General features: G+C 49.3%; 3 protein-coding genes across 6 annotated transcripts in view; 1 reads left to right on the forward strand and 2 right to left on the reverse strand.

The window, feature by feature from the left end:
* Positions 1–7,230: 7,230 nt before the first annotated feature.
* On the reverse strand, positions 7,231–36,499 carry PAFAH2 (platelet activating factor acetylhydrolase 2). The gene is made up of 11 exons (XM_036834307.1): positions 36,437–36,499; positions 30,592–30,733; positions 29,470–29,623; positions 28,592–28,688; positions 24,504–24,572; positions 23,979–24,120; positions 22,920–23,033; positions 19,391–19,482; positions 17,805–17,975; positions 15,125–15,279; positions 7,231–8,364 (listed from the first exon to the last, which is right to left on the reverse strand). Exons 2-11 carry the CDS (start codon positions 30,679–30,681, stop codon positions 8,270–8,272), a joined length of 1,179 nt encoding a protein of 392 aa, XP_036690202.1. The 5' UTR covers positions 30,682–30,733; positions 36,437–36,499; the 3' UTR covers positions 7,231–8,269.
* A 15,426-nt stretch (positions 36,500–51,925) lies between these two features.
* On the forward strand, positions 51,926–66,443 carry EXTL1 (exostosin like glycosyltransferase 1). Of its 2 annotated transcripts, XM_036874715.1 has the most exons (11): positions 51,926–53,527; positions 58,399–58,489; positions 58,794–58,901; positions 59,735–59,854; positions 60,379–60,511; positions 60,711–60,817; positions 61,661–61,750; positions 62,471–62,557; positions 62,847–63,007; positions 63,687–63,861; positions 64,017–66,443. In XM_036874715.1, the coding sequence occupies exons 1-11, from the start codon at positions 52,755–52,757 to the stop codon at positions 64,197–64,199; spliced, it is 2,028 nt and encodes a 675-aa protein (XP_036730610.1). In that variant the 5' UTR covers positions 51,926–52,754; the 3' UTR covers positions 64,200–66,443. The 2 variants fall into 2 exon arrangements, with proteins under 2 accessions (XP_036730610.1, XP_036730619.1); XM_036874724.1 differs by lacking the exon at positions 62,471–62,557.
* Positions 59,982–70,039, reverse strand: part of SLC30A2 (solute carrier family 30 member 2) — a 15,693-nt gene continuing 5,635 nt past the window's right edge. For 2 of the 3 annotated variants that reach the window (XM_036874736.1, XM_036874752.1), the window contains exons 7-8: positions 68,366–68,500; positions 66,549–67,877 (exon numbers count right to left, since the gene is read on the reverse strand). In XM_036874736.1, coding sequence (XP_036730631.1) covers positions 67,732–67,877; positions 68,366–68,500 — 281 coding nt within the window. In that variant the 3' untranslated portion in view covers positions 66,549–67,731. Of the gene's footprint in view, positions 60,054–66,548; positions 67,878–68,365; positions 68,501–70,039 lie in introns of those variants that run through there. The other variant, XR_005022615.1, reaches the window with a different exon arrangement.

A 70,039-nucleotide genomic window follows, 5' to 3' on the forward strand; every position in this document is an offset into this window, starting at 1 on the left:
CATTTGAGTCTAGTCCCGGCTCCTTCCCTACAAAAACTCCAAAGTATGGTGGCTGGAAATCATGGATGTCATGGTGAATGGGTCCTGAGGATTTTCTTAATAATTCGACAAAACCCTGTTACCCATGGATGTATCTAAAACACTAGACTGGAAGTCAAAAGATCTGGATTTTAAAGTCTGGCAACTACCTGATGAATTTTTCTGAGATTTGGTTTCCTCTTGGACCAAAAGATGTAAGGGCTCTTCCAATTCTAAAATTTAATGATTCTATATTTCCAGCTAGCAATTACTTCTGATCCATAAAGGAAGGTAAAATAGGCTAATAGTGTTAAAGCATAGCAAGGGTTTTCAAAACCCTTGCATATCAGGAATACCCCTGGAGTTTATCTCACACACACACACACCGCTGGTCCCCACATTATTCTTTCTGAATGAGCTTCTCTGAGTCTCTGGAGACATGGCCAGGGCATCTGTATTTTTATATAGTTCCGAAGTGATTCTGATGTGCATCTAGAGCTGAAAATCATGAATCTACAATATGTGGGTTAGAGACTTAAAAATTTTTTTCTGCCAGCTGGTTGGCTTCCTTGTTTATAGAGTACAGTACTAATAGATATGTTCCCTGAACTGTCAACTTTATATGAGTAGATGAATGGATGGATGGATGGATGGAACCAGGCTACCTCTACTGCTAGAAAAGCAACTCAAGTTATACTGTTAGGACACAGTCAGGTCTTCAACAGGAATGACTCTTTGCATGACCCAACTGCTTAGGACATTTACTGGAGATCAAACTGTGGGGGTATTTTAGCTTCCATAGGGTAAAGAACTGCTTTCTTTTTGTTAGATAGGAATGAACAGGAATTAAGAGCACTGCCTTTGGAACCCAAAAGTTTCGGTTCCTGGCTCCAGCACTTACATACATGCCCAGTGACTATGGCTGGACTAGCAAATCTTTGTGAACCTCACTCTCCTGATCTGTTGTATGGGCAACATGCACTTCCTTCCAGGAATGTTGTTAGGGTTAAATGCCACAAGGTAGGTAAAACACTTAGCACAGTATCTGGCACAGAACAAGTGCTCATTAAGTAGTAGCATGCTATGGCAAAAGCAAAATATGGCCCTTTTATTATTAACAGCAACATATACTTGTCTAGTGCTTTGTAAATTACAAAGTGCTCTTACATTTTATATTGAAACCCTCTCCCCCAAAAAAATCCCGAGGTGGGCAAGGCAGACCCTAGTGACCCCATTTTACAGAAGAAGAAAGAAAGGCTCAGAAGGGTTCACTGGCTCTAGATCAAATGGCAAAAGAAAGTGTCAGTGTCTGAATTCAGACCTGGGTGTGATTCCATGAAAATGAATAATTATACATGCACACTTGGCAGGCTGAGCATCTAGGGACCATCTGGTTTAGCAGGCTGAGGACTGTATTTCTGAGCAGCTTCTTTTTTTAGACGAAAGCAAGATGGGAAAAATAAGCTGGCAAACTACTTTCCCTCATTCAACACTGGTGGGATTTGTGCTCAGTTTTGCCCGCTTTTTAACTCTCAAATGCTGCATGTCCATGGATCTCAGTTTACTCCACCTGCCCTTGGCCGCTCTGTCACTGGCTCTGCCCTGGGCCCCACAGCTGGGATCTGGGAAAACCAAAAAAAAAAGGAAGCAGGAGCAGCTGGAGACATCTGAGGGCTGGACGAACACCAGCTGCTCCCAAGTCTGGCTGGGGAACAAGAAGCCTGCTGATGGGGGCATGTGGGGAGGGGCCAGCAATCTCTGCTCCCCATGTCAGTCAACAAGAGGATGCTTTTCCCATCCAACAGATGGGTCCTGCTCCTGGAATAATGTAATAAAGTGAAATACTAAATATGGCACAGAATCTATGTCTCTTGGGGAGCAGGAGGCCAAGAGATCAAATGTTAGCTGAATCTAATCAAGAAGGCTCTCGTAGACGAGGTGGAACTCGAAATGGGCCTAAACGAATCGCAGTGTTTGGATGTACAGAAAGGAGGCTGGGAGGCCCTGCAAGCACAAAAACATCACGAGAAAGGGCATGCATGTTTGTTTGGGGGATGGGTGGGCATATTAAAGGGAAAAAGAAGAATGCGCGGTAAAGAAGCAGAGGACAGGATACAGTGGAGGATTACTGGACTGAATGTCAATATTATGACATAGTATGAGTGTGTTTCATGTTTGGTAATTGCAATCATTGTTGCTTTTGTTGTGGTCATCCATGTACAATGCTTGGTGTCAGTCTATTTATGTCTTGTAAAAATAAAATACAGTGTGTGTGTGTGTGAATAAAAAAAAAAAAAAAAAAAAAAGAAGCAGAGGACAGGAGAGGTAAGGCAAGAACAGACAGCGAGGGACACAGATGCAGTTCTACAGAGGAAAGGGAATCTTGTAGATTCTTGACAACTCGGTGACAGAGACTCGACCACCACCCCACATCCCAGCTGGCAGATAGGGAAGCTGAAATCATGAGAGGAAAGCATACACACAGGTCACAGAGTGAGGGACAGTGAGAGAGTCAAGACAAGAACCCGGGGCTCCAGACAATTAGTTTGGTCATCTTTCTGTTAGACCACACTTCCAGGCTGGTATTTTGTTATAAAAGTGGTGTGTCAGGCAGATCTGGTGGCAGAATGCAGGGAAAAGAGAGGTTCGAGTCCAGGAGGCTATAAAATTTATGACAGGGTGAGTTGATGGAGGGACTAAACTCAAGTGAAATGGAAAGGATGGGCTGGGCGTGAGCACCATGGCGAGGGAAGAAACAAGAGGACTTCACAGGAATCGGATATGGCAGCGAGGGAGAGAGCTGTGCAGAGGTCATTCACAGGCCATTCTCAGGCCTGGGAGTTTCTCCTGAGGAGGTCACGGGGCACTTTAACCCCCTGACCTCAGACTCAAAGGCAGCAGACAAAAATTCATAAACTAGCCTCTACAACAAACTCCCTATCCCCAGGTCCTCATCCCTTTGACCAACTTCTACACAGACCTTCTCTGAGTCTCCCACTCAACATTTCAGGACCTTCAGTTTACATCTGGTGCTTAGATGTGTGTGTTTGGATGATTGGGTGTGAAATTAAAACCCAAACCAGAACCTAGGAGTGTAGCCTCGCCCTGGTGGTGAAGAGAACTTGCACAGCTAGAACTGTGGTGTGGATTTTGATTTTTGATGTGAGGAGCAGGGAGATCAGAGCGAAAAGAATGGAAAAACTGTCTCTCTCCATCTAGCTCCACCTTCCCACGACAGTAGTAGCTGAGGGGCAGTTAGCAGGCTTCATGTGAGGAAGCTCACTGAAACTGGAGAAGCTGGAATAAGAATTAGACCAAGACCATTTGGGGCCATTCAGCACAAGGGCAGATTATACCTAACCTTATGGGTATGTAAGGAGGACCAAATAAAACAATACTAGTGATGGCTAATGTTTATTAAGCCCGTAATATAGACACTGTGCTAAGCACTTAACATGCATTATTTCATTCAATTATTACAACAACCCTAAGAGGTAAATACTATCAGAATTCCCATTTTACAAATGAGGAAGTTGAAGCTCATAAAAGTTAACAAATTAGCATAGAGTCACAGGGCTAATAGCGTTGGAGTTGTCTGATTTCTGACCATGTTCTTCGTCCCTGAACTGTTTTCCTCATCTGGCAAATCAGCAGAGCACCTGGCCCACAGTCCTCAGCAAAGCTCAGTTCTCTCCCCCAAACCCACCTCTCAGTAGCACTAAGGATATTGCTGAATATCAATACAAGTCATATAGAAATTGCTGGAGAGTTTGACCTTCTTGATTCAATCTCATGAAATTACATTCCTCAGAACTTGACAGTTTATTTTTTCTGTAAATTTATTTATTTATTTATATTTATTTTTGGCTGCATTGGGTCTTCGTTGCTGCACACGGGCTTTCTCTAGTTGCGGCGAGCAGGGGCTACTCTTCGTTGCAGTGCGCAGACTCCTCATCGCGGTGGCTTCTCTTGTTGCGGAGCATGGGCTCTAGGCACGTGGGCTTCAGTAGTTGCGGCACGCAGGCTCAGTAGTTGTGGCTCGCCAGCTCTAGAGCGCAGGCTCAGTAATTGTGGCGCATGGGCTTAGTTGCTCCGCGGCATGCGGGATCTTGCCGGACCAGGACTCCAACCCGTGTCCCTTGCACTGGCAGGCAGATTCTTAACCACTGCACCACCAGGGAAGTCCAGAACCTGACAGTTTAAAGATATGGGGAAGGTGCAAAGCCAAGTGTATCTATTAGGCCGTATGGCCCAGTGATTAAGAGCTTGGATTTTGATGCCTAAATTCCAGTTTTGCCAAAATCTTTCTGGTGAAAGCTTGATCAAATCACTTCTCTATGGCTCTGTTTCCTCATACATAAAATGAGGCTAATACCACCTGACCTCATGGGCTTACTGTGAATGGCAAATGAGATGATGCATGTAAAGCTCTGAGCACAGTCTGGGACACACAGTAAGGGCCCAATAAATGTCGGCTATTACGATGATGATAATACCATTTTCCATGCAGCTATGGCCAGGGACATTTCGCCTCTGCATCTGGCTGTGATGAGACAGAAGTGAGCTTCCTACTGACTTCCTAGGTCCCAAGTACAGAGTATGGGCCTCTCCTGTCCCTCTGTCACTTTGCAGGCCCAGAGGTAGGTGGTGCCCCAGAAGAAAAAGGGGGCAGACGAAGGTCCCCACAAGGCCAAGACATAGAGTTGGAATCCATCAATTGACATTCCAAGAGCCCAGTAGTCTTCTTGAAGAAGGGCAAGCAGGGGAGCTGTATCAGGACACATGCTGGCAAGTGGCTTGGGGACTGCTGAGAGCATAACAAGAACCCAATCAGTCTTAGCCTGACACGTCCAGGAAGTGGGAGGGATGAGGAATTTCATTCCATCCTGTATTTACTTACCATCCTTCCTAACGGACACACCATTCTGTGCACAGAAACTTCACAATATACCTATACCACTAGGATGCCTCCACAGGTACGGTCCTATAGCGGGATGGGGAACAAGAAGATGCAAAAGAAACCCAAGACATCTTCTTTGCTTTTGGAAAGGATTCACTAGAATGCAATTTATCAGCACATGTCAATTAATATGCAGGATTACCTTGCTTATTTAAAAGGCTATTTAACTGGTGCCAGTTGATTCCCCGGGAGCTAACAAAAAACCGGGACAAAAGACCAAAGGCTGAGCAGTCAAAGGAAGGATTACAAAGTCTAAGCACTAAAGGTAGTGCATTCTAGTTGCAGGAACGTCCCTAAAGCCCTCTCTCAGTGACTATTTAGTTTTACTTGAGACAGATGTAAATAACATGGCTGATCAGAAGTTATAAATTTGAAGTGAACAGGGAGAGCTGCTGGGGGGTGGCACAGTCAAGGCAGTGAAGAGTAATGGCTGGCAGGCTGACCACAAGGGAGACAACACAAACTACGAAAAGCAATGAAAAGAACTAAGAGGCCAGCAGCTGGGAGCCATGTAGTGTAGGTGCAAACAGCTCTCCACATCTTCACAGACCAGAGGGCGCCACTGCGCTGGCATTAGACCTGGTCACAGGTGTTTTTGCTCTCTGGGGATGGTATGGAATGTTAGGTACGGCCAGATGACTAGCTTTGGTCAATGAAATGTGAATGGAAATGATGAGGGTCACTTCTGAGCAGGAGTTTTAAGGGCTAAGTGGGTGCTTCACCATGTTCTCTTCCTGCTCCACCATGGCCAATGGCAACATTTCCAGATAATGGCAGCTCTGCCAGCCTGGTTCCCCAAGTGAGGATAAAAATGATGCAGAGGAGAGTCTCGAGCTGACCCACAGAGGACAAGAAGCATAGGCAAGAAATAAACTTTTATTGCTTTTTGGGATTGTTTGTCACTACTGTATAATTGAATCTATCCTGATTGAAACATTCTAAAAAGTTAAATGAGGTCAGATCACATTAAGAAGTGTGTGCATTATCTTTTTGGTAAATTACCCTTCAATATTATAGTCAATATAATATTGTGTGACTTAAAGGATAATTTTCAGTGAGGAAAATTCACCTACTCCAATGACATCAGATAAATGAGTCATTACCAGAACATGAACTGAATAGAGGAGATGGATCCAGTTTCCGAACAACTTCTTTCTCTAGGAAAGGTCCAGGTCTTTACAAACTATACCTGCATTATTTACGGGTCTAAGGCAGAAGTTGGGTCTCACGCTCTAATGCTGTCAGAACTGACTTCTCAGCATCTGCAGAACCAGCCCCAGGCACAAGGGATGGCTTCTACTGGTTCTGTGAGTGCTGAGGGGCTCTGGTCCCTGTCTAGGGGTTAAAAGGCCCTACAATATATCTGTATGTGCTCTCATAGAAGGAAATCCATAATGTGTGCTTGAGTAAAAACAGCGAGCCAACAACTTCAGAATGTACAGTCTTATTAAGTATACATGGAACATTTACAAAATTGACCTCACACTGAGGCAACAAGCAAGTCTCAGAATGAAAACCACATGGGTCATTTTCTCTGACCAAAAGCAATTAAGCTAGAAAACAACAGCCATAGGGTAACTAGAAAAATCTCACATGTTTGGAAAGTAGGAAACATACTTTTAAATAATCCATGGGTTATACATCTTTTCACTTAATCCTCCTAACTATTCATAATGCATATCCTCATTTTAGAAATGCAAGAACTGAGACTAAAAAGAGAACATAATTTGCTCAAATTTACCCAGCTAGCAGTGGTGGTGCCTGGACTCAAAACCACGCTATAGAACTCGAGAGCCAGGGCTTTAACGATATTCTCCTTATGCTATGTCTCACTGGAATCCACAGATCCTCCCCAGGAAGGTCCACAGCCTCAATGGATCTGGTGTTTCACCTCTGAGAAAGAATAGATGTTGAGAGATGGGAGACAGTCCCAGCTTGCTTTGGTGACACTGACCTTGGCCCTGTTGCGTAGAGACGCATTTCCCTCTTGCTCTTGCTTCCTCTGGGGTCCCCTACTTGGACCGAGGTGAGAGGTCTAGAGTAGTGGAGAGGGGTGTTTCAGGTTGACGTTCCCAGACAGCTTTGAACTAGATCACTAGGAAGACTTCCTTTCCTTTTAAAGTTTTTTTCCACATGGGTACAAGTGGTAAGCAATCAAAGAAAGACAGAAGGAAAAGTTACTTCCAGATGGCTCCCCATCTTGCTGTAATGCAGTTTAAATACAGAAAATATTCTAGGCAAACATATCATTAGGCAAACATGAGTATTAATATCATTCATATTATAAATGGAACAGAATGGAAATTCAACCTATATCTTGACTTAAATTTGAGACTAGGGCCTCAGAGCCAGAAGACAACTACAGCACCCTGATTCTGAGCAAGTTGGAGGCTCACGATATCTGAGGTAAGAGGCAAGACCAAAGTGTCCCTAAGACTTCTCTCTAGGGGTGGCTTCCTGAATTCGAACCGATCAAACTCCCTCCCTTTTGTGGTGAGGGCCTGATCAAATGGCTACTTAACACTGTTATTCTCCCTTCTCCACCCCAACCTACTTGTGTTGTTTCCTGTCAAGCTACATTTTCAGCAAAACTCTAAGACATCCAGAGCTTCTGAGGTACCCGCTGTCCCTCAGCCTCTCTCCTTATGCTATCAGGACAATGCTCTCTGCCCCTCCCACGGGCTCACAAGTATAACTTCATCCTGACTAAATGCCTGGGACTATGTTTCATGTAGTGAGAAGGCTTGAAAATAAACAGAAAATCTGATGGTGGTCCATATCCTAGAAAGCTACCTAAAGTGTTTAGAACTCCCCAAGCAGCCCTGGGGAGGGAGAAGGTGGAGGGGGAAGAAGAGATAGCACCAGGTTGGGCTAGAGGTCCGGACAGTGGGAATTTTCCCTCCATCCTTTGGCTCCATTTCTCCCACTGCAGAAGCCACACTGGCCCAAGATGAGGGAGTCAGCTGGCTGGGTTAATAGCGTTCACAGTGCTCAGCTTGGGGCTTGGGTCCTCCCTCGCCCCATCCCACTGCTTGTTCCCCACACCATCAGGGCTCAGTCCCCAGAAAGTCAGTTTGCCAATCAGTGAGTGACCCAAGTCCCAACGTGAGTTTATGATCAACAAGTCCAAGATCCAAGTACCCGGTTATCCAATCAGCAGTGTGATTACATCCTCTCAGTCTGTGCAGAAGGGTCATGATGACCACTTCCTGATAGGAGGACGTGGGTGTCCCTGGGCAGGCCCCAAATGGGAACTCAGCTCAGTGACCTTTCACAAATGACCCGCTGTGCCTACAGGCTGGACAGATGGTGTGGGGCCCCTGGGGTTAGTGATGGTCCAATGCCTTCAGTGAGGTTGTTCCATTGGTCATAGTCCTCTTTCAGGTCTGAATGAGAAAAAAACCAGGTTAGGTAAATGGTTGTAAGGTTACATCAAAGAGTAGCTACCATGGATTTAGTGGGTCATACTAGAGAGAGGAGCACCTGGGATACTAAAAGGACTGGTTACGGTGATTGTGATGGTGGAAGAAATAATGATAACTACTATTCATACATGTGCTTCATAAATGCCTTGCTTAACCCATAACAACTCAGTAACGATAATAATAACAGAAGGTAGCATTTATTGAAGGATAACTCATTCCAGGAACTTTGCTAAACATGCATTGTTTCATTTAATTTTCATAATATCCCTGTGTTAAGTACCATATTGGCCCTATTTCACAGTTGAAGAAACTGAGCCTCAGTGAAGCTACCTGATTTGTCCAAAGCCATTACAGCTGGTGAGTGGTAGAGACAGAATTCAAACCCCAGTCAGAAAGGGTGAGAAAGTGGAAAGCCCACTTCCAAGCCCATGGATATTGCTGAGCAAGAACAGATCCTTCACACGCCAACCAGTGAATGTGGAAGCAGGGCCACGTCAGTGAAGGGCAGAAGGCATAGGACAGCAACATCACGAAGCAGCATAATACCAGGTACAATTCAAGAGAGGGCCCTGGGACCACGGGCAGATGGATCTAATGACTTGGCGAGAAGAGTCAGAAAGGGTCCAAGGCCGCAGGCTGAGGGAGTAGGACACAGCTGAGCAGGCAAATGGTGTTTTTGTTCAAAACAAACAAAAAAGCTGGGACAGAAGGCAGTGACCACTCTCCTTCATCTTCAGATCCCCAGGGCCCTGCCAAGAACCTGGCATGGAACAGGTCCTCGACAAACAGCGACATATTCATTAATTCAAAATTTACTGAGCACACCACTATGTGCCACAGTTTGTTCTTGATGCCAAAAATACAGCCACAGACAAATAGAAACCCTCATCCTCCCAGAGCTCACAATCTAGGAGGCAGAGATAACAACAAACAAAACAAACTACATAGGATATGAAAAGGTGAGCTGCGCTGTGGCAAAAATGAGAGCCAGACAGCAGCAGTGCTGGTGGCCGGGCGATGGGGGTGACAGGAGGAAGGGACAGTACAATGGTTTTTTGGTTTGTTTTTTGTTTTTTTTAATAAATTTGTTTATTTATTTATTTATTTTTGGCTGCGTTGGGTCTTTGTTGCTGTGCACGGGCTTCCTCTAGTTGCGGCGAGCGGGGACTACTCTTCGTTGCGGTGCGTGGGCTTCTCTTGTTGCAGAGCATGGGCTCTAGGCGTGTGGGCTTCAGTAGTTGCGGCACGCGGGCTCAGTAGTTGTGGCTCGCAGGCTCTAGAGCAGAGGCTCAGTAGTTGTGGCGCATGGGCTTAGTTGCTCCGCGGCATGTGGGATCTTCCCGGACCAGGGCTCGAACCCGTGTCCCCTGCATTGGCAGGCGGATTCTTAACCACTGCGCCACCAGGGAAGTCCCAGTACAATATTTTAAAGATGGCTGTCAACATGAGTCTCACTAGGAAGGTGAGATTTGAGCAAAAATGTGGAGGTGGGAGTGAGCCATGAGACTACACGGGAAGAACACTTGAGGCAGCAGGAACAACAGTGCAAAGGTGTGAAGCAGGAGTGTGCCTGGGGTGGGGAGGCTTGTGCAGCGACAGTGAAGTAGGCCCGGGGAGCAGCCGCAGCAGGGACTCTGGGTGTTGGCTTTGTCTCTCAGAGAAATGGGAGCCACTGGAGGATCCTGAACAGTGGAGTGACAAGATCTGGCTTCCTTTCTGAAACGATCACTCTGGCTGCTTGATTGAGAAAGGACTGTGTAGGGTGGCGGTAGGGAGATCAGTTAGGAAACTCTTAGAGTAATTTAAGTGAGAGAAGAGTTGGACAGGATGGTAGTTGTGGGGGTGGTGACCAGTGATTACTTTCTTTTTTTTTAATAAATTTATTTATTCATTTATTTATTTTTGGCTGCGTTGGGTCTTTGTTGCTGTGCGTGGGCTTTCTCTAGTTGCGGCGAGCGGGGGCTACTCTTCGTTGTGGTGTGCGGGCTTCGCATTGTGGTGGCTTCTCTTGTTGTGGAGCACGGGCTCTAGGCATGCAGGCTTCAGTAGTTGTGGCACGTGGGCTCAGTAGTTGTGGCGCATGGGCTTAGTTGCTCTGCGGCATGTGGGATCTTCCCAGACCAGGGCTCAAACCCATGTCCCCTGCATTGGCAGGCGGATTCTTAACCACTGCGCCACCAGGGAAGCCCCAAGTGATTACTTTCCATTTGTATTTTGAAGGTAGAGCCAATAGGATTCTCTGAGGGATTAGATGGGAGGTGTAAGAGAAAGGAATGGGGACTTTGGTTTGAGTAACTAGAAGGATGGAGTTACTATTAACTGATGAGGGAAAGACTGCAGTTGAAAGCCGTTCTTGTGTGTGATGTCCCTAAGACGTCCAAGTAGAGATGTTGAGTAGTGGGTTATATAAATCTGATGTTCATGGGCGAGATCAAACTGGAGACATAAACTGGAGAGTTGTAAGCACAGACATGGCATTTAAAGCCATGAGACTAGAAGACATGAGGGGATACAGGTAGAGAAGCGGTCCAAGCACTGAGTCCTGGAAGCAGCAAAGCAGATGGAGGAGGAGCAGACACTGAGTGGGGAGGAGATCTGCAGGGGGACGTCTTGGAAGTAAAGACAGGGCTTCACAGAGGAGGGCGTCACCAGCTCTGTCAGCAGCTGCTGAGAGTCCCAGTGAGATGAGGAATGAGAAGTGACCGCTGGATTTAGTCCCGTGAAGGTCACCGGTGACCTTGACAAGGGCAGTTTTCATGGAGGACTGGGATGCAAAAGGCTGACTGGAGTAGGTTCAAGACAGAATGGGAAGAGAAGAATCAGAGAAAGTGAAGACATTCTTGTGAGGAGTTCGCTATCATGAGGAACAGGGAAACAGGGTGGTAACTGGGAGGCAAAGTGTGGGTCAAGACAGATTCTTTTCAAGAGAAATTTCAGCATGAAATAAACCAGCAGAGGGGGAAAAATTGATGATCTAAGGTAAAGAGGAGAAAATTGCTGGCGCAATCATCCTGAGCAGACCAAAGAGGGTGACATCCACCGTGCAGGTGGAGGGGTTGGCCCAGTTAGACAACTTGAGTAGGAACCTCTAGGAACCAGACGGAAAGCTGAGTATGTGCAAGAAGGTAGGTAGATGCAGTGTTGGGATTTTGAGGAGGTACTGACTGCTTCCATTTTCTTAGTGAAGTGGGAGACAAAGTTAAGCAGCTGAGAGACAGGATGGGGGGGAAGGTGTTAGAGCTTTGAAGAGAAAGAAGAAGGTGTGAAATGGTCTTCCAGGAGAGTGGGAGGGAGGATGAGTAGCTGGAGACAGGAGCTGCATGTAGTTCATATGAAAGAAACACCAATCTTCTTAACAGAAGGTAACACAATCCCTGTGTCAGCGGAACATGTGCTCTCAGAGGTATTTTTTAGGATCACAGGTATTTTTTAGGAGTGGTGAGAAGTTCACCTGAGCCACCTACAACCTATTGTAGTTTCCCACGTGACAATGTACTGTGGGAAATGGCCACCAGAAAGCTTTTCTCTTTGCAAAACTAATTACCCCAAGCTGAGAGACTTTGCCTTTTTTCACTGTCTTATCTCTTAATCACTTGGATACTGCAAGAGCCTCCTAGCTGGGCTCTTTGCTTGGAAGGCTCTCAAACTGCCCCATTTCACCCATCCTCCGTGATGCAGCCAGACTACAAACACAAGTCTAATCATGACAATCCCTTGCTTAGAACCCAGCAAGGACACTCACAGCCCAATTCAAACTTACGGGACTTCCCTGGTGGTGCAGTGGTTAAGAATCCGCCTGCCAATGTAGGGGACATGGATTCGATCCCTGGTCCGGGAAGATCCCACATGCCGCGGAGCAACTAAGCCTGTGCACCACAACTACTGAGCCTGCACTCTAGGGCTCACGAGCCACAACTGCTGAAGCCCGTGCACCTAGATCCCGTGCTCCACAACAAGAAAAGCCACCGTAATGAGAAGCACATGCACCGCAACAAAGAGTAGCTCCCCCTCGCCACAACTAGAGGAAGCCCGCACACAGCAACGAAGACCCAACACAGCCAAAAATAAATAAAAAATAAATTAAATAAATTTAAAAAAAAATTCAAACTTATTTCAGCAAATACATGGGCTTCTAGATCTGGTTTCTGCCCACTTCTCTACTTTATCTTCCAACAATTCACTATCCTGAACTCCAAATACACTAAACACAGCTTCTCAAAACTGACCAAGCCCACACCAGTCTTTGTGCCTCTGTCTAGAAGACCCTTGGCCCCTCCCTGCCTAGTGAGCGTTACTCATCTCTAACATTAAAGACAAGCATCATTTTGTCTAGGGAGCCTCCTTTCTTAGCTGTCCTTTCCGTTCCGTCAGAGGTAGGGCCTGTCCTCTGTGTCTCCCGAAGACTCAGTGCATCCCTGGGTCAGCAGAGCCACTGCCAGAACAGTGCAGCAATGAAGCACCTGCGCTTTCCAATCAGACAGCCGAGGGGGCATTCTGGTTTTGCCACTTACTAACCAGATAACCTTGGATGAATTACTCAAATTTTCTAAGCTTTAGTATCCTCGTCTGTAAAATGGAGTTAATAATAAAAGCACCCATTGGAAAGGGCCATCTGCAGGATTATACATGCTAATGTAACTAAAGTACTTAGCAGAAGGCCTGGCATAAAGCACGTCCTCAACAATCTTCCTACAATCTAAGACTCTCCTAATCTTCTGCTGGTCTCCAATAGTGAGTATCTTAGCTCAACGGACATTGCTACTCAAGGGAGAGCAATCATGCCATGGTGGGCTCCCCTGTCATCTTTAGCTCTTCCCTAATGATATGATGCCTAAGAGGAAACAGGGAAAGTGGGCTGAGGACCGTGTAATCAGGCCCCATTAAAGTCTTGAGACATGGATCCATTCCTCTCCTACCAAGTGATAAGAATGATGCTCTAAGGTCTCTATTAACCCTAAAGGCTCTAAACCCATGCTGGCACAATGGCTCATGACGAGCAAGATGAAGTGAACAGGCATACATATTAAAATGTAAATTTAGGTTCAAAAAGTCAATACATTCAAAATAGGACAGATACATTTTAAAAGCAAACTCAATCCAAATCAGATTTGTTTGGCACTTGGTGGAAAGGTTAATACACTCAGGCCATCCAACTAGAAGTCTAGTGTCCAGAGCTCAGAGGTGACAGTCCTGCTGTACCAGGCACTGGCCAGACCCCATCAGGCATGTCGTGTTCAAGTCAGGGCAGCACATGTTAAAAGGCACACCAACAAACAGCACATCCAAAGGGGGAAATAAATGGCCCCAAGGGAAACTGCACAGGGAACAGGTGGAGGTACCAGGCACATTTAGCTTAATGAACAGAAAACTCAGAGAGGACACCATAGGTGACTTCAAATATCTAAAGAGCTGCCATGTACAGTGGTCTGAGGCTTCTCGGGGTAGCTCTTGAGGGGATACCCAGGGCAAGTGGGGAGGAGTTACAAAGAATCAGATCTTGGTCTTAGGTTAGAGTTAGGTCAAACCTAACTTCCCTTCTGAAGGAAGCTGCCTTGCACCCAGCACCTGCTGAGGGATCAGCCCTGCACAGATAATGGTAGCCTACTCCGTTCTGACTGGATCAGAAAGGGACATCTGATCAAGAGAGCTCCGGGCCCGGGTTGGGCGGTGGCCTACAACGTGTTTCGGCAGGTAAAGATGAGCTGGTACAACCAAGTTGTTTCTCTTGGCAATCTGGTCTAAGAAATCCCAGAAGTATGGCGCTGAGCAGGGGGAGCTGAAGATGAAAGGATGCCACGGGGAGACAGAACAAGCCGCAAGCGGTTCAAGCCAACCGAAGTGATGAGGAAGCAGAAACAGTGGATACGCAGATGCTCTCAGCAAGAGTAAAAGCACAGACGGGAAAGAGGAAAAATGCAGACCAGAGCAAAGAGAAACAGAGATGTCATGAGAGGAAGAGACAGAGAGACTGAGCCCATGAGAGAGACAGAGAGAAGTCAGTCCTACAAGCTACCTCGGTTCCCGTAACTTTTCCCTTCCCTCCCTGGCCAGGTGTACTCTCATAAACAAACTCTCCTTTCTTCTCGAGGTAAATTAGTGGATCTCTAGTCCTTGTAACCAAAAAAAGCCTAACTAGAATATCAATTCTTAAAACTATTGAAGTTTCCAGTGACGGAGAGCGCTAACCCTCAGAGCAGCGCACTCTCCATGCTGCGTGACCACACAGCAGGGAAGATAATGAGAGGATGTCTTCTCTGGGTGGGAGGCTGGACCAAAGACCTCTACAGGTCTTGCCATTTGCTGGTCTGTGATTTATGACATGAATCATCATCCTTCTATGCTTTTTCTTTTTTTAAATAGCACTTCCACAATTTAGCCCACCTATCGTCATAACCTCCTCCACAACACAGATAAGGTGAGTGCTAATGAGTTAAAACAGAGGTAGTGGAGTAGAGAGAGGTGAATGTTCCATTTACAGTGAGGAAACCAAGGCTCAGAAAAGTTAAATGACTAGGCCAAGATCATTCAGGTGGTAAGAGACAGAATCAGGATCTCCAAACTTTCAGCTAAGTGTTCTTTCTAGAATTCTATGTAACTCTCTCCTTCACTCACGTTTTGGCATAAATCTCCCTGATCCGAGACATGTCAGTATAGATCACTGTGCAGGGAAATCTAAGAGACCCCCCCCCAGCTGCCCCACGAGCCCCAGTTCTCTCCTTACCAAGGTGCTTCTGCAGGAAGGCCAGCATGGCCCGCACCACAGTCTCCTGACCTTTATAGGGGTCCAAGCTCCCATGGGTTTGAGTGGAGAAGAATTTACCAATCCAGTTACCAGCCACAAAAGCAAAGTCAGTTTGACTCCGATGAACAGAACCACTAAAAGAAAAGAAAAACAAGTATCTGGTAGGGCTCTGGAGGCTAGGGCACATAAATATTTAAGCACCTACAATGTGCAAGGTGCTTTACATGCATTATCTCACTTAATTTTCACAACTATCTTGTAAGGGAAGTATTTTCCTCTTTGACAGACCAGAGGAGAGAAATGATCTGCCCAAGGTCACACAGCTAGTAAGGGATGGAGCTAGGATTTGAAAGGAGGTATACCTGCCTTCAAAGCTGCTTCAACTCCTAGACCATAAGGCCGGACTATGCAGGGAAAAGGTGGAGTCAGCTGGAGAGCGGATGGGGCATTGAGGCGAGGTCTGCAGCACCTGCCATTCCCACGTTATTATAAACTATCACAGACTTGCCATTCCCATGTTATTATAAACTATCACCCCATGGTTTTTACCCAGTGACTTCTGAACATTCACAAAACTTATCAGCTCCATCTTTAGCTCAGAACTGTACACAAAGTAAACAGGAAAAAGAAATAACTTGCCATTAAGTAATCAGAAAAGCTAGGGCAAGTGCTTGTAAAAGAGTGTTTCTGGATCAGAATTTAAGTCCTTTGACATCAAATGCACTTAATTTGAAGGTGAAATTCTCACTAGGTTCATTTCTAGCTAAATTACTCATAACTAAATTTACTAGTCAATTCAATGAGGGAAGGAAGATCTAAATGTTAAACTCTATTTGATATCATGCAGAAAAACTGACTTTAAAATGGATTATCTAAGGCACATATGAAAGTATAAAGAAAAATATAATGGATACTTGAGTATCCAGCACTCAGTTTAAGAAATAATATATTGTCATGAGTTAAATCCAGGGACTTCCCTGGTGGTGCAGTGGTTAAGAATCCGCCTGCCAATGCAGGGGACATGGGTTCGATCCCTGGTCTGGGAAGATCCCACATGCCGCGGAACAACTAAGCCCATGAGCCACAACTACTGACCCTGCGCTCCAGAGCCTGTGAGCCATAACTACTGAGCTCACGTGCCACAACTACTGAAGTCCGCATGCCTAGAGCCTGTGCTCCACAACAAGAGAAGCCACTGCAATGTGAGGCACGTGCACTGCAACGAAGAATAGTCCCCACTCTCCACAACTAGAGAAAGTCTGCGTGCAGCAACAAAGACCCAACGCAGCCAAAAATAAATAAATAAAATAAATTTATTTTAAAAAAAAAAAGAACTAAATCCGCAGTTTTTGTGTACCCCTTCCCAAATGCTCTCCCTCCCCTCCAGAGGTCACGGTTATCCTGGATCTGAATGGCTTAGGGAAACTGTCAAGCAGTCCTCTGCTGCCATGAAATCAAAATGAAAGGAGAGGGGCTGGCCCCAAGGAAAACAGCCTGGGCCAAGATGGGCAAGGGAAGAAGCCATGGCCTACTGAGCAGACCCTAGCAGTCCGGGCTTTGGATCTGGCATTTCAACCACCTGAATGAGTCCATAGGTCCATGACATGTAGTTACTTGTCATTTTGCTGAAATAGGACCTGCGATCCTTGAATCAAGTGGGCTATTTGGCTCAAGTACAGGGCAGGACCAAGTCAGAGACTTGTCAGTGAGACTTTAGCCCTGCACCTGTAGCTCTAAGCCACTTCCTATGTAAAGTTCATTTCTTTTTTTTTTAATAAATTTACTTATTTTATTTTATTTTATTTATTTTTGGCTGCGTTGGGTCTTTGTTGCTGCACGTGGGCTTTTCTCTGGTTGTGGCGAGCAGGGGCTACTCTTTGTTGCAGTGCGCAGGCTTCTCATTGTGGTGGCTTCTTTTGTTGTGGAGCACGGGCTCTAGGCGTGTGGGCTTCAGTAGTTGTGGCACATGGGCTCAGCAGTTGTGGCCCACAGGCTCTAGGTGCGGTGCACGGGTTTAGTCACTCCGCGGCATGTGGGATCTTCCTGGACCAGGGCTTGAACCTGTGTCCCCTGCATTGGCAGGCGGATTCTTAACCACTGCGCCACCAGGGGAGCCCTAAAGTTCATTTCTTAAAGTCACTCAAAATCTTCTCTCTGTGAAAAATGTCTCCTAAAATCAAACCATCTGACAGTGTTGATGACGGAAGTGAAGAGAATGTGGTTTCTCTCAGGCAGAGAATAGATGGTTCATGGAAGATACCTGAATTTAGGTATTCAGGAAGGTCTCTAAATATCCATCTTGTGAGTGTCAAAGGTCTACTATATCCATACTCTTCAAAAGATTCAATAAAATTCCCAAATGAGATTAGAGATTCCTGGAGTCCACCCAGACCCACACCTCTTCCTCTCTAACACATAATCCCATAACACCCTGTCATAAAGTCATATAAACTAGTGAAGAAATCACTGTAGGTGGAGCTAAGTGGAGAAGAAGGACAGATATGAAATTCCAAAGGAATCAAGATTTTGAAATTCAGGAGGTATTCATGTATTCTATCAATGGGTAGAACTTCTGGATAATTTAGAGGAAATTACGGGAGCCACAGCTGAGTAGAAAATGGAGAGGACACTGGGGATCATGATCTTGGAGTTTACTCACAGGACAGTTATGATCCTGGATTGGTCATGCTGGGCACAAATCTTCTTCATCAAGTTGACGCTCTCCATTGTCTGGAATTTCTCAGCATTGATGAAAAATATAGGGCCTCGGGCCGTGGGGTAAAAGTCACGTTCCAGAGGAAACATCCAAGCATCCAGAGCCACAGCACACCTGGAACAGGACCAGACATGTGGAGCTGCCATGTAGAAACTCAAGCAAGAACAGTTAGGGTAGTTCTCCCTTCAGCGGGGTAAAAGCTCAGAAAGCGAGGAAGGGGAACCAGGGCCCATACCCTTCAGTTAGGATCTTGGTTAGAGATCACTTTTACCTGTCGCCAAAAATCCTTCTAGATTTTTAAACTCTCTGAAAACAAGGATCAGACTTCCTCCTTCTCTTGGATCTACTCTCAGGCAGCTGACTTGAGTCACACAGAATGGCACTTCATTCATTTACTCATTCGTTCATTCACCTCATCAAGTACCTACTATGTGCTTAGCCTTGTGCTGTGGATCTAGAGATAAATGACACAGTTGTTGCTCTCCTGGAGCTCCCAGAATAGCAGTGGAGATAGAACACACAAGGTAGCAAAATACAGTTTAGTGCCCTGGTTGCACAAGCTGCTAAGTAAGCCCAGAGCATACGTGGCAGGAACGTCAGGGAAAGCCTCCTTGGTGCCACAACTCAAAGTCATGGCCAGTTTGTCCAGCAGTAATCTCTGTCACCAAGGGCAAAACTAAGGCCCTAAGATTAGCATCCTACTCTCCCCCACCCCCAATGCTCCTCCAGTCTCCTCCATCTCAATAAAGAACAATCATCTTCCACTCAAATGATGGACACACAGATGAAAAACCTTGATTCCTCTCTTTCCTTCACCTCAAACATCACTAAGTCCTGAAAATTCTAAAACCTATCCTGACTCCCTTCACTTCTCTCCATCCCACTACCTCCATCCTAAAGCAAATCCCTCATTTCTCACCTTGACTCTGAAATAGCCTCCTTGTTTCCAGTCTTATCCTGCTACAACCCACTCTTCACAAAGTGGTTTTTAAATGTAAATAAGATTTTTCTATACTTAAAATCTTTCAATGGTTTCCTGTCATACTTAGAATAAAATCTAACTTCCTTACGCTGGCCAAAAGGCCCCATGACCGGGCCCCTGTTTATCTCCCTGATCACACCTTGAATCGCTTCCCCCTCGCTCACTATGGTCCTCCCACACTGAAACAGCAAGCTTCTTTCCACCTCAGGGCCTTTAGCTGTTCCCTCTGCCTAGAATGAGCTTCTCCTAGACCTTTATGTGGATGGCTTCTTTGCCTTTGAGTCTATCTTATGTCACTTTCTCCAGGAAGCGTCCACATACTCCAGCTTATTAGCCTATTTTACTTTCTTCGGTGCACTTGGGTGCCAGGGATTTGATTACTTGTTTACTAGTCTCCTCCCACAGCAACATAATTCCATGAAATCAGAGACCTTGCTTTCTTCTTCACCACTGAATCCCCACCTCCCAAAACAGTACCTAGCACAAAATACATGCTGAATGAATGTATGGTGTGTGGAGCTAACAGCAGCATCACTGGGAAACTCACCGAAATCGGGTCTCCTTGGCCAAAGCCAGAATAGCTGTGGCCCCTCCAAATGAATGTCCCATTACAGCCACGCGGCTCATGTCAATGCTGCCCTGAAAAAGCCAGGTCAGAAACACAGGGGTGCATTTTTAGGAACTCTTCAGGGGCAAGAGGAAGAAACAGTGAGACAATGATGCAGAAACACAATACAGTGGGCGAGACCTCCAAAACCACGGTATTAAGCGCCTCTTGCCCACTGGAGAGCAACGGGTCAGGCCATCCCTGGACTGAACAGCCTTCTCTAGGCAGGAGTTCTGAAAACCACATTTTTCGTCTTTATTTTAATAATCTTGCCACCTATAATATCTGGGCGAGGTAGATATTCAAATATCTATGAATAAATGAATAAACAGAAATTATATGACCTATCAGTACAAGAGCACGTTAAGAATAAGAACTCTCAGGACTTCCCTGGCAGTTCAGTGATCAGGACTCAGCGCTTTCACTGTGGTGGCCCGGGTTTGATTCCTGGTCAGGAAACTAAAATCCCGCAAGCCGCATGGCGCGGCCAAAAAAAAAAAAAAGAATAAGAACTCACTTCATTTAGATCCTTGCCTTATAACCAATCCAACCAGAGGGATGGATGACACATGCACCAAGTCAAGGACAGAATGGGGGCATTCCTACTGCCCCTCCACTTTGCTCTGAAGCAAGAACTGCTTGTACCAAAACCAACTCAGGTTCTACCTCCTCCGACATCTGTCCTGACTTTTATCTAGCAAAGTGAGCCTGCTCGCTCTAACGTGCTCTGCAAGCATCTATTTCTGGTTGTCCCTAGAAGCCTTCAGGACATGGCTATATAAAAAACCACTGCAGCTGCCTGCTAAGGGGCTCAAAAAATCGCTCCAGGATTTGCTGCCCAGCCTCTGCCCTGAACCCATGCTTTCCTTTGCTCTTCCCAACTTCTATCCCAAGTTTTTGTATCTAAATTCTCCCCTCTTTGCTCAGTACCTTTGGATTGGTCAAGGCCTCTTCAGCTTTTTTAATAAGTTAATATATTTACATAACTCTAAAATCAGGAGTATACAGAGAAGTCTCCTACCTACCCTATTCCCTTTCCACACAGTTGCCCACTCCCTACCCAGACAGGTAAGTTGCTTGCGTCTTTGCAGAGCTTACTTATGCCTACACAGGTAAACATGAATATATACTTTCCCCCCTTTTACACAAGTGATATTGTATCTTACTTTTTTTACATAATAATATTAGTACATAAAGGGCTTCCTTATTCTTTTTTACAGCTACATTTGATTTCACCATGGTACAGACAGCTAGTGATCACCAAAACTGTTCTTCTTCCTGGACACACAGCTAGACTCTATTTCCCAGCAGTTAGATGTGGCCTTGTGACTTGATGTGAGCGATAGTGGTCTTGTGATAGAATATGAAAGTGATTATCTCCATTTACAGGCATGGTCTATAAAAACTCTTCCATACAAACCTCCATGCTCTTTCCCATTCCTGGCTTAACGTACATGGTGAAGTTGGGTTTCACAGGTGGAAGAGGGTAGAGCGATTAGAAGAAGGGAGCCTGGATCCCTGAGTCAGCCCTTGCATAGAAGCACCCATTTTGGACTTCAGGTGGGAGAGAAATAAATTTCTCTTTGTTAAGCCATTGAGATTTGGGGCTTACATGTTATAGCAATTAGTATTATCCAAAATAATACATCCATTGTTCCATAATCTATTAAACCAGCTGTGGTCACTTATGGGTGAACATTTAGGATACTATCAATCTTTTGTTATTACAAACAACACTGGGATGAATAACCTTGTACATACATCATGTTACATGTGTGCAGGGATGTATAAAATAAATTCCCAGAATTGGAAATTGCTGGGTCAAACACTATGTGTATTCGTGCTGTTGAGAGCTATTGCCAAACTGCCCTGCATGGGGCAATCTGCACTCACTCTGGCAATGGAGCAGAGCCTACTTCCCCACAGCTTTGCCGACAGGGTGAGTAAATCAATTTTTGGATCTTGCTCAATCTGATAGAGGAAAATTCACTTAGCTTTTTTCATTCTGTATTTCTCCAAAAGGCTGCCTCTTAACTAATCCAACTACACATAGCCTGCCATCCCCCACTGCCTGTCTCAGGCTCACAGGCCCACAGGCCTGAACTGCAGTGCCTGGCCCTGCTTATCCAGTGGGGACTGATGACATACACCATATAGCGGGCAAAGTTCTCTAGATTTCAGGTCCTGCCTTACCTATTGGCCATTCAGGCTGATGTTTCTTCCTGGAAGACTTTTCCAGAGCCTTTAAAAGATATTTTCTAAAGAGGCTTTGGGGCACACCGCATAGGCAAAAAGCCCCAGTTTAAAGTTTGACTCTACCACTTGCTTAGCTGTGTAACCCTGGGCAGATACATAGCCTCTTAGATCCTTGGTTTCTTTCTATGTAAAGAGATAACAATGCATATGTTTGTGAAAAGAGCTCTTATCATAGGAAGTCCTCACAAAGGAGTAATTATTACATATTTATATATATATATATATATGTATATACCATTCTCACTCATACAATGGAATATTACATGGCTATTAAAAATCATGCCATAGAAAAATATTAACTGGAATAAGAAGACATTCATACTGTTTTGCAAAATGAAGAAAAAGGCCACAAAACAGCTTGTATTAAATAGTAACATTATTGTTTTTAAAAAAATGCATCTTAAAAGAACTGGAAGGACAAACATCAAAATGTCCAAAAAACTCCGTTTCTTTTTCCTTCATGCTTTTGTGTGATTTCTTGGTCCTCTAAATAAAGCCTGAGCTACTTTTGAAATTACGGAGGAAAGGACTGGATAGGGGAGGAAAATGTGCCTTCATAGGCACCAAATTCCATGGGGGTACAGTTTCTCTCCTCCTGGGGGGTTCTTGGGATCCCTTTAAAGGCAGGAACGAGCCTGCAGTAGACAACACACGTTGTATGCGGCTCCATAGCCCTTCCTTTGCGGAACAAACCATCACTCCCTCACCCATGCGGCCCCGTGGGGCTGTCAGTCCTGGTGCTCAGGTTCCCCTGACCCGGAAATGGGTGTATAATGTAGGCAGGCCAACCAGAATACCCTATCCCTCTGGCACAGTGACTGGCCCGGAACGGGCATGTGACCCAAGCAGGCCATGGCCTTTCCAGATTGCTGAAAGCTACCAGAGTTTCTTTTCCTTTTAGGTCTGGAGCTGAGTTGAGATGCAGGCTTGGAATATGCCAGCAACCACCTTTTTTGCCTAATGGAGAGAGTCTGGTGAGAATGAAGCCCATATACACAGAGTGGAGCTGAGCCGGAAGAAGGGAGAGAGTGCTAGAGCTTTGATGACAATGTTTGAGACCCTGGATCTAGCCAATCTGCTTTTGGTCTTCCTACTTAGTTGGGCCAATAAATTCTCTTTTGGTTTAAGCTAGTGAGTTAGGCTTCTGTTATTTGCAACCAAGAAAGTCTTGATGAATAAAATGTGCTCCAGGTCATACCAACCGTTGCCATACCTTCAAGGTCATCAGATCCAACCCGCCAGGCACGGTGTTGAGGACAGTCTGCCCAGCAGCGGCCTCTTGCAGGACAGTTAACACCCTCAGGCACTCGCTTACCCTCTGATGCACCTGCAACAGACAGTCCCAGTGGGAGCTGGAATACCGCACAACCATCCAGCGGGGATCTCGCTCCCCTACAGAGCCGAGGAAGAACGCAGACATGATGTGCCCATGCACATCTCAGCCAGCACTGCGGTCCCCACACCCTGAGAAAGGCTTAGCTCCCTCACAGCCACTCACGTAAGCTCCACCTAAGAGCACAACGAAGTCAGCCCTGCTGTTCAGACTCTACCTACCCGTGGTACACAGGGGTATAATATGGGTACACAGTGTGCCATATGAAAGCACTTTGACAACAAAAGGACACAAAAGTGCTCCTATCATCAACCCAGTACTGGATTCCACTTGCCCACTTATAGCACATGTCTATTGTTTTGGTCTGCATAGCACTCACCTGCCCCCACTTCTCCTGTTAACCCTGACTTTTGAGGATTGCCCCTCCCCCAAAAAATTTAGTAATGTATTTCGGATGGGAACTTCGTATTTTGGTACTTCTCCCCAGCCTCGGAGCCTCTATCCAGGATTTTTCATCTTGCAACTTGGGGTAGAAGTGGGGGACAACCCCAAAACAGCCCTATTCTCTCAGAGGGTGAGGGCAAACATATGCAACCTCATAAGGTAAGCCAGTTAGCAGATGAGACCAACCAGCAGAGGGACAGAGATAAGAGGGAAAAACAAGTCCCAATGGCATTTGAGTCTGGTTCTCGCAGTCTTGCCCTTCCCTTGTCTGCTTATATAAGCCAACCAATTCTCCTTTTTGCCTAACAAGCTTAAGTTGGGTTTCTGTCACTTGCAATTGTAAGAGTCTTGATTAATACCTCATTTCTCTGATGTGACAAGCTCAGAACCACTATGACCAAGATTTCAAGAGAGGTTAGTTCAAAGCCTTCTTAGTGAGTGTTTTATAGGGAGGACAGGCTTAGTACCTCTCCCTCCCCACTGGCATAAGCCTACCTGGCAATTCCGAACGTGGAATTCCTTCTCCCCTTCCTCAATTTGACGGTGGGGGATCCATTCCTCCTCCAGTGACTTGCCGTTGGACTGGTTCTCCTCTGGGGCCTTCTTGCAGAAACAGGTTGCTGCAGCTGACCCATCCCTGCAATACATGTGCCATCAGAGAGAAACCAGAAGACACTTGGACTTATTTCTCCCCTTTACCAAATCCTCCTTTTCAGCCAAGACATTCTAGATTATCCTTTAGCTAATAGGAAAGAAGATCGGGGGCACACATAGGAGAGTAGAAAAAAATGTGGATTTTGGAGACTGACCTGGGTTTGAACCCCAATTCAGCTATGTCACTTTCAGCAAGTTATTCAACATCTTTGAACCTTGGTTTCCTCACCTTTAAAATGAATATAACCTCTACCTTGCATAGTGTTGTGAGAACTAGAAATAATATATCTATAGGGAACTAGCCTATACCCTAGCCCACTGCAGGCACCCAACCCATGATGGTTCATTGTGACTGTCATCCCTCACCTGTGCTCTGGTACAGCAACCACAAAGCCATGGGAGGCCAGCTCCATGCAGAAGGCTGAATACAGTGTCCTAAAGATCCAGGAAGGAACCGAGAGAAGTGATCAAAAGAATGGCCTACCCTTAGCCCCTAGTCCAACCATGCTCTGCTAGTAGCCATCTCAAAAGATGGAATGGAGGAAGTTTCATTTGCAGCAGCCCTTCCCCAGGAGCTTTTTCCAGCCAGCATACCCCTGCTCTCACCAAGGCTCCAGTGTCCTCCTCCAGGGAGCATGTGCAAGTCAATCCACCGTGTTTTTCAACCCCATACGCTGACGCATCTCCTCCACCTCCAACCCCAAGAGTTTGGCTACTTCAGACAATTGCATTCTTATTGTCTATATATTGTATGTCTCCCAAATTAGTTGGTAAGCTCCTTGAGGACAGGGACTCTGGCTATTTCTTTAATATGCAAATATGCATCTGTGATTTAGCATGTGGGTTTTTTTGGTCTGTCCTCCAACTTTCCAGAAAAAATATGGCAGACACTGCTAATTGCCTACTCCAAACACCTATTTTTCCCTTCCTCCTTAATAACAGAATCTAATTTTCAGCTGAAGACACTGTCATGCAAAAAAATATGACATTTCCCAGCCTCTCTGCAGCCAGGTTTGTCTGTGTGATTAAGTTCTAGCCCAGCAATAGAAATATAATGCTATCCTCCTAAGTAATTTAAAACTTTCTTGTAGATATATCTTAAAAAGTAAAAAGAAACAGGTAGAATTAATTTCAATAATATATTTTATTTAACCCAATATAGCCAAAACATCATTTGAACATATAATCAAAATTTTTAAATTAATGAAATATTTTATTACATTTTCTTTTTCTTTTCATATGAAGTCTTTGAAATCCAATGTGTGTTTTATACTTATAGCACATCTCAGTTTGGACCAGCCATATTTCAAATGTTCAATATGCACATGTGGTTAGAAGCTACCAATAATGGACAGAGCAGCTCTAGTCAATGGGATGTAAGCAGTTGTGTTATATAGAACTTTCAGGAGAGTTCTCCCTTCCTATTGCACAGACTGCGGATGTAATGGTTAGACCTAAAGCAGCCTGGGTCATGAGATACCCTTAGAGATAGAAGCTACACGTCTAGTTTTCTGACAGCTTTGTAGAACTATCATATCAGCTCTGTCTACCTCTAACTTTCTTTTTATCTGAGCAAAAAATACATTTTATGTTATTTAGGTCACTATTGTTTGGGGTTTTTCTGTGAAATACAACTTACTCAGATCCTAATTGATGCGGAAAGTCAGTGCCTTAAGTTTCTTTTCACCTTCTCTCACTTCTCTCAGGGAGGCAAAGAACTGGACTTGAGAGCCAGAGATTTCTGATCCCTTCCCAGTTTAAACTGTAACTTTGGACAAGTCTGCCTTTCAGAGCCTGTTTGCTCATCTGTAAAATATGCATCTCCCTCCCCACGTACCTCACAGGACTGTGTGGGAACCAGAGGAGACAGAGGCACATTACAAATGGCTAGGTAATGTTTAAATATATATACTCCTCCCTGGGATGGGAAGCCAGAGGTCTGTGACTCATGGGAAGGATTTCAGGTCCTGAATTAACCACGGATGCAACAAGAGGAAACCATGTCCCTTTACCTCCCTGCCCCTTTTCTTGGAATTTCACTATGGTTAATGAAGAGTATTTATAACTGATTCACCCCAGTCTATTGAGATCTGAAGCCTCAATACAGACTCTTAGTCCAAAAAGACCACTCTAAAGTCATGTGTTCACCTGCTCTCTCTATAAAATACCTGTCAGCTTAGGAAATAATATTTCTTAGCTTCTCTTCCCCACTAGACTACAATCTGAAAGCAGGGTCTCTATTTTATTCACTACTGCATACCCAACCCCAGCATAGCACATGGCAGGTACTAAATTTACTGAATAAGAAATCAACATTGAAAACCATCTTGGACTTCCCTGGTGGTGCAGTGGTTAAGAATCCACCTGCCAATGCAGGGGGTACGGGTTCGAGCCCTGGTCTGGGAAGATCCCACATGCCGTGGAGCAACTAAGTCTGTGCGCCACAACTACTGAGCCTGTGCTCTAGAGCCTGCAAGCCACAACTGCTGAGCCCATGTGCCACAACTACCGAAGCCCGTGCACCTACAGCCCGTGCTCCGCAACAAGAGAAGCCACCGCAATGAGAAGCCTGCTCGCCGCAACTAGAGAAAGCCCGCGTGCAGCCATGAAGACCCAACGCAGCCAAAAATAAAAATAAATTAATTAAAAAAAAAAAAAGAAAACCATCTTGCTGCCTTTCTAGCCTCATCTCCACATCTGCTCTCCACTTCCTGCCATGCGCTACAGTTATGTGAATCCATATTTAGTCTCCTCTACTGGATGCAGATTCCTTGATTTATTTATCTCTATATGTCCCACCTTCTTTTCATGCCAAGGAGCTGGCACAGGGCAGGTGCTCAACAGATATCTGCTGAACGTATGGAACCTAGCAAAACATAAATATTCATTGGGAAACTACTGTTTTCCAGGTAATGGCCTAGGCACTGGGAAAGATAGAAGACAGACATGGTTTCTGCCTTTGTGGAGCTTACAATCTAGTTAAAAAGACAGACATTAAAGAATAATCACATAAGTAATTAATTCATTACAATTATGTTAAGTACTGAGAGGTACAGATTGTCTTATGAAAGCACACCACCGGAAAACTTAACCTAATATAATATAGGGGTCAGGATGGGTGTCCCTAAGAAAGTGACACCCAAACTAAGACCCTGAAGGTAATTTGGAATTAGCCAGGCAAAAGACGAAAAGGAGGAAGAGGAAGAGAGAAAGGAGAACAGCAAGTATTCCAGGCAAAGGGAACAGCCACAAAGCACAGCACAAATGAAATCCCTGAGGCAGAAACTAACATAGTGCCTTTAGGGCTGTTTGTCTGGAGAGCTGGAGTAGGGCAAGTAGCAAGCAACAAGGCTGGAAACTTTGTCCTGGACCTGCATTCAGGTAAGCCAATGACAAGAGCTGAATTAAGTTCAAAGGGCTATTAAAAAGATCTAGATAGGGAAGTTACATTCATTCATTCATTCAACAAATATTTATTGCACATCTGCAATATGCCAGGCACTGTTCTAGGTGCTGGAATGACAAGATCATATTTGGTTTTAAAATAGATCTGCCTGGCTACAGTGTAGACAATGGTTTGGGTGGAGGTGGGAGGTGTGAAAAGGCAAAAATAGATGCCTTTGTGTAACACTTTGGGACATAAACTAGACTTATACGTTGATGAATGAACATACAGAGAGAATATTCACAAGCTTAAATAAGAACGCATGTACTACAGTTATTAAGCTATGTATATAACACACCAAGGTGTAAAAATCAGAATTCATGGGGAGAATTCTGAATGGATACTGACTTGTAAAACTTGGACCAGTGTTTCCCGAAAGCTGGTGAAAGAGATCTTACAGCTCATCACCCCACGATCCTCCACGTAGAGAGACAGAGAGGAAAACTGGCAGGCGTGTGCACCTATTAGGTGTCTGTCTGATTCCTCATAACCCACACTGTGGGAGTGGCATTCCATTTGACAGATGAGGAAATCTAGGCTCAGAGAGTTGTACCACAGTCCCGAGCTCACAGAGTGCAGTGGTACGGCTGAGATCTACAGCTGAGGCTGCAGGCTCCACGGGAGCAGGAGCCAGTCTGTCCTCATCACTACGCCAGTGCCCCAGGCCGAGGTGCCCTCAATGTAGGTTGAATAAATGACTTTCTGACCATAAAGCTCAAGCTCCTTCTAGTACTTCTGGGCTGTTATAGAGGAAGAAAGCTAAAAGCAAGTATTTATATAAATGCTGGAACATGAGAAGCCAAGGATATAAAAGGCTCCACCGGGTGAAAGGGGCCTGGGGGAAGGCCTTCTAGAGAAGGTGGACCCAGTGCCTTGGGATGAAGCACATGGTAGATAAGAAAACTGGCAAATGGAAATATGTGTTTCCCTGACCTTTGAGAATAAGCTAAGACTCAGCAGCTGCAACCAGGCAAGGAATATGACAAGGTCTGGGCAGAGCAGCTCTTACCTGAAGGCTCCCAGGCCATGGGAGAAGATGATCAAGGGGTATCCAGAGTCCTTTGTCTTAAAGGGGCCATTCCAGCTAACAGGCAGGCGACAAGATCCTAGCAGAGACAAGGGCTATAGAATCTCCGGCTGAATGCGAAGGGCAGCCTGGGCACAGGGGTGATGAGGATATGTGGCCCTCCTCGCAGAAGAACCACCTTTTGCCCGAGCAGCCCAGGACAATCAATCACCTATTCTTTCCCCTTTTCTCCCCTAGGGAGCATAAACACAACAGAAAATGGGCAGATAAACCCAAAGGGGAAGTACTGAACAACTTACAGGGTAAGTCCCTGAGATGTCAAGGCAGCGGGTAGAGTTCCTAACAGTGGGGCCTTTGGGGAAAGGGGATGATTCAATGTCATCTGACCCAGAAGAGGGAGGAGCTAGAGAGGCAACTGCAGGAGACAGTATGCTCCTTGGCAGTTAAGAACGTTTCTTTGATCTACACTATAGTTGGCACAGAGTGGAATTAATACGTGCTGGGTAAATGAGTAATAGCCACCATCCATGGAACACATTCTATATCCCAAGCACTGCACTAGAGTACATGTCTTACATACGTCCCACACTATAACCCGGCAAAAGTATCAGATATTCAGACACATTTTAAGTAACTTGCCCAAGCCCCACAGTTAGTAAATGATAAAGTCTGGATTCGAATCCAAGACAGTCTAACTCTATAATCAAAGCTCTTATGTACATAATTCTCTCCAACTCTCCATACCACACTGGCTAATGCATGCCCCACTACAAAAGGGCTGGGCAATGCAAACTGTAATGTACTGTGTCTGCCTTGGGATCTCCTAGGAACATAATCAAGCAGCTGGGAGAGAATCTTACCCACAGCCAGGTTGAACAGCAAAGCCCCCCAGCGCTTATTAAACTTCAGGTAATCAGCCAGGCCAGTGAAGTACTCATAGCGGGGAATCCACAGGGGCTGCTCTGTGGTCTCCTCTGCCTCTTGGCAGGGGTAGAAGAGTCGAAAGAAGCTCCCCTGTAAGGAAGAAAAGAGAGCAGCTGCTCAGAGCAAGAAGCCCAAGCATGGCTAGATTTCCCAACAGACACATTCAGCAGGTGTTTGGGGCACCAGCAAAGCACCAAAACAGGGAAACTCTACCTTCAATTCATATAGCTGAATTTTGTATTCAGAAAATCCAGAAAGAAGCAATTTTATGTTTAGCATACATGCAAGGCTTATGTCATTTCAAACAGCCAACTGTATTTTGAATTACATCTGAGGGGTACTACAATATTCCCAATGCTTGAGATATCAAAAGGTTTAAATCTGGCCCTGAGCCCAGGCCTGGAGGAGTCCCAGGAGCGAGGCATTAGCCCTCATGCTGAATGGGGCAGCACTGGTGGGTCACCCAGGACAATCCTCCAGGCTGGCCCCTGGGAAGCAACAGCAGCACACTCATTTTACACGGGAGTAGGTGAGAGGTTACCAGGAAGTATGTGCCTCTCACAAGGGAGGGGGGAGTTCAAGGGCCAGCAGAGAATAACCTAGGAACTGATGGAGGGAAAGTCCCGAACCAAAGTACGAGAGGGAAATAGATAAAGGCAGGAGAGGAAAAGAAGAAGACTGTCTTCCTACCTGGGTCAGAAAGTCAAAGGTCAGTGGCACACGGTCCACTGCTCTTCCTCTCATACACTCAGATTAAGATGAGATCCAAAACCTTTCCAGGATCAGGCATCTGCTCTCAAGACATCTGAGAGCTACCTTTGAAGCTAGAGACCCCATTTCCTCTGAGCCAGAAAAAGAACCCATAATCTCTTGTCTATTGAGATGCTTCTAATTGGAAAGAGGAAGAAAAAGGTCAGGGAAAAGAGACCTAGGGGCTCTACAACCAAATCCAGACCAGCTCTAACTCAGTTTCCCCCCACCTGGAATTGCAGCATCAGACTCACTATCGATAAGTCCTGTGCAGACAGAAGCAGCGGAGGCATGCTGGAGACACTTACCTGGAGACTCTGACCCTCCATCACATCCCCACAGCCTACGAGGTGGGATCCCGTGACAGGCGGAAAGCCCACGGACTGGTTGACCCCCATTTCATCACCAGTTGAACTGAACAACGACTTGGGCCGTGGCTGAACTTGACGGCTAGAGGGTGGAACAAAGAACAGCCTCTTGCTGGTTTCCTCTCAGCTTCCTGTTGCTTATTCGTGTCATCTGCCACCCCTATCCACCCCTCCTTATCACCCCTCCTTCCCGCCGGTGACTCAGTCAATCTTCCACATCATCCACTTTGCTACACTGCCTTTACTAAGGTTTAGGGGCTGCTTTTTCTGTTGTTGGTGGTGGAGAGGTAAGGAGATGGTCATGAAAAGGAAAGAGAGCCTCCATACTCCTCAAAACCCACTAACAAGTGTTTATTCAGCACCGATTATGTGCCCAGCACAGCAGTAACTGCTGCACAGACTATAACACAGACCTCATGAAGCTAAGAATAACAATAACTACTACCATCAATTATTTACTCTGTGTCAGCACTGAACTAAGCTTTTTACATACATTGCGTCATTTCATTCTCTCAATAACTGTCTGAGGGTGAGACCCTGTTTTACGGATGAGGAAACTAAGGCATGAAGAGGTTGAATAACCTTCCCAAGTCACACTGCTTCTAGGTGGCAAACTCGGGTCTGTCTAATCCAGACCTGAGCTCCTAACCCTCACTGATCCTGCTCATGGGGAGACTCAGTTACACATATACAAAATCACTGCCCGAAACTATTAACTATAAAGGCACTTATGCTGGGCCTTGAAATATGAGGAAGATTTTAGAGGCAGGGGAGAAGAAGGAAAGCATTTCTAGAAAGGACATAATGTAAGAGCAGAAAGGGGCAGAAATACGGAAGAGTATAATGTGGGCAGGAGATCAAACAGGAGCCTTCAACATGGCAGGTGTGCATGCTCTGACTAGAAAACATTCCGTAACTTGGCTGCTTCTTAAATTGGGGTTAATGCCACTGCTCTCCGTCCCTCTTCAATCATATCATCACAGCAACATCACGCTTACTCTGTGCCAGGAACTACACCAAGTGCTTTACATACATATATTATTTAATTAAATCCTTACAACAATCCTCTGGGATATGTATTGTTATCTCATCTTACAGATAAGGAAACTGATGCTTAATAAAGTTAGGTAATTTACCCAAGAACATAAAGCTAGCAGAGCCAGAATTTGATCATGGGCAGTGTGGCTGTGACAGTGGAGAATGTGAGCAAACTTCTTGATATCCACTCTATCCTGCCCTCCTACACAGAAGCCTTGTGATTTGGGTGGGGCTGATACCTCACTAACTTCTAGAGTTGGGCCAATCATCCCTTGGTATCCCCGTCAGTATCCGGATGAAGAGTGGGCTCATGACATAAGTTGGTCCAACCAGAGTAAAGCCCAGGACTTCAGTTTGATGGTTGAGGGTGGAAAAGTTCTTTCTTGTTTTGAGCTAGAGTGATGTGCGGATATGAAGCCTTGAACTGTTGCAGCCACTCTGCTACCTTTTGGATGAAGCTACTTGTGGAGGATGGCAGAGCTGAGAGAATCATAGAGAAATACAGTCATATTTGTGAAGATTTTAAGAATCTCTGGATTAGATTGTACCTGAAACCTGACCCAGTCCTAGACCTTCTAGTTACAAGAGCCAATAAATCCCCTTTTTTATTTAAACCAACTGGGTTTAGATTCTATTGCTTGAACCAAAAGCACGTAAACAGATACACTGAGTCCTGAGCCACATTTTCAGTCATTACATTATTCTGCTTTCTTTAAGATGCTCTGGGATGGATCAGAAAGTTCAGGTCAAAGCATGCCTGGGCAAGAAGAGAACTTAGAGATCATTTCTCCTCACAATTATCCTCTGCACCACCACCCGCCTCAGCCCAGTATATAAATGAGCTTTACTGATGAAGAAATCAAGTTTAAGAGGTTATGAGAGCTGCTCAAGAGGTTAAGTGAGCTGCTCAAGGTCACCAGAACTATTATTACACATAGATCTCCTCATTGCCAACTTCCAATTGTCTGATCTAATGGAAAACCCCAGACAACCAATAATACTAATGCCATTCTATTTAACTTTGGAAGATAATAAGTGACAGTCTTTCTACTACAGACTTCTTCATTTTGTTTCTCTGAAGCAAATTTAAAAATAAACCTAATTCATTTTAAAAAGAAGCCCCTGATGCAGTCAGTGGACTATTCAGCCAAAAGGAAGCTGAACGTGTGCTGCTTAGTCTCAGACCCTGACCTTTTCCCCTTGAGGGCAAATGTACAGAGGACCCACGGCGGGTGGGGAGGGGGCACAGGACACGGCACCCACATGACAATGAAGCAGCGGCAAGTTCTCACTGCCATAAAAGTGGGTCAGACAAAATACTGTGGGAGTTCCAAGAAGAAAGAGAGCTCCTTTAGCTTGGAAGTGGAGGGCAGGGGAAGATGGGAAGACTGACTTTTGAGTAGAAGAATGTGTGAGCAAAGGCACAGAGGTGAGAAAGCACACTTGAGAAACCTCGAGAAGTTCGTGATGGATGCAAGGTGAGAAAGGAGGATGTGACCAGATTTGGAGGGTAGCAGTCCCTCAAGTGCTAGGCTAAGGCGTTGGAATCTACTCTGGAAATGAGGTCGTGCACATGGGAGATATAAAGTCTGAAAGACCCAAGTTTGAGGCCCAGCTCCTTCGCTGCCTAGCTTTCTTACCTTGGGCAAGTTACCTGATCTCTCTAAGCCTGATTCCCCATCTGTACAATGGGAATGCTACCCATCCTCATAAGGTTGCTATGCAGATAAAATGAAATAATGCATTTAAAGCACCTAGTGTAGTACCTGGCTCTTAGGAAGTATCCAGGAAATATTTGTTGATTGTGTGAAAAGTAGAAACAATAGGATCTGGCAACTAAGTGGATCTGGGGAGTTATGGGAGAGGGAAGAGCCAAAGGCGAGTCAGGTTTCAAGACTCGGTGACCAGAATGATAGTAACTTCTTATAGGAAGAGATGTTGGTCTTAACCCGAACAGAGAACACTACGTGAGATAGGAATCGGGATGAGGGCACTTGAGAACAACCAAACAGAAGGGGAGCAGAATTCTCTGGCAGTCCTGGAAAGTTTCTGGGAAGGTCATCAACTAAATTAAATTTGGAAATAAATAAAAACTAAAGAAGCTAATTGACCAGAGTGAGGCTAACATGAAAATGAATCTGCATTCCCTGGGCTCATACTGACTGATGCACAAGTAGAATGGGAAGATGGGAAAATCCAATCTGACTTGCAAATTTTGCCTAAGAAACATCCACACCGAGCATCCAGAGTCATTTCTAATAAATGCCATGGAATTCTCCAAGGAAATCAGCCCAGGTGTCTCTACCTTCTTTGGCTCACCTTATCTAAACAATTCGCGGTGGTGCCTGCCTAAAGGCCTCTCTACCCATCCAAACCTGTCCCAACCATCAAAGCCCAGTGAAATCTCTGGTCCTCTGTGAAGCTTTCCAAGTCCTTCCAACCTTCCCTCCTCTCAACTCTGAGTACTGTCTGCCTCCCTCACCTGATAACCAATCACAGGCTGCCTCAGGACAGCTCTTTAATTAGTACGTATTCTAGCAGTTTTCAATCAGTAACTTGCCTCCAATAAGTGGTCCAAGTAGAATCTAGATCAGAAGTTCCTGAATCTCTTATCACAATCAACTGGAAAACTTTTCAAAAATATAGGTTTTAGGGCCCCCATTGCCAGAGGTCAATTAGTTTATAAAGCTTCCCAAGCTTTCTGATCCCCAAGGTTCAAGAACCTCTGGTCCAGATGGTACCCAGGATTTTTCTTTTATTCAGACGTGTGCATGCAGCAAATATTTACTGAGTGTATATGGTATTGCAGTCCACCATTTTCATATTAATGAAATGATAATGACTGTGATACCACTTGGTTTAATCCCCATGGCCACCTAGAAGCATGTTTCTGCCAGTTACTAGGCTTAATGCAGTGCCCTGCACATAACTGGTCTCAATAGTCAGTTTATCCAATGAATGCTATTTAATTTTTTACACATGTATGCCTTATCTCTTCAGATATGCTACAGAGGTAGGCAGTGTTTTACATTTCTTTGGAGTCCAAACCATCTATCCTCATGCTTTCTCCACATAGTAGGGACCCCAAAAATGCTTCCTTTATTTGGCTTTGATTTAAACCCTCTCAATTCTTTAATCTCTGTCTTTTTGATCTAAAAATTAGGCTATATGGTATAGTGGGGGAAAAAAGGCTTTGGTGACAGTCTGAACTCCACTTCCATCACTTAATTGGCTGTGTGACCTTGAGCAAGGTCCTTCATTTCTAAGCCTCTGATAACTTCTCCACATGATAGAAATAATAAATCACTCATGAAGTTGCTGATGAGGATTAAATGAATGTATGTAAAGCACCTGACATATAGAAGGCACTAAAACCATAACAAACTACATGACCTCTCTCAGCCTAAGTTCCCTATAAGTAAAATGAGGACACTTCATAAGTGAAAATTAATAAGAAAAGTGATATTGCCTAGGGCCTGGTACATTTTAAGTGCTCATAAAATGCTAGGAATTAATTAACAATGCTATGGCTCTCTTTCCTCACACCCAGGTAAGCTTTTTTTTTTTTTTCCAGGATTTTTGTGGTTTTCTGGATTAAACCCTTTGACAAAATGGTTTCTTTCCTCCTGGCCTTTTCGAGTCTGAGACACCGCTCCCAAAACCAGTGTCTACTAAACAGGCCCAGAAGAGCCCAGAGGGAACGGATAGGGCTTACACTGCAGCTGTCCATCTCCTGCTGGGGCCCCGTTTCCAGTGTTCAGGGACCACCCTTCTGCCAGCTGTGTGGACTTTTCATCACTGGCTATTTCAGGACAGAGTCCAAGACAAGCACTTCTCTGGGGTTTCCTTCCAGACAAAGCTCTCTGGAGTCTTAAAGCTCATTAGTCTGTGGTCTCTGGGGAAGTGAGGAACTAACATCCTGCTCTCAGAGAATGGAGACACCAAGTGCTCAAGGGGCAGGTTTGAGCAACAAGGGGACAGAGCTATAAAAGGAGCCAAGAGTTTTTCAGAGCATTAATAATTATAGTAAAAATAATCTCTCGCTTGTGGAGGCTTTACAGTTTATAAAGCACTTTCACACGTATTAGCTTATTGGCTCCACAACACTGCCTAGAGCTAAGACGGAGAGAGCAACTGTCATCTCCATTTCGTATTATGGGCTGGCCAAAAAGTTCGTTCAGGTTTTCCGTACCATCTTTCGTAAAAATCCGAACGAACTTTTTGGCCAACTCAACAATAGCTGAAGAGAGTGAGTCCCAGAGAGGTTGTATGATCTGCCCAGGGTCACAGAGCGAGAGAGCTGCAGAGCTGGAATAAAACACAGGTCTGCTGACTTCCAGTCCTGGGCACTTCCGTGGATTGTGAAGAAGGAATGGTGACCCTTCTTTCACTAGTATGAAAACCAGGAAACTGAGGGTAAGAGTGAAGCACATAAAAAGTGTGGAGCACAAAGAAGGCCACGTTTCAGAGAGGTGATGCCGTGGGCTCGGGGTGGGGCTGTGGGCTCCGAACGAGAGAGCTCACCGTGGGATTCCAGGGGCGCCGGGAGTGAAAGCGCAAGATGATAGTGGGAGAATAAAGGGTGAGGGCGGATATTGGAGGTGTCTCAGTAGGAAACAGAAAAGATAAAAGACTAATGTGGATTAGTCTGGGATTGAGACGAGAAGCCCCCTCAAACCGGGCTGGAATGCGAGCAAGTCTGCAGACCCCTCAGTCCAGAATAGAAGCTTTCTCCAATCAAACTTACCCAGTCAAGTTGACCTCTCAGAAGCAACCCAAATGGTCAACTCGAAGGAAACGGGAAACTGCCCAGGAGCCAATGGCCCTTTGGTAGTTGTAGTTTCCAGAACTCGAAATTAGCGCTTAAAAGCATTTCCCGCCTCTCTGTCCGGAACTATAACTTCCGAGGTGCACCGCGCAAGATGGCACATTACGACCCGCCCCCCAGGACTACATTCCCAGAGTTCTCCACGGCCCCTCGTCTTGGTGTGAAACCGCCCAAGGCCCGGAATGCGGTGCGATTCCTCCCCCTGGTGGTCGAAGAGCCGCCACCACGATTACAAGGCCCGAGCGGAGGGTTACTGCTTATAGTCCCGGTTAGTAACCCTCCGCCTCACCGTTCCTCAAATAATTCCTGGGCGTGCCTGGAGATAGCCTGGGCTTCGCTTTATTCTCAGGGACGTGAGGAGGAGGTCTGAGCTTGTTTTGTGTTCTCCACCTTGTGCTTCCAGTGAGAGTATAAGACTGATCATTCAAATTAAGGGCGCATTTCCCACCAACCTTACCTGTTGACACTTGTGGTATTCCATTGTCCTTCTTCAGAAACTCATGGCCAAGAACTGAGAGGAACCTGAGAGATTCCTCCCCGCCCCTCCGGCCCCAGCCCTTCCATCCATCCTCACTTTGCTGACACTATGCTGATTTTTAGGGACACACTGGTGAACAAGTTACTGTCGCTAGCCTCGAAAGAATTCACAATCCAGAGGAGGATTCCGACAAATGAAGAATTACACGGTGATACGAGCTCTAATGGGGAAGACGCAAGGGGTTATAGGAGCCTTCTTGAAAGGCAGCACCTGCCCAGGCTTGGGAGAAATGGGACGGTGTCTTCAAGGCTTCTTGGAGATCTTAGAGAAATGTTAAAATTGAGAACTGGGGGCTTCCCTGGTGGCGCAGTGGTTGAGAATCTGCCTGCCAATGCAGGGGACACGGGTTCAAGCCCTGGACCGGGAAGATCCCACATGCCACGGAGTAACTGGGCGCGTGAGCCACAACTACTGAGCCTGCGCGTCCGGAGCCTGTGCTCCACAACAAGAGAGGCCGCGATAGTGAGAGGCCCGCACACCGCGATGAAGAGTGGCCCCCGCTTGCCACAACTAGAGAAAGCCCTCGCACAGAAACAAAGACCCAACACAGCCATAAATAAATACATAAATAAATAATTAAAAAAGAAAAAAAAAATTGAGAACTGAAGGAATAGGACTTAGCCAGGAGTACGGGGAGTATGAAGAATGTTCTACACTCTGGCTGGAGCACAGAGTGTGAGGGATGGGATAGAGAGGCACACCTGAGGAGGGAGGCAGGACCACATCCTCAGGAGTCTTGTAAACTTCCATGAGAAAATTGGATCATCCAGGCATCTCAGAAACTTACAAAGGCTTCCTACTACCTGCTGAATGAGGTCCCAACTTCTCAGCTTGGCATTCAAGGTCCTCCCCAAACTGCACCCCCCCACCCATCACCACCAAGTACTCTGAAGTGTTGCTCCTGGTGTCCTCTGACAGGAATCGCCTTTCTTCGGCCCTGCCCCGCCCCCAACTACGGTCACCTACCTCCTCGCCAGTCTCAAGATGTAGCAGGTTCTCATTGCTACCTCCACACTTTTATTCATGCTCTTCTCTCCACTCTTCCCTGCCTGATGGCCTATCTAATCCTGCTCTTCCTTTAAAATTCCTCTAGATCCTCCCTCTCCATGAAGCTTCCCTGCTTTCCCTCCAGTCCCAAAGGACCTCTGCCCCCTCTCAGTTGCTGGGATGTTTGTGTGCACCTTTCGTTTGGGGGCTTATGTCACACCACTCTGTCCCATCTCCTAAGTGAGAGGTCTTAACTCTGCAATAAATTGTGAGTTCTTTGAGGTCAGATGCTGAGTCCTACAGCTGATCGCTCCACCCACCAACTCACATACCCTCAAATCACCAGTGTCCAGATTCCATGCTTCAGGCTTCTTTAGAGTCTCCTCTCCTCTTGACACACTGTCACCACCACCATCCTTCCAGGAACCAAGATAAAGTCATCAGGAGAGAGTGATGGCAGCACCGCGTGTGGTAATCAAGCCCCGGATTTAATTAAAGCTGTGGTTGGTGGTGGTGATGGCAGAACAATAAAAGCTTAGTGCAGATCAGAGATGGTTCTCTCTGGCTAATTAATCAGTGCTCTGCAGCTGGCCCAGAATACCCAGGACTAACTAGAGTCCCTGGTCCTGAGAGGGACAGCTGGAGTTTGTTTCTCTGTCTCCTACTCCCAGACTAGGCCATACTGGGGACGTTTGCTGGCCAGCTAAGTTTTAAACTTCCCAGGGGCAGGGATGTCACAGCCTCCTTTACCTCCTTTGTCACTGTTAGGAAGATCTACCTTGGGCCCAGACTCCTGTTGCAAAATAAAATACTTGAGTTCAATTGCATTTCATTCCAATCTAGTCTTTTTGGGGATAAACAACCCAAACGCTTTAAGTTTTCAGCAAGTGGTTGATTTTCCAGGCTTTCATTATAGATCCCATCCTCCAACAGTTCAAGGATCTCTTCTGGTTGGCTACCATCCCACTCCAGCCTTTACCTTGTTGCTAAGTTACTTTAAGTTGGCATATGAGTGACCAGCTTTGGATTTCCTCTTCTCCCCACTACATGCTGAAGTTAGTGGACAACACTTTTTAAAATCAAACTATAATATGCATACAACAAAATGTGTGAAGTGCACTAATACTAACTGTCCAGCTCAACCTTTTTTAAAAAAAAAACATTTGATATAGCCATCACCTAGTTTGAAATGTAGAACATTTCCAGTGCTCCCAAAAGTTTGTCTCATGTCTCTTCTCTGTTTTCAATCACTCACCCCCCAGAGGGAGCCACTGTTTTTTGTTTCCTATCATCTCATTGGGACCCAGTTGGAGTCTGGGTGAATCCTCTTTTAACATTTAGCAGGTAGAGTGTATATGCTTAATAAAGATCAAGAACAATAACTGTCCTACTCTATTATTGTTACTATAATAACAATAATAAGCACTAGAAATCAAGCAGTGAATAGAGAGATTAATTCCCTACTCACATGGTGCTTTCATTCTATTGAGGGGAGACAGATAATAAGCAAGCATATAACCAAGATAATTGCATACCATTAAGTGCTCTAAAGGAAATAAGATGCTTTGATGGAGAATAAAAGGAGTGAGCTACTCTCAGTAGGATGGTCGGGGAAGCATTCTCTGAGGAGCTGGCGTCTGAGCTGAGCCCAACCATACCTACCATTTCTTGATTATCTACTATGTATTAGACATGTCATTAGGAACTTTCAAATCCTTTACCTCATTTAGTCCTCCTGGGAAGTATGTCATATTCTTTCTGTTTTTCAGACAAGAAAACAGAGGCTCAAAGAGGTAGTAGCAGACAATGTGGATACCAACCTCATAGCCCCTCAACCGTTCTCTGAGCCCCCGGTGTGGTTGTTTCCAGCAGCTGAGAGCCCCTGCACTCAAAGTCCCGCTTGTGTCTGCTTCCTTGCCCGAGGGCTGTCTTAGGCATCTATGAACCAGGAAGGGAGAGGCACGTGCTACCCACCCCAAGGGCAACCTTCGGCCATCATGGAAGTTGATGACTCTCCATCCTTAGATAGGATGATTCTGAGGTGCATTTCACACTGTCTCTTGAGTTTCCATGGGGAGCTGAACCCAGCTGCTCACAGCAGCAAGCTGCACATTAATGTTCCCCATATTATTTCTCCCCTCCCTGCATCACTTTCTCCATGCTCTAACTTCTGCTTCTTGAAATCACCTCCCAAATAAACTACAAGCACCCAAGTCTCAGGGTCTGCTTTTGGGGGAACTCAAGCCACCCCCTTGCTCCAAGCACAGAAAAGTGCTTGGGGACATAACATTCTCGAATTGTGCCACACCCTGTCACCCTCTATGCCTTTGCAAGTGCTGTCTCCTCTGCCGAAACATGTGTTGAATCCGTTGTGGTCCATCCAATGTCCATGACACTCCATCCCTGCCACCCTCCACCTGATGAACTCCAGCTGCTAGTGTCCAGCACTGGCAAGAATCATGTTTGTGCCAAGTGCTTGGCAAACCCTATCTCGTTCAGTTGACACAGAGATTCTGAGACATCGGTAGTACCATTCCTGATTTGCAGGTCAGGAAACAGATTCACAGAGGCCAGGAGACTTACCCAAGTTTTATAGTTAAAAACTGGCAAAGCCAGGACAAAGGGAATTCCCTGGCCGTCCAGTGGTTAGGACTCCGCGCTTCCACTGCAGGGGGCACAGGTTCGATCCCTGGCTGGGGAGCTAGGATCCCACAAGCCACGCAGCACGGCCGAAAAATAAATAAAAATTTAAAATCCAGGACCAAAATGCAGATCTACCTATTCTACTGCCTTAACCCTTGGCTGGAGAGAAAGGATAGGAATCGGGGTCTCTAGAGTTGTTCCAGCATTTCCCCTCTCAGAGAGGGGCCTAAATGAACAGCTGAGGGATGCCCCTCTGACCCCGAGGTAGTCACCAGAGCCTCAGCTGGGAGGAGCAGAGACTATGGAGCCCAGAGGAAGGAGGCCAGGTTGAGGGGACTTCCTACAAACAAAGAGGCTGGACATCTTGCCCACCCGCCCCTGGGAGGGGAAAACTGGTAAAGGCATTACTCTTTCTACTTTCTGGCTCCTTCCATGGCTTTGGGAGTTTACTTGGCCTTGGCAATGGCCTGCTTCTCAGAATCTCTCATCAAAAATGATTCTCGGAGGCTAGGCCAGTTCAGGGACACCAAGAGGCCAAGGGAGGCCTGAATTCCCACTCTTAATCTTCTCTTCCAGGCCCTCAGTCTTGTTATCAACAAGCCCATCAAATGCCTGGTAAAGGCCCACCAGCCTGCAGAACACGAGCTGGCTAGGTGGGTACCAAGTTCTCAAGGCAGGTTGGGGAAAATGGGGGTGGGGTGGGGTGGAACCCTTATCAACAATGCCATGTCAGTCCCTGCTTAAAATCCTCCTCGGACTGCTGTCAGGCTCCACAACGACAGCTGCAGTCCTTCCAGAAGTGCAGAAGACCTTCAAGGTCTGGACCAACTTCCTTCAGCCTGGCAGATTCACTCCTTCTCATCCAAAGTGACAAGCTCGTCCCTAGACAGGCATGTACTCAGCCATCTCCATGCATTTGTTCGTGCTTTTTCCATTTTGCTTGTACTACGTCTTTCTGGTCTGCTCTCTGTCCAATCTTTCAAACCCAGCAGAGATGTCACTTTCTCTGGGAAATCCTTCCTGGCTGAATCCCCCTGTGCTTCCCTAACACTCACTGGCATCCCCGTAACAGCACACATAACAGTGCAGTGAAGCAACGTGTGTGCCCGTCTCCTCTGAACAGGACCTTGGCTCCTTGACGGCATGGATGCCATCTTATTCATCTCTGTGGGCCTAGCACAGCACCTGCCACAGTGGGTGTTGGTTAAAAGAATGAGCGAATAAGAGGCACCCAGAGCAGAGGCTGCAAACGTGAATGCCTTCAGGGTCCAAGCAAGTCAGGTAAATTGGTGTAAGACAGTAGGGAGCGGGAGGGACTGTGGCAAACTGGACAGTGATTGGTTCGCCTAAAGGAATTCAAATTTGATTAAAGAACACAGGTGGGTAAAACCTGGTCTCTGTTCAAAACAACAGTAATAATCATAGTTATTGTAAACTTACTCTGCACCAGGAGGTAAGGTGCAGTGGTTCAGAGTGTAGGCTCTGGAAATGGGCTGCTGGATTTGAATCCCAGCTCTCCTGCCTGTTAGCTGTGAGACTTTGGTCATGTCCCTGAACTCTCTGAGCCTCAGCTTCCTCACTTGCAAAATGGAAATAATAATAATACCTACCTTATAGAGTGGTTGTGAGGATTCAAAGAGTGAATACATGAAAAGGACATAAAATGGTGCCTGGCACATGGAAAACACCCAAGAAGTGCTAGCTATCACTATCCTTGATGGTGAGTGCTCAGAGAAGGCCTCCCCGAGGAGGTGACATGTAAACTGAGCCCTGCATGTCGATAAGGAGCCACCCATGATGAGCTCTGAGAGAAGAACGTTCCAGGCAGAGGGGACAGCCAGGTGAAAGGTCCTAAGGTGGAAATGGCTTTGCTGAGTCTGGAGCACAGTGGCTGGGGGGTGGGGCAGGAGACAATGTCTTGAGGGCAGGCAGGGCCCAGATCATGGAGGCCCTTCTAAGCTGTGGAAAGAAGCCTGGATTTTGTTCTTGTGTGATGGAAGCCACTGGGGGAGTTTGTTTCAAAATATAGGTTTTATTATTATTTAGGTACAGTGAGGCCAACAGACCAGGAGACAACTGCCATTGGAAAGACAGTTCATTATACTCACAGAACCCAAGAGGAGGAGACATACCATGCCACTGGGGCGGGGCGGGGGGGGGGCACATGGGGAAGCACCAGGGTTGGTCAGGAGGCAGAGGGAGGGAGGGGAAAACACAGGCAAGGGTCTTGATTGTGGTTTCCATGGGAGGAGTGGGTGAGGCCGCAAGCAGTCTTAGAATTGGCTGGATGAATGATTTCAGTGGGCTCTGGGCATGAGGCTGTCTCCAGTTGCCTGGTACCTGACCCTGGGATGCATAGGTCAGGGGAGTAGTGGCCCTGAGTGTGAGAGCCCAGTAGAGGAGGTGATGGGGTATAGGCTCTGGATTGGGTAGTTTGCATTTGAAAGGCAAGCTCAAGGGTGAGTTGTTTACTATCTATAGGAATTGGCTACCCTGGGAGGGGCAGTCCCTCCAGGGTCAGCAAGGCCCTGGTGCCAAACATCAAAACACAGAAACTAAAAAGACATGGCTAATACAGAGTTACAGCCAAGGGGAGATGGGGTTTACATTTTAACAAATCCTCTGGCTGCTGTGAGGAGACAGTGTTTTAGTGAGACAAGAGGAAAGCAGAGACCAGAGGCCAATGCAATGACCCAGGTGCAAAATGATGGTGGCCTGGACTTTGGAGGGTGCAGGGGAGGTGGGAGCCCGCTAACATCAGGGTCTGTATGGAGGCGGGGCTGCAGGACCTGATAGACATCCAATGAGGATGCCTTTGGGTCACAAGAGGCAATCGGGACTTCCCTGGTGGCGCAGTGGTTAAGAATCCGCCTGCCAATGCAGGGGACATGGGTTTGAGCCCTGGTCCGGGAAGATCCCACATGCCGCGGAGCAACTAAGCCCGTGCGCCGCAACTACTGAGCCCGCGTGCCTAGAGCCTGTGCTCCGCAATAAGAGAAGCCACTGCAATGAGAAGCCCGTGCACCGCAATGAAGAGTAGCCCCCCACTTGCTGCAACTAGCGAAAGCCCGCGTGCAGCAACAAAGACCCAACGCAGCCAAATGATAGATAAAGAAATAAATTTATAAAAAAATTTAAAAAAAGAGGCAATCGAAGCCCATCCTGCTTTTATTTCCGGGGTTCATGCCTGTGTTTCCTTCCCCAGTTATGAACTGTACTATCTCACTCTTTTGATGTTAATGGCATAGTAAAGGGATTCTAGGAAATACTTCTGGATTAGAGATCGAAATAAAGTGTCCAACATAGTGCCTGGCACATAGTAGGTCTTCAACAAATTGATAGCCTTTTCTTCCTTGAGGGAAAGTAGAAAGCCCAGCAGATCTGATGTCAAACACAGTGCAGTTTGGTCCCAGCTCTATCACTCGCTAGCTGGGTGGCCCTAGACAAGTGATTTCACCTCTGCATCCCCCTTCCCTAGTCTGGAAGCAGAGATAAGAGCCCCTCGCTCTTCTGGTGCTTGTAAGAATTAAATGAGGCGATGTATGTCAGGGGCTCCATCAATTACAGCAATAATTATCACGTATTAGGGAATGTCAGTCTAAGCCAGGCTCCCGAGGTGGGGCCCAGACTCCAGAAAAATGGGACTGAGGCCCCTTCAAGTCCTCCTCGGGGCCCACCTCTGGGCCTGACCCCTGCCCCCAGCTCCCACCCCTCTGCTGAGCATCTCCTCAAAGAGCCAACTGAAAGCTGTTTACCCTGCCAAGCAGCACCCCTGGGGAGGAAGGAGAGGACGAATAAATCTTCCTGCCTTGGCTTTGGAAAGCAGGCTGTCAATTACCTGGGGTTCCAAGCAGCCTGCCTGCTAGGTAAACATTTGCCAAGCTGGCCCCAATGATTAACCACTTGGCACCCAGGGCTGAGGTGGATGTGTCCAGGTATGGGCAGCTCTGGGAGGCTCCAGAAACTAGGGGAGACTGGGCATGGCTTCTGGAGCCTTCAGAGAGGGTCTAATTCAGGTGAAATATTCAGGAGGATGGCACAGAATGACTTCAGAACTAGGGTTAGAAATCGATTTTACTTGGCCTGTCCAAATCTGCTGTCCCCTAGCCCCTACCCTGGACCCTTGCCCCAGGAATACAGGCCCCAAAGGAACAGCCAGAGCTGAGAGCTCAGCCTGTGGTTTCCAGCAGGTGTCCTGTTTGTGAGGGGCTGGACCAGAGATGCCTGCTCACCTCAGTCTCCTCTGGCTTTCTCCGGATAACAGAAACCCACCCTGAGGAAGCAGAGGCCTGCCTCCCAGGGGAGGGGAGCCCAGACCCTGGGCCACGTCTAGGTGTGGCTGGTTAGAAGACAGCCTAGGGCTGACTATAATTATTCACATGTGTGCATACCTGTAGAGTTTGCCAAGCACTTTCCCATGTGTTGTCTCATTCAAGGAGCCCCACAATAAAGCTGTGAAGCAGGAATTACATGCCTCTCCAACCTGTGATGCACTGGTTCAAATCCAGGTTCTGTTATTCACTGGCTGTGAAGGCTTGGAGCAATCACTCCACCTCTCTGAACCTCATTAACCTCACCTGTGAAACGGGGTGAACAGCTGCCCTGGCAGTTTTGCTGTGAGGCTTAAATGAAATCATGGATATAAAGAGCTCAACGGGGACTTCCCTGGTGGCACAGTGGTTAAGAATCCACCTGCCAACGCAGGGGACACGGGTTCGATCCCTAGTCCGGGAAGATCCCACATGCCACAGAGCAACTAAGCCCATGCACCACAACGACTGAGCCCGCGCACCACAGCTACTGAAGCCCACGCACCTAGAGCCCACGCTCTGCAACAAGAGAAGCTACCGCAATGAGAAGCCTGTGCACCGCAATGAAGAGTAGCCCCCGCTCACCGCACCTAGAGAAAGCCCCCGCGCAGCAACAAAGACCCAACGCAGCCAAAAATAAATAAATAAAGAGCTCAGCAGTGTCTGGCACGTGGTCAGCAAATCTGTAAGCCCCTCCCTCGAATTCCTCATTTTACAGAAGAGGAAAATGAGGCTCAGTGAGCTGTCAACTCTTAGTCTTCTAAATATTAAAAAAAAAAAAAATTATTCTACAAATGCATAGTGAGCACCTGTCAAAGTTGTATTTCACTCATTCATGAGGAAACTCTCAGGATGACAAAGCTGGTTCAGAGGACTCATTGATAATAGTCAGCAAAGCACAGAGAAGGCTGAAATAAGACTGTTAGTCAGATTCCCAACTGGCAAGTGCCCTATAGTGCATGACTATAATCTTCCGGGTGATCTCTACTGGTCAGAAATCATTTGTATCACTATTGGACAAAAATCCTTTGTATCTTATCTGTTTTCTACAAGTTAGCATCTTAGTTCTCAGGCTTATAAAATACCTGGGGCCTTCCCTGGTGGCGCAGTGGTTGAGAATCTGTCTGCCAATGCAGGGGACACGGGTTCGAGCCCTGGTCTGGGAAGATCCCACATGCCACGGAGCAACTGGGTCCATGAGCCACAACTACTGAGCCTGCGCATCTGGAGCCTGTGCTCCGCAACAAGAGAGGCCGCGACAGTGAGAGGCCCGCGCATCGCGATGAAGAGTGGCCCCTGCTCGCCGCAACTAGAGAAAGCCCTCGCACAGAAACGAAGACCTGACGCAGCCAAAAATAAATAAATAAATAAAATTTAAAATACCTGGATCCTAATACATAGGGAGTCACATGACCCTCGGGGGCTTGCTAGAAGATGCCCCAATGGACAGATGAAGGTCAAGTAGTCTCCGCATTGCCTCATTTCCAAGTTCATATACTTTTCCTTAACAAAGTCAAGTCTTGACAGGATGGGAAAGGGAAGGATTGACCTGCAACCTATATCAGGATTACTTCTGAGTAAGAATTCCAGACCTTTTTGCTCTGGAAAGCCTAGTCCTGCTACCATGTTAGGCTGAGAGTGAGAAATTGAAGGCCCAGAAAAAAGGATGTGACTCGTCCAAGGTCACAAGCTGTGCCTGGGGGAGAAGCAGAGGTCAGACCTGCTTTCCCCAGCTCCCCTCCCCGGGTCCCCTGGGCTGCTCCTCTGGCCTTCCCCCAGGTGGGGTCCAGGTGTGAGTTGTCGCTGTGGGCAGACAACTGCATCCTGCATCTGTCCGCTCTGCATCCTGGTGGTGCCTAGAGGGGCAGACTCACTTTAGCTGGAGTTGGACCGATATTGCAGGGCCCTGTGGGGATTCACCACAGTTTGGGGTTATCTGTGCTCCAGCAAGTGAGAGCTGAAACCCCAGAGTCTCCCGCAGCCTCCAGCCCCCGCTCTTGCTAATTCCGTAGTGAGACACCCAGATGGCTCAGAGAGGGAGGAAAAAACAGCAGCAGATAAGACGCAGCAGATGGGTTTCCACGGTGATTGCCTCCTGGAGCTCCGAGTGTCTTCTTTCTTCCAGAACAGAGATGGGGATGCAGCAGGAAGAACACAGGCAGAGGAAGGAAAACCCAAGTCCTGGTCCCAATCTACCCAGATGGACAGCTTGATGCCCCTTGTGCAAGTCATCTCACTGCCCTGGGGCCTGAGGTGGGAGAGAGGACATCATTTGTTAGATGCCTGAGGGTCAGGCATGGTGTTTTTTGTTTGTTTGTTTGTTTTTTAATTTATTTTATTTATTTTTGGCTGCACTGGGTCTTTGTTGCTGTGCACGGGCTCTCTCTAGTTGCAGCGAGCAGGGGCTACTCTTCGTTGAGGTGCACAGGCTTCTCATTGCGGTGGCTTCTCTTGTTGCAGAGCACGGGCTCTAGGCACGCGGGCTTCAGTAGTTGTGGCTCCCGGGCTCTAGGCGCGCCGGCTCAGTAGCTGTGACACAGGGGCTTAGTTGCTCCGCGGCATGTGCTTTGAGCCCTTCCCGGACCAGGGCTCGAACCCGTGTCCACTGCATTGGCAGGCGGATTCTCAACCACTGCGCCACCAGGGAAGCCCCCAGGCATGGTGTTTTGAATGCCAAACATTCACGATCTCACGTAATCCTCTTCCCAGTGAGCCTTTGAGGAAGGAGCTATTACCACCATTTACAGATGAAGAAGCAGAAGCACAGAGAGGTAAAGTCGCTTGCACAAGAACACAAGCTTGCTAAGTGCTCTTAACCACAGCACTATACAGGGCTCCAGGCCCCTTCCTCCTGGGAGACTAGATATAGTCCTTCTGGAGATTTCAGGCCCAACCCAGAGGAGGAAGGCCAGGAGGGAGGCAGACTCAGGGTGCAAAGAGGGAACACTTCAGATCAAACAGTGATGCTAGGACCCATTTTCTACCTGGGCACCTTGGCCTGCATGACACCTGGCACTTCAGGCAGGAAGAAACCCCACGCTCAGGCAGCCCCCAGGCAGCGTGACGCCACCATGGCAATGAAACAAACACTGTAGTGCTCAGAGCTCCGGGATGCCGTCCAGAGCACCTCCTTATCCTCAAATCCACGTAAAGGCCTTCTTCAACCTTGCCCTGCAGGAAGCAAGACTTCTGCCTCATCCCAGAAGCCTCTGAACCAGGCGCCAGGCCTTCTCTTCCTCCTCCTCTTCCTCCTCCTCCTATTCACTGCTGTCCTCTCCTTCCTGCCCTTCCCGCTCCCCTCTCCTCAAAGTGTTGGCTTCTGTCCCATTGATCAGAGCCCAAGTATGGGACGGGAACTCCTGGAGGCTTTGATGAGCCCTAAAGAGCCTGATGGAGGCTCTGGAGCCCTTGGCAGCGCCCAGAGATGTATTTTTAGGATGCGCCCAGTGCAGTCCTGCCTTCCAGGATGCCCTGCCTTCTCTTTCTCCATCCAAGGCCCAGGGCAACTGTGTGGCTCGCTTTTGGACAAGCCCAGGCCTCGGCTGGCCCCCTGCAGATATGAAAGTAGGAGAGGCCTTGTGTAGAGATGCAAGTGTGGGTGTGCGCACGAGCCAGCCAGGGTGTTCAGGGCTGGCGGTGGGAGAGCTGGAACAGGATCAGGGTCCCCGCAAGCCCCTCACCAGCTGGCCTTGGCCTCCTACCCTCCCAACTTTGTCCATCATCCATTTATTCACTCATTCAACAAGCATTTGTTGGCCATTTATTATATGAATGCTGGAATGAAAAGTATGAATGGGGGCTCCCCTGGTGGTGCAGTGGTTAAGAATCCGCCTGCCAATGCAGGGGACACGGGTTCGAGCCCTGGTCCGCGAAGATCCCACATGACACAGAGCAACTAAGCCTGTGCGCCACAACAATTGAGCCTGCACTCTAGAGCCTGCGAGCCACATCTACTGAAGCCTGCGTATCACAGCTACTGAAGCCTGCGCGCCTAGAGCCTGTGCTCCGCAACAAGAAGCCACCGCAGTGAGAAGCCGCGCACCACAGCAAAGAGTAGCCCCTGCTCGCCGCAACTAGAGAAAGCCCGTGTGCAGCAACGCAGACCCAATGCAGCCAAAAATTAATTAATTAATTAATTAATTAATTAATTTTAAAAGAAAAAGATGAATGGAACACAGCTCCTAGCCTCAGAACCGAAGTCCTGACCTTCCTCCCCAAATCGGCTCCCCACTCAGTTCATCTCAGTTGACGGCAGCTCCATCTTGCCTGTGGCTCACGCCAAACCTCACATCCAATCCATCAGCAAATCTGTTGTTTTTCCCTGGCTCAAAATATATCCAGAAAATAACTACTTCTCACCCCTTTCACCCATGGTCCAAACCACCATCAGGGCTCACCTGCATGACTCACCTGGTCCAATGGGGCTCCCTGCTTCCGTCTCTGCTGCTGTGTCAGCCTCTCAGCTGGAGTCCGATAGGTGCTGTGGAAACAAGGTTAGATCAGGCCTTGCACACGGCAGGCAGACTCCCCACCCAGAACCTGTGCCCTGGCAGAATGACCTTCCCCTAGAAACATCCTCCGCTGACTCCCTGACCTCAAAGGTCAGCTTTTCAGGGAGGCCTGCCTCTAACAGTTAACATTGCATTTAACATTGCAGGCCCTCCCCTTCTCCAGATCATCACTGCCAAATATCACGTGAGATACTTTACTTATCTGTCTTGTTTATTGCTGATTTTCTCTCTCAGGAAAGTAAGCGCCACCAGAGCAAGATTTTGTCTGCTTGGATCGCTCCCTGAGGACCCGGCTGGCCCACAGTAGGGGCTCATTAAGTAGCTGTGGAATGAGTGAAAGAGTGACGTGTGGGGTGAACCGTAGGAAAAGCTGACCCTGCCTCCACTTCTGCCATTTCCTGTCTGTCCGCACACAGGCAGCTGCAGTGATGTCATTGCCTCAGATGCCTTTTATGGCCCCCTGGGTTAGGCAGCCCCTCTGGGCACTCCCACAGTCCCCCTTCCCTCATCCTGTAATTGCCTGGTTTACTGGTCTCTCTTTCCCTGAGACAGTGAGCCTGGGAGGGTGGGGCCGTGCCTCTCGATCAGGAGGTGGAATGGTGCAGAAGTTAAAGGAATGGACGGCCTGGGTCCAAATCCAGGCTGAGGTGTGGGGGGAATTGAATCAAGTTACCTAAGCTCCCTGGGCCTCCATTTCCTCATCTGGAAAATGGGGATAATAATAGTATCTCCCTCAAAGCCCTTACAAGAGAGGATTAAATAAGCTAATGCACTGGCACTCAGAGCCATGCGTGGCACATACTAAGTATAATATGAATGTTAGCTAATGTCAGCTATTATTGTTCTTCAATACTGTATCCGCAGTGCCTGGCACAAAACCTGGCCCATATTTAGTGCTCATTAAGTATTTGCTGGATGAATGAATGAATGAGTACAGGCACAGAGGATGAAGAAATGGCATGAGAACCTAGAGGAGCTCCGTAACCCAGCCGGAGGATAGTTAGGGAAACTTCCTACAGGAAGGGAGCCTTGGGCTGATCCCTGTAGCATGAGGAGGAGTAAGCAGAGGAAGGTGGAAGGCAGCAGCAGCATGTGCAACGGCCCGTCTTCGCAGGAGAGAACCCGATGCATGCAGGAAAGTCAGCCCCTCACCTAGTGACTGACCCTGTAGTGCAAAGAGGTCAGATTTCCCCTCTGTTGGCCAGTTTGAGGACTTTCTTGGGTGTATGAAGTGTGCCCCACCCCAGACTGGCTGCCCACTGAGGGGATAACATTCCCATGGTGGCTCCCTCACCAGATCAGCGGCCCTCTGAGATCAGAGGAAGGCAAGAAGGCAGGAGGCTGCCACTTGTTGAGGGACACCCACAGGGTAGGCCTAGCTTTGACCAGGCTACTGTCTCATGGCAGATATTATTATTGCCTTCCTAGAGAAGAGGGGGCAGAGGCCCAACATCATCCAGCCAGTAAGAGATAGAAGCAGAGTCCATTGCAGGCCTGCCTGGCTCCCTGTGGCTGCCCTCGTCAGACCGGGGCTCCTGGCCGCCAGAGTCTCTCTCTCTCATCATTTCAGCGATTCCTCAGTGGGTGACATCACCCATTCCTGACTTCCGTCGTAGAGCACAGACCCAAGAACTGAGCGGGGGGGAAACCCTCAGTGGGTGTGGACTAATGGAGAGTCAGTTCACCCTCAGAAAGAACTCCCCATATGAACTGGAGTAAGGATCCGGTCCTACACACCCTTCCCACAGAGCTCCAGGCAAGGGCTGACCTGTGCGCCTGAGTGTAAGGTGCCGAGAACGGGCCTGAAAAAGCTGGAGCTGGAGCTGGATAGGACTGGTGGAGGGTGAGGGCGGGGCGGCTGAAGGAAGAGGGACCAATCCTGGGAATAGCTGGGAGCACCTTGCCCAATACCATCCCCCCCCAGCCCCTTGACACCTCACTTACCTGTTGATGGAAGGGGTTAAGTGGAGAGCCTGTCTACCAGCCAGGAGTGAATCCCCCATCTGTGGTGACCAGTGGGAAGCTCTAAGGACTCAGGTCAGGAGCTCCGGGTTCAAATCCCCACCCTGCCGCTCCTTAGCTGGGTCACCGTATAAGATACCATCCCCTCTCTGAGCTTCACTTTCCTCATCCATAGGAAACAACAGTGATAAACTTTGGCCTTGGAAGGTTGACGTGAGAATTCAGAGACAGAGGTTGTGAGAGCTCAAGGCCAACTGTGAGGTGTGGGCCCTGCTGGTTATTATTAATAGCAATCCAGAAAACGGGTTTGGAAGGGGTTAAGTGGAGACCTTGCCTCCCAGCCAGGAGCGAATCAGGGCTGGCAGGGGAGGAGCCAGGCTGCCGCTAGGAAAGAGATCTAGATTGGCCAGATACTGCCCTGAGAGGGGACGCAAGATACCAGCGGGGCTTGGGGACCATGGGGCAGGGGCTTGGCACGGGGTCCCTGGCCTCTGCACCCTGATAGCTCCAAGCCAGAGGGTGCAGGACCAGCTACTAGCGTTGGAGGGAGGAGGGGCCGAGCCGCCTGAGCCAGGACAGTGGGAGGGTGGGAGAGGACCAGGACCCAGAGCCCTCCCAGCTCCCCAGGTAGGGGCCACTGGCTGCACTCAGGCCTTGACCTCAGCTGACTCTGAGAGCCCACATGGGATGCAGGGTCTAATTTAAGCCCCAGCTGCAGGGCCCACAGCCCAGGGGTGCCTGCCAGTGGGCACAGGTGTGGCCAGGCTGCTCAGGGGCTGCTCAGGCAGCAGGAGGATTGGGGAGACCAGCCCTGCGTCCACCCAGCCCTGCACCCTGGCCAAGCCGCCTCCTGTGGGAACCCTCATGGGTCCCCCATGGCCTGGCAGATGGCCCTCCTCTCCGTTGAGGCCAAGGTCAGGGGGTGCAGCCAGGAGGGCAGAAGGACACTGCCTTGCAGTCTGGACAGGGGTTGCATCAGCCTGAGCAGCGCCAGGGGAAGGGGGCCCTGCTGGGAGGGCAAAGGCTGGCTTGGTTGTCCAAAGGCCAAGGAAGCAGAGTCCTGACCGCAGGAAGGCAGGGCCAGAGAGCTGGGTCCTACCTGGCCTCCTGGTGCCTGGCCTGTGACTTGCTGTTTGATCTTACACAGGCAGCCTGCCCTCGATGGGCCTCAGTCTTCCCATCTGTATGATGAGGGTGCTGACCTAGAAGGTTGATCCCAGTCCCAGAGGCCTACACTCAGGCCCCTGCTCCTCCTGCTTCCTGCAGCCCTGGCTGTGGGTGGCCACATGCAGTCGTGGAGACGGAAGTCCCTCTGGCTGGCACTGTTGGCCTCCTGGCTCCTCGTCCTGCTGGAAGTCTTCCCCCTTCTCCACCTGGCAGTGCCCACCAGACCCCGGGCAGGAGCCCCCCAAGGCTGGCCCCGCTGGCTGGACGCAGAGCTCCTGCAGAGTTTCGCCAGGCCTGGGGAGCTCCTGGAAGATGGCCCTCAACCTCCTCAAGCCCTCCGTGGTGGCAGCTGCAACTGGGGAGCTTGCTTTGACACCTCGAAGTGCAGAGGTGGTGGCCTCAAGGTATTCGTGTACCCAGCGGCTGGACCCGTCTCCGAGACTCACCGCAGGATCCTGGCTTCCATCGAGGGCTCCCGCTACCACACACTCAGCGCTGCTGAGGCCTGCCTCCTCCTCCTCCTCAGCCCGGACACCCCCACTGGAGAGTGCGACCCGGTGCCCCCGCAGTGGGATGGGGGCAGGAACCATTTGGTCCTCAGTCTCCACCCAGCCCCTTGCCCCCGGACCTTCCAGCGGGGACAGGCGATGGTGGCCGAGGCCAGTCCCACAGTGGACACCTTCAGGCCCGGCTTTGACGTGGCCCTCCCGCTTCTCCCTGAAGCCCACCCGTTGCGAGGTGGGGCACCGGGCCAGCTGCGGCAACACAGTCCCCGCCCCGGGGTGGCCCTGCTAGCCCTGGCAGAGGACAGGGGCAGGTGGCACATGGCAGGCACCGACTTCTCTGCCTGCCCCTGGGATGGGCGCTGTGAGCAGGACCGTGGACCCAAGCAGTAAGTGGAACTTTCCCCTTGGGGGCTGGATGGGAAGGGTATGTGATGGGAGCGAGCCCAGGGGCCAGGGTAGAGGGCAGGATTGAGATGGGCAAACTTAGGCCTCAGCTGCAGCAGGAGGGAATCAGGCTAGATAGCAGAGAACACTGCCACCGAGATGGTGATTTGCTGCAAGGGGTGTCCAAGGAAGGTTTTGGAATTCTTCCTTGGGGATCTTTAAAAGCATAAAACATGACTCACTCCTACTTATTCTTCTTCTTTTATTCCAATCCTTCCTTCCCTAATGTTTTATTTAACATACAACTCTATAGTGCTTACTATGTGCTAAGCACTTTTTATAAATGATTATAATAAAATAATACTAATCTTTACCTTTGAAGTGTTGGTGTACCAGACACTAAAGCTCTGAGAGGTTGAGTAACTTGTCTGAGGCCACCCAACCAGAAAGAGCACAGCCAGTATTTTAATCCAGGATTGCCTGGCTCCAAAGCCTTCAGCCTTAGAATTCTGGGTTTTAAGCAAGAGTTTATGATCAATCCTGTCAAATGCCTCAGAGCCATGGTCACAGATGGAAGCTGCTCTTATGTCTAGTTTCCGGGATTAACTTCTCAAGGTAACAGGCTTTGGTTATAGCAAATATGAATTAAGTCAGACCTACAGAAGAATCCCTACCAGTGAGAGTGCCTGAATATATACAAGAGGCATGGGGACCCATGGGGACATGGAGAGCTCACTTAGAAACTTCCCTCTACCTGGGCTAGTTGTGGTGACACACCTCAGGTGGTAAAGCAGTTAACGCCTAAGCACCCTAACCCCTCTGCAACCCCCAGGAGGCCAGCAGTATCCAAAGGCTGGCTGGGCAGACTGGAGGTGGAACCTGTCACTCTAGAATCCTTCCCTTGTCCCCTGTCTCAGGTATCTCCCTATTCTTTGCTAGAACAACATGGCTTATTCTGAGCTCCACTTCCCTCCCAGGAATTCTTCACGTGGCCAAGCTCCATTTTTGCCTCTGCTTGGGGCTTCTGGGGCTTTTCTCAGCCACAGGGCTCATGTGGGAGTGGAATCTCTCTACCTCCTGAAGGCACATGGCCTCCAGGGAGCCCCGCAGCCAGGGGTAAGAGCAGAACTGCCCCTCAGTCCCCATGGCCCTTCTGCTAGGACCCATCCTTAGCAGGCATCCTCGGCAAATCCCCCGAAAAGCTGAGGATCCCCCCAGGTACCTCAAACTCCAAACTCAGACAGAGCTCACCTTTGTTGACAACGTTCTCTGCTCACCTCGCCTGGCCTTACTTCTGATTAGGCACTTAGCCATTCTTGGTTACAGGAAGTTCTTCTTTCAGCTGACTTTAGTTACGGCTAAATGCAGTCGGTTACTGGTGAATATGAAAGTTATTTTAGCCTGAACTTCTTTGAGAAACTGAAACTTGGGGAGTGCACACAATAGGTAGTTGCTCACTAAATGTTTACTGATTGAATCCAAATTGGCCAGAGCTGGCCAAGGTTTTCCAACAGGCGTGGGCCACCCTCTGAGTAGCATTTTTGATAAGTGTATTTCCAAGGTGTGATGCCTGAAAGCCTCTAACTGTCCTCTGAATTTCAAGCAGTTCTGTCTTTGGCCTCAACCCCCCTGCAGGCGACAGGACTTGTAATCTCTGGAGTAGCTGGAGCCTCAGTTTCCCTGAAGTGCCAGGCAGCTGCCTGAGCAGCCAGTCAAGTATAGGGACAGAGAGAGAGGGAGGCCCACAGCCACAGGCCAGTGCCCGGACGGTGGCCTGAATAAACAAGTGCTGGCCAGAGAAAGAGGCGATTCAGGTCCCTGCCACCGTCCCACATTCACTCCGCTGGGGGAAGGGGGGAGGGGAGAAAGTGGGCATCTGGGGAGAGCCTGCTCCGCTGCTTTACATAATTCATGGCTAATCCTCTCGAGCACCCTTCAAGGGAGGTGTTATGATCCCCATTTCAGGGAACAGGAAACTGAGGCTCAGAGACATGGAGGCAGCCAGCCAAGGGCCTTGGTGACAAACTCCGTGGTTCACCACAGCCTCCCTCGCTGCTCCGATCAGGCGCTCAGAAGCAGCAGAGCTGGGATTAAACCACGCTTCTGGCTCCAAAGCCCATATTTTTCCACCTTCGCTGAACAGTCTCATATTGCTTTAGAATAAGCCTCCACCCGTTTAAATTGTTATTTATTTATTTTTATGAATAGGGAATTCATTCACATGGTACAAAATTCCAAAGGCACAAAAGGGTATACAGTAAAAACTCCCTCCCACTCCTGTCTCCAGCCACCCAGTTTTCCCTCCTGGAGCCAAATACCCTTTCTAGTTTCTCTTGTGTCTTTTCTGAAGTACTCTGGGTGTATATAAACATGTGTATATGCTCTCCCCTGCTTTTTGGGTTTTTTTACATAAATTTAATGCATGTTTTAAGGTCCCCTGGCCTGTCGCCACTGGGCGCACGAGGTGCAGTGCCTAGGGCCCATGATACTTTAGGGGCCCATGAAAATGTTCTCATTTCTTTGAAAATCAGAAGAAAAAAGTGAACTTCTAAATAGAAGAAAATGCTTTCATATATAATATTAGTATGTTCGTTTTTATACCAACACAGTTATCGAATATAATTTTTATAATATTTTTATGGCTGAAGGACTGCAAAGGCCGAAGTACGCAGGGCACTGGAAGTCGCAATGCAGCCCTGCCTGTGGCCATGGGTGGAGTCACCTTGACAGCAGCCTTGGACACTGAGGCCCCAAGTCCATGCCAAGCACTTTACAGGGTCACAGATCATCAGCAATCACGACGAGATCCATCCCTTCTACAACACACACACACACACACACACACACACACACACACACACACGGAGGTGCTCGTCCAGCCTCTGATGGGGAATTCAGCACCTCCCAAGGCCACCCACTGGCTTTTCTCAGCCAGCTCCATTACTAGAATTTGTGCCGAAACTGACCTTTCAGACATTTAGTCCATTGGTCCTGGGTCTCTCCTCTGTTGCACACTGAGCATTCATTCATTTAGCCCCCACTGAGTGCCCATACTCTGCCAGGTGCCTTGCTAGGCCCTGGGGATACTGGATGAGGGAGGCACAGCCCCAGCCCTCAAGTTGCTTGGTCTTATTAGAGAGACAGACAAGTCACTGGTGTGACACACATTGTTAAGCAGAGAGAGGCTGGGCAAGCTGCCTGCCCGGCTCCTCTACTTCAGAGCTGTGTGACCTCTTTAGGCCTCAGTTTCCTCATCTGTAAAATGGGATATTAACAGCACATACCTCCCATCTCATAGGGTTGCTGTGAGAATGAAGTGAGTCAATGTAAGTAAAGCACCGAGAACAAAGGGCATGCTCAGTAAAGGTTAGCTTGGCTCGTTACTACTGCAGTGCACATAAGGGCTGTGGGAGCAGAGAGGAGGGAGCCATCTCTGGAGAGACCAAGGAAAGCTTCCCAGAGGAGGTGATATTTGAACTTTATACATTAAGACTAAGTAGGAGGAATTCTTCAGGCTGCAAGGCAGGGAGGGGTGCTCCAGGCTGGGAGAGAAGGAGGTACAAAGACACAGAGGGAACAGTAGACGTTAATGAGGACTGACCGATACAGTTTATTCAGCAGGCTCTCTGGCTCTGGGTTCTCTGAAGCCTTAAACTTAAGGGTTTTCAGTCCCTTAGGGCTTTACTGGGGGAGGAGGAGAGGGCTGTGGCTGGCTGGTGCTGTGGCTCTCAATGAGGTAGAGGGTGTCCTGTTTTTAACTTGTAGCTTCTTCCAGAAGAAGCCTGGCGGGACACCTGAGCATCGGGCAAAGAAGGCAGGGTCCTCTGGGAAACCCTTGGGCAGCAGGTCTGGGGTGGTTCAAATAACCTGGGGCCAGGAGTTAGCACACCTTAGTTCTAGTTCCAGCTCTGCCCCAGCCCTTTCTGAGACCCTGAGCCAGTCCTCGGGTCTCTCTGAGACTCAGTCTCCCCATCTGTTCAATGAGGGTTAGTCCAGAGGCTAAGTACTCCTAGGATTGCTTCTTAAAGGTTCAGACTCAGGACCAGATAGGCTGTAGCTGAGGAGGGTCCTGGGACCCTCTAGGCCCTATTCAACAGTCCCACTCTGAGCAGGCCTGTGAGCCCTGGAGTCCTGCACACGCACACACACACACACACACACACACACCCCGTAGCCAGGGCATGGGCACTCCTTCCCTGGCTGGGCAGTTCCAGGGTGCTGGCTCTGAGGAGGCTGCGACTCCTACCCCTCCCCCCAACGGGCACACACAGCCTGAGTGTGGCCCTGGGGCTGGTGGGGGAGGTGGGAGGAACAGAGGAGGCCTGTCCTCTGAGCAAGGGGGCCTCTGGGCCGGGGGGCCTCTGGGCAGCGGCTTCCTGTGTGGTTCCAGGCTGGGGGCCCAGCCCACCTCCTGACAGAAGAGCCTTTCACGGGCCTGGGCTCTGAGGATGGGGAGAGGGCAGGGCACGGAGGCCACTCAGGTGACGGCCGCCCAGAAGTCTCCATGAGGCCAAGAGGTGGGAGGGCAAACGCGTGCTTGCCCAAGTCAGACCAGCCTTGGAAACGTCAGCTCCCACCACCTCCCATTTTTCAAACGAGGGAACCAAGGTCCTAAGAAGAGAAGGGAGGTGTCTAATACCACCAAGGGCAGCGGCAGAGCTAGAGCTGCTACCCCAGCTGTGGGCGAGGGGCAGTGTATGGCTGGGCGTGTGCAAGAGTGTCTGTTAACAAATGAGAACATGGTGGTGGGTTTGTACATTGTGAATTTGGGATAGTTAGTGTGGAGGGCTGGGGGGCCATCAGGGGAGTCAGGGGGGTGAGGGGCAGCTGTCTCAGGTCTCCTGTGTGCAGGGCCCCCTCCTGTGCTCCTTAGGACCCACCCTGGGGCAACGCTACCCAATGCCACCTTCTGCCTCATCCCTGGCCGCAGTCCTGATGCCTTGCACTTCCTTCAAGCCCTGCAGGTACAACCCCGACTTGGGCATCCCCCATCCCTGTCCCCCTACACTCCTGAGCTGGAAGGGCAGTCTGGGCCCAGGCCGATGGGAAGGGCCGGTGAGCTGCCCACTCCTTTACTCTGGGACTCAGATGTGCCTACAGCCATATTCATTGCACCCTCTGCAGAACACCCCCCCACCAAAAAAACCCCACTTTTCTCTCCTCTTTACCCCTTGCCCCCAATGCAGCAGTTGCTGACTTGGAAAAGGGAGGAGGGGTGAGTGTGTGCAGGGTGGGACTGGGCTCCCCAGTGACCTCCCTACCCCCCAGGCTGGCTGCATCCCTGTGCTTCTCAGCCCTCGCTGGGAGCTGCCCTTCTCTGAGGTCATCGATTGGACCAAGGCGGCCATTGTAGCTGACGAGAGGCTCCCACTTCAGGTAGCTCAGGGCCCTACCAATGGGGTGGGGACTAGACCCGGGACATGGGAGGACCCCGGGATCCTGGCCCCCAGGCTGGTCTCGGTCCTCATTCTTATCCCCCATCTACGTATATTGATGATTTTGCGCCCAGCCCCAAGCCTCCGGGGTTCTGAGAGCAAGAACTCAGCCTCTTTCAGCCTCAGTTTCCCCATCTGTACAATGGGATAAGTTAGACCAGATGATCTCCATGGGCTCAACCCCACTGGTCCGTGACTGATTAAATACCTAGTTTAAAGGAAAGCCATAAAAAATCCAAAATCTGAGTGCCTACATGGAGCTTGGGGTGGGGAAGCAAAATGTAGAGTGACTTTTCCATCTGATGAAACTCATTTTGCCCAGCTCTGAAAAACATATGCATGAGCCTTGAATCCCCTGAGAAGTGAGGGTGGTGTAAGAAGTTAACAGGAATAGCCTCCATTCACTGAGCCTCTACAATGTGCTAAGCCCTTAATATGTATCATCTAATTTAATCCTCACAACCACCCTAAGAGGCAAGTACCATTATTGTTCCCACTTTACAGATGAGGAAACAGACTCAGACAGATTAAGTAGCTCATCCACAGTCACACGGTTACTAAGTGGCATTTAAACTCAGCTCTGTGTGACCCCTGAACTCTTGATTGCTAAGTTACCTGGGATTTTGCCAAGGCTGGCAGCTGCCAACCCACCTGGAGAAATGTGGGGAGCGGGCTTCTGCTTCCCAGACCTCCAACCTAGGTTGTCCCCACCCCAGGGTGAGTCAGGGCCGGCCAGGGCCCCATGCCTTCTCCTTTGATCCCTCTGTGCCCCAGGTCCTGACTGCCCTCCAGGAGATGCCCCTCACACGGGTCCTTGCCCTGCGTCAGCAGACCCAGTTTCTATGGGATGCCTACTTCTCCTCAGTGGAGAAGGTCATCCATACCACTCTGGAGGTGAGGGGGATTCACCTGATGGGGGTTCTGGTGTTTGGCTCTGCCTCATCCCTGCCCCTCTCCATGCCCCTCTCTTCGGACACCTCCTCTGCCCTGGTGTTTGGGCTTGCCTCTTGAAGATGCTTCTGGGATGAATCAGAGACTTGGCTCGGAGCTCTTGGATGAGTTCCTTCTCCAGTCTTGGCCTCAGTTTCCCCATCTGTAGCAGACAGATTTCAAAGCATGTGCCAACTCCAGCTGATGGGCATTGGTTGCCTGGGGCATATGTTGGGAGGGATTCTGGGTCCGGAAAAAATGTCATGACCTGTTAGTGATATCTGCCATGAGTGAAGACAGCATCACGGAGTGACCCCCTACCCTGGACTTCTGAGCCTTTCAGTCCCCAGCGATCTGGTGTTGCAGATGCTGCCCTCCCCAGATTCCTGAAGGGGGAGGTGTGGGGCTGCACTGGGTCCTCACTTCCTCAGACCCCGCCCATGGCCACACTGGCCGCTCCCTCTGCACAGCCTTCTCTCATTTCACAGATTATTCAGGACCGGATCTTTGGCGCCTCTGCTCACCCCTCGCTACTGTGGAACAGCCCCCCAGGGGCAATCCTGGCCCTGCCCACTTTCTCCCCAAGCCCCTCGGACTTCCCCTTCTACCACCTACAACAGGGTATGCCCTAGGGATGGGACAACTTGAAGTCCCTTCATCAACTCTCCCCAAGTCTCTGCCCCAGCCTCAACCATAGAGCCCCATCAAGCCCCTCCCCAAATCCCCCACATCTTTTCTGGCTCCCCAAGTCCCAAACTCAGGTCATTCTTGGGGGGTTGTGTCCCCTCCCGCCCTAATAGCCTGTGTCTCGTTCCTCCAGGCTCTCGTCCTCTGGGCAGGTTCAGCGCCCTGATTTGGGTGGGGGCTCCAGGCCAGCCCCCCCTGAAGCTCATCCAGGCCGTGGCAGGCTCCCAGCACTGTGCCCAGGTCTGCCCCCTTGCCAGCTGGGGTGCCGGGATCCAGGATGGGGGCAAAACAGGGCAGAGCCCTTGAAGACATCTGGACGCCAAGGACAACCACACATTTTGGGGGGAGGCATGGGAAGGATTTTCAAGTACCATTGCTGCCTTCCTCTTTCAGTCCCAAGTTTCTAGTTCCTTTCCCCCACCTCCATCCCCGCTTCCCTCATGGAAACTGATGAAGCCACCTGAAAAACAGGTGCCTCTTGTGGAGGTTGAAGTAAACATACATGCATTTGTTTATTCATCCAGCCTTTTTCTGAGCACCCTGGGCTTGATGCTGAGGATGCAGAGAAAAAGTAGGAAAGGATTCTGCCCCAGATTCATATTCAGTTAGCATTTCCCAGCACACAGACTGTCAAATATCACTTCCAGAGAAGCCAGATAGGCTCTTGAGAGTACCTGGAAAGGAGACAAGCAGTTAGCTCAGCCAGGGTGCAGACGGATCAGCTTCAAAGATGGGACATTTGAACTGGGCTGGGAATGATAAAGGAGCAGGAGGAAGAGAATGAAAACCTTTGAGAGAAGATGGGGATGGGGCATGGGCTCAGGGCCCAGGCTAGGTGCGGCTTGAGTTCTAATGCTACAGGTAGCTACCTTCGAGTACCACTGGAATTCATGCCTTCCGGAAGATCAGAGGCAAAAACAGGGCAGTCATGAAAGGACCTTGGCTCTAACTAAACTCCTCCCAAACTCACATATACAGCTGCTCTTCCAAACTTCTTCCACCCTGAGAAAGATTACTCCTGGGACACCCCACACACCCTGGCCTTCTGACCCAGACTTCAGGAACATCCCCCTTTCCTTCCAGATCTTGGTTCTCTGGAGCAGTGAGAAGCCATCCCCAACCAGGTGGCCCAAGACAGCAGTGCCTTTGACAGTCATTGATGGGCACAGGAAGGTGAGAGATGGGAAGGGATGTGGAAGGGTGGGCTCACCCCCAGAAACCTGAGATCTGGGGAGGACATACACAGCGTGATTTACTTGGGCCTGAGCCAAAGCTGGACTTCAAGTTGGGCCTGGAGAAATCAGACCATGGGTTTCAGCTGCAGGCCTAATAGAAATGATTCTCTTCCATCCCTGGCCCTTGTGAATCGTGCTTCCAGAGAACTGGGGTTTTATGTGATGAGGAAAGGCAGAGAGAGTACATCGCTGTCTCGGGTAAGGGATAGAGGGGAAACCTGGGCAGGTGGCAGCATTTTGGGCGGGGGTGAAGGGGTGGCTTCCAAGAACCTGGGTTGGTGTGACACACCTGCTTGCCTGTGCCGTTCTGGGAAAGTCCCTTCATCTCTCCGGACCTGTTTCTTTCAAACGAAGGATGTTTGACAACCCTTCCAGGGTCGAGGTGAACATTTAATGTGACAATAGAGGAATCCTGGAATGTCAAAACTGGAAGGGCCCTAGACACCAATGGCCCCATTTTACCAAAGGGCAAACTGAAGTCCAGAGAGGGAAAATGAGGTCCTCAGGTCAGAGTTCCAGGCAGACTTGCTGTTTTCACTGCTCTTCCTTCTACACCATGTCTGCAGGGGCTCCTGCTTAGCAGATATTCAGATACTCATCATGAGAGCCTGGGGAGGGGTCCTACGGCTGAGTTGCCCTCCGCTCCCTCCCCCTGCAGGTCAGTGACCGCTTCTTCCCGTACAGTGCCCTCAGCACCGATGCCATCCTCAGCCTGGATGCCCATAGCAGTCTTTCCACAAGTGAGGTGAGGACTCCCAAGAGGAGCCCTGGCAGCCCTCAGATCCCGGGAGCTGGGATGACCAGAGATCAAGAAGTCCAGCCTCCTGCTTTAGGAGTTTTCAGCTCCTAGCTGCAAAAGCACTGTTTCTAGCTCCCAGTTGGGAAAGTTCCCCTAAGCATCCCCTGAAAATTTTCTAACTCCCTTCTCCTCTCCCCTGAGTCCCCTCAGCCAGGCTGGCCTCGCCTCCATGTCTCGGGAGGCTCCTGGCTGGGCAGGAAGTCCTTCCTCACACCTTACTTAAACATCTCCCCAGGTGGACTTCGCTTTTGTGGTGTGGCAGAGCTTCCCGGAGCGGATGGTCGGCTTTCTGACGTGGAGCCACTTCTGGGATGAAGCCCGGGGTGGCTGGGGCTACACTGCCAAGAGGACCAACGAATTCTCCATGGTCCTCACCTCGGCTGCCTTCTACCATAGGTACAGATGCCAGCCCCGGCGCAGGGCTCAGAGGGCCAGAGAACCCTCCTTTGAACCAGGAGCAGGGTGGCGTGGGAGTGGACACAGCAGTCAGCCGAGAGCTCAGAGATCCAGGTTCAAGGCCACTTCCCAGTGCCGTGATGGGCAAATCTCCTCACCTCTCTTGAGGTTCAGTTTCCTTGTCTGTAAAGTGTATTCACCCCACAGGGCTGGTGTGATCATCAAATAACAAAAATACATGAAGTCCTTGGCACACAGTCAACAGATGGCAGCTAGTTGTATTTTAAGTAGAGCCATGCAGAGGACAGGGACAGTGTTTGGATTTGGGGGTGGGTGAATCCACAGCCGTCCTGAAGCTGGTCTTTGGCCTGCCATGTTTGATGGCCTTGGAACTAGCTGATCCTCCCCTCATTCTGGCTCTGGGTTCAGACTTCAGAGCCCAGGGAAGGGGGCCCCAAGGAGCGGGGCTCCTTGTGAGGGAGGGGGCAGAGAGACTGGTGCATACTTGGGGTGGGTGCTCTCTGAGGCAGCCAGGGCTCAGCAGAAAAGGGAGCAGGACTTTCCCAAGAAGCTTAGGAATTGGGGTCAAAGGGAGAGTAAGGTCAGGAGGGAAAAGAATGGGGCCTGGCGGGTGGGTGAATTCGGCTGCAGCCTCTCCCGCTCCTCCCTCCTTACCCAGGTATTACCACACCCTCTTCACCCACTCCCTGCCCAAGGCTCTGAGGACCCTGGCAGATGAGGCACCCACCTGTGTGGATGTCCTGATGAACTTCCTAGTAGCATCCGTCACCAAGTTGCCCCCTATCAAGGTGCCCTATGGGATGTGGCATCAGGAGGCCAGACCTCCTCCACTGGTGAGGATCTAGGGGGGTGGTCGGCACTGGGAGGGCCCCAGCTGGGGAAGGGATTCCCGTTCTAACTCTAACCCTTTTTGCTGCACGAGGCGGGGGTAGGGTGGGGTTCCGAGGACAGAGAAGCCCTCCAACGCATTTCTCCCCGCCCCCCTTAGGAGCCTGGGGGTCCGGGGCTCAGGCAGGAGCCGCAGCCCGCAGCCCAGAACTGCATCAACCAGATGGCGGCAGGGTTCGGCCACATGCCCCTGGTATCTTCTCGCCTCCGTCTGGACCCAGTGCTCTTCAAGGACCCGGTGTCCGTGCTGCGTAAGAAATATCGCAGCCTGGAGAAGCCCTAGGAGGGACTCGCTGAGACCCCAGCGGTCGCTGCAACTGCCTCGGGGGAGGGGAGAGGCTCCGCCTCCTCCCTTGCGGTATCTGGAGACCCAATCAAGGCTGCCATTTAGCCAGCACGGCAGTACCCGATTGGCCAACCACCGCCTCGCCCCCCACCCCCCAGCCTAGCCGCTAGTGGCAGTTCCCACGTTCACGTCGCTGGCTCTGGGGCCCTTCCTCTGCCTTCGCAGACCCCTTGCCTGGAATGCCTTTCTCGGCTTCTCTGCCGAGCTGACATCTACTTCTCTTTCAGATCCTCGCCTCCTCCACGAACCTGCCTGACCCCCACCCCCGCCCCGGATCCTCTGCGCTTTCACAGCCGGGTGTGTCCCTTAGTCCCGACGCTATTCATGCTGCCTCGCATGGTACACCGTCAGGCCCCAGGACTGACCCGGGAGTCTCGTGAGGGCAGGGCCGTGTCCTCGTCTCTCTGGCCTGGCAGGTACGCCACAAATATTTGACGAACAGATAGATGGAAGAGACATAACTACATGCCTGGCTCTGTGGCGACAGTGGCGGGGGTGTGGACAGGGTGTGCGGAGTGAGACACAAAACTGCACCTCCCACCCCAACCCCTGGGTTTTTAGTCCGGCCGGAAAGCAGCTTCTCGCAGAATCCTGGGTTCTTCTCGCAGAATCCTGGGCGCAATCCTCGCGCCCCAAGAATAGAGCAGAGAAGTCCCGGGGAGCCAGTTTCGGGGCTCCCTTCCCGACCCGGCGGAGCACAGTTGGGGGTGGTATGGGAACGCCGGTGGCCCTGCCGGGCCCGAGCCCCTCGTCTCAGGCACTGCCGTCGTCCTGCATTACCAGCCTGGACCACTAGTGGTCAGCACCGCGCCGCGCTCCCTCCCCGCGGAAAGGGAAGGAAGTTCGAAACGCCCATCGGGTAGGATTAGGGGGAGCGGGGACGTCGAGATTGGTGGTGCGCAGCTTGAAGTCGGAAAACTGGTTGGCCCACACACTTAGGACTAAGAAGGGGCCATTTCTAGGTGGGCTGTGTGGGAGCAAGGGCGGTCCCGAGCGCCCTGGTGGTGAGAGTGGAGAGGGGGAGGGGACGCTGGGTTCTCCTAGGTTCACCCACCTGGAACTGGTATGATCACTTCCGAAATAAAGCGCGTGTCTTTGTCCCTTTGCTCAGGCTATAAATACCTCTACAGCAGCTGCGCGGGGGGAGGGGGACTCAGGTCTCGCCTGGGAGCTGGGGCCACTCTAGAGGAATGGGGATGGTGGGTCCAAACCAGGTCCAGGGTATCCGGTGTTTTTCTGCTTCGATGGCCTCGCAGCTTTGGAAACTCCCGTGACTAGTGACTAGCTCGCTGGCCAGAACATGGTGTCCCCAAGGCCTCCGACGTCCATCCTCCAGTTTGACCTCTGGCCCCTGGATGACTCAGGTCATCCCCAGAGCCAGTCACAGCGTGGGATGCAGAGAAAGCTCTCTTTGGGGAGGCATGGGGCTACTGTATTCTTGAGATGGAGGGGGGACTGGGACTTTAAGGGGAGGGGAGACAGTCTGGCCCTGAGTCAAGGACAGTTGTTGAGGAAGCACACAGCTGCAACCCAGGCAGCCTTCCCAGGGTGGGGAGGACTCCAAGTGCCAGGCCCAGCTGGGGGAAAGAGACACCTTTTCCCTCCCCACTCACAGTTGCAGCACCCAGAACACTGAACTACCTTGGCATGGCCTTGCCTGTGGGCTGCCAGGCCCAGTGGCTCATACTGTACCAATATGCAGCCCAGAGCAGGTCACCAGCCCCTGCTGTAGGGGGAGGCCTCGGGCTGTGTGACTTTGGGCAAGTGACTCAAACTTTCTGAGCCTCAGTTTTCTCATCTGTAAAAATGGAGGACAGCAATGACTGTCTCTTGAGAGGTGTGTAAGGACTTGGAATATAGCAAAGCCCAGGATCCAGGTTCCTGCAGCCTGCCATGGCTGGGGGAAGGGAGGAATTTGATTCCCAAGATTGGGGTGGAGTGGAGCTCCACCAGTGATCACACACACACACACACACACACACATACACACACTTCCAAGCCAGCACAACTTCCCACAGATTTGAAGGGGCCGAAGAACCCTCAAACCTAGATCACAGCCAACCCCGGATGACAGTGCTGGAAAGGCACAAACAGGTCATTTCACAGATGGGAAGAGAGAGGCTCAGAGGGGAAGGCGAGTGACCAACCCCTCCTCCTCCCGCTGTGGGTCAGGACAGAGTCAAGACAAACCCAGTGCTGCCCCCGGAGGCTGGGAAGCCCACCTGGCCCCTCAGGCCATACTTCCAGAATGATGCTAAAAGTACCCACTCTTCCACAGCCACCATGTGCTCAGCTGACTTTGGTCCCAGTCCTCACAACAACCCTGTGAGGTAGGTGTCAACATTCTTAGTCCGCAGACGAGAGAGACGCTGACCTCCCTAAGGGCAGAGACAGACCACTAGATCAGAGCCACCTGATGACTGGGCATACTGCCTCCTCTGTGACACTGGGGACAGGTCCCCTGGCTTCATCTTGGAAATACAAGCCACCTCCTAATTCAGGAATCTTCACACACACCTCAGGAAGCCAGGGGCTCCTGTTCAGGTTGTACCCTCTTTGTCCTCCATCCCCAAGTTTTGAGCAGGCCAGGCCATACCGGCAACAGAGCTGGCCCAACCATACCCAGTGTCAGGCTCCTCGACCCCGGGACACAATCAGGGCAAGAGGAGTGGCCCGGGGCCTGTGGGGCTGTTTGGGGGGGGGGGGACCCAAGCTGAAATCTCTGCCCATCTCCACCCCTCCCGCCAGGACACCTTTGTGTTGGCACAGCTTCCTGGACGTTGGCGAGGCGGGGGGGGGGGGGGGGATAAGGAAAGAGGGAACCAGCGGGTCCTTACCTAGTCAGAAGCCCCCTACCTCCAGGAAAAGGAAACATTTGGCTCTCAGTGAAATGACTCAGGCACAGATCAGCCTCAGGTGCCCCCTGGCTCCCCATCTCAGGGGGAACCCGTATGAGTGTGCAGGGTCCTCACCACTCCCCAACCCCCATGGCCTCCTTGTAGCGTATTGTTAGAGGCAGAGGAAGGGGGCTCTGTCCCAGGGCTTCTTTACAGATTCATAAGGCAAAGGCCAGACAGACTGAAAATGGGAAATGAGGCAGGTAGGTGAGGGGACAATGAGTCTCCCCTCTACCACCCCTCACTATGCCCCACTGCCTTTCCAGAGGCTAGTGGTAGGGCGGCATTAGCTGAGGATGAGGCCCAAACCCTGCCCCACCGGGAGCTGGAAGAGCAGGGTCACACCAGCTTTACACCTGCCGAGACTACTGCTGGCAGTAGTCAGATGGGGGAGATGGGGAAGAGCCCGTTCCTGGAGTGGGACGAGCCCCCTCCACGCTGAACATGGAGTCAGGAGAGGGCCCTGGTTTATAACCCACCTGGGGTAGGCAGAGTCCTGGCTGGGCCTGGGGGACACTCAGCCCAGCCGTCTGCAGGCCTGTCCATGCCCCAGTTGGCGCCTGGCCAGGCAATCAGTCCGAGGGACCCTGGCATGACTGACAGTCCTTCATGTCCTCAGAGTAGTCCTCTATCTGGATGGTCATGGTGTGGAAGTGGAACTTGCCCTGCAGGCGGGCGCTGGCTGCCTTCAGCACAGCCTGGGCATCTGCGTTCCCAGCTGGGGGCAGAGAGGACACACGAGGGCAGGCATCAGAGAACCGATTACTCACTCTTGGGCCCTTAGGAATGATTAGGAGCCCCAGTCTTATATCCTACCCCCAGCAGAACAAGATAGGGGATGATGAACATCAAGAAACCCCCAGACTCACTCCTGTACCAGGCAACCCTCTGGTTCCCATACCTGGCGCAACCCTGAAAGAGCAGGAAAAGCACTGGCTTGAAGGCTAGGAATCTTTCCTCTGCCGCTGATGAGCTGTAAGAGCCTGGGCAAGTGACCTTACCACCCCACACCCCCCAACCTCAGTTTCTTCATCTATAAATGGGACTGTGATGACCAAATGAAATAATGTATGTCAAGTACTCAGCATGGGATCCGGTCCAATGCATGGGCACTGCAAGCATCTGGGGTCATCTGGACCCATCAGGGATGGCCCCAGGCCTCCCGCTGCCTCTCTCTCACCCACCCCGAGTGTTCCCACTACTCACCGATGGCGACGTGGACAGACAGGATAGGCTGGGCCACAGTCAGTGCCCAGATATGCAGGCTGTGCAGGGCTTCCACCCCCTCCACCGACAGCAGCAGATCCCGCACAGCCGTGAAGTCCATGCCCCTGGGGGTCCCTGAGGATGGCAGGGACAGGGGCTGAAGGAAAGGGCGCCCTCCCACCCACGCCTGTTCCTGCTCCTCAAATGTCTCCTCACTCAGACCTCCTTGGCCTGATGTAGCCCCCACCTCCCAAATGACCCCATCATATCACCCTGTTGTATTTTCCTCTTCACACTTAACACTGTCAGAAATTATCTTATTTGTGAGTTTCTTGCTGTCTCTCCCTCTGAAGTGGAAACTATGCGAGCAGGACAATTGTTTGGTTTACCACCCTATCCTCAGTGCCTAGAACAGTGCCTAGTCCCACAGTATATGCTCTATTAAAAAAATTTGTTTTTATCTTCAGCAAGTGGTGCTGGGAAAGTTGGACAGCTGCATGTAAGTCAATGAAGTTAGAACACACCCTTACACCATGCACAAAAATAAACTCAAAATGGCTTAAAGACTTAAACATAAGACATTGACACCATAAAACTAATAGAAGACAGCATAGGCAAGACATATTCTGACATAAATCGTACCAATGTTTTCTCAGGTCAGTCTCCCAAGGCAACAGAAATAAAAACAAAAATAAACAAATGAGGGCTTCCCTGGTGGCACAGTGGTTGAGAATCCGCGTGCCAATGCAGAGGGCACAGGTTCGAGCCCTGGTCTGGGAAGATCCCACATGCCGCAGAGCAACTAAGCCCGTGTGCCACAACTACTGAGCCTGCGCTCTAGAGCCCACGTGCCACAGCTACTGAAGCCCGTGCGCCTAGAGCCCGTGCTCCACAACAAGAGAAGCCACCGCAATGAGAAGCTCACGCACCGCAAGGAAGAGTAGCCCCCGCTCGCCGCAACTAGAGAAAGCCCGCGTGCAGCAACAAAGACCCAACACAGCCAAAATATAAATTAACTAAAAAACAGAACAAAACAAAAATAAATAAATAAAATAAAATATGGCACAAATGAACCTATCTACAAAACAGAAAGACTCATAGACATAGAGATCAGACTTGTGGTTGCCAAAGTTGGGCGGAGGGAGAGGGATGGACTGGGAGTTTGGGGTTGGTAGGTGCAAACTATCACATGTAGAATGGATAAACAAGGTCCTACTGTATAGCACAGGGAACTATATCTAACCTCCTGGGATAAACCATAATGGAAAAGAATATTAAAAAAGAATGTATACATGTGTATAACTGAGTCACTTTGCTGTACAGCAGAGAGTGGCACAACATTGTAAATCAACTATACTTCAAATAAAAAAAATTTTTTTTTAAAGAAGGGAAACTGGGGATCCCTGCACCCGCATGGGGAATCCTCATCATCACTTTTATCTGGGTCAGTCACATTCTTGGAGAAAAAACTCTGACCTGCAGCCAAGCACTCCTGTTGACCCCAAACCAGGATCTAGACCAACCCTGACCACGCAGAGACCTATGACCCAAGATCCTGAGCACAAGCAAGCCGGGTGAATAAGTGTGGTAACTCAGGGCAGACCATCTGCCAGCACTGAGCACCCCTCAAAGCCCTGCCACGTCCTCTGGAGGTGGGGTCCTCAGAAAGGAAGG

Source organism: Balaenoptera musculus, chromosome 1, assembly GCF_009873245.2.
Source record: "Balaenoptera musculus isolate JJ_BM4_2016_0621 chromosome 1, mBalMus1.pri.v3, whole genome shotgun sequence".
In the NCBI taxonomy this organism is placed as follows: domain Eukaryota; kingdom Metazoa; phylum Chordata; class Mammalia; order Artiodactyla; family Balaenopteridae; genus Balaenoptera; species Balaenoptera musculus.

What these genes read in the sequence shown, in the direction of transcription:
- EXTL1 (XM_036874715.1), top strand. Translation starts at nt 52,755, where the DNA reads ATGCAGTCGTGGAGACGGAAGTCCCTCTGGCTGGCACTGTTGGCCTCC. An exon ending in ACGAGAGGCTCCCACTTCAG is followed by an intron (nt 58,902 to 59,734) that starts GTAGCTCAGGGC and finishes TCTGTGCCCCAG; the next exon opens with GTCCTGACTGCCCTCCAGGA. An exon ending in CTTCTACCACCTACAACAGG is followed by an intron (nt 60,512 to 60,710) that starts GTATGCCCTAGG and finishes TCGTTCCTCCAG; the next exon opens with GCTCTCGTCCTCTGGGCAGG.
- PAFAH2 (XM_036834307.1), bottom strand. Translation starts at nt 30,681, where the DNA reads ATGGGGGTCAACCAGTCCGTGGGCTTTCCGCCTGTCACGGGATCCCAC. An exon ending in TCCACGTTCGGAATTGCCAG is followed by an intron (nt 23,034 to 23,978) that starts GTAGGCTTATGC and finishes TGTCTGTTGCAG; the next exon opens with GTGCATCAGAGGGTAAGCGA. An exon ending in CTTCCTGCAGAAGCACCTTG is followed by an intron (nt 8,365 to 15,124) that starts GTAAGGAGAGAA and finishes TTTCTCATTCAG; the next exon opens with ACCTGAAAGAGGACTATGAC.